Here is a 72,089-nt window from a genome sequence, read left to right as displayed (position 1 = left end):
ATGGAAGAGGTTCCATACTACCTCTGCTCCTTTACATTGAAAGAAGAGGTGGCTAACATACTCATTTTTCAGGCCATACATCACACAACATAAAGGGGGAACAAGTACAACTATGTGCCTAAGGTTATCCCTTGTAGCCACATTATTGAGGCTCAATCTCCACAATGGATGTAATATTCAAATTCCATATCATAAGAAGAAAAGGTGAACTAACCCTCCTAGAGTTTCTATTAGAACTCTCAAATGTTGATCTTACAGTATAACACATGTGTTGATCCGGTTTAGGGTTTCATTACCTAATTTCCAAGTAATATTTCTATTAAACCAACCTCCTTTATCTCCTACTCCACACACCTTCTTCATGTCCTGCCACCATGAAGATTAGTGAGTTATATTTTCACTAATATTGATTTGTCTCTAGTCCCCATACTTAGACTTAAGTATTTATATACATTACCGGCTTTGCTCTTGCATTACTCTCCATTTCCATTTTCCTAGAAAAGTTGCATTAAATTTATGGATATCTTTAGCAACCAAACCTCCCTTCTATTTTAACTTTTATATATATATATATATATATATAATCTTCCTACCATCTTGAATAACCTTTTTTGGGGTTTTGAAAAAAGGTAAAAGGAAAACCAAAGTTTTGATATTGCAGACTTGATTAAACTATTCCTTCTTGTAAATATGAGAAATGTCTACCTTTCCATCTATTAAACTTTTTCTTATTTTTTTTAAGCATGTCCCACATTTTTACTCTCCTAAAGTTTCCTCCTACAGATAATTAAATGGAATAGTCATCCTTTTATAGTTTAAACTTTAGAAGAGCCTTTAAGTCAAAACCTCATGTCTTGTGTTTTGTTTCTCTAATGTTATTTTGTTTATTTATTTATTGTGAGGTTTTCTCTTCTAAGATTGTGATTAAATCTCTATAGTTAGGGTTTGATATTCTTATTTCCCTTTTATTTTATTTATTTTATTTATTTTATTTTATTATGTTAATTTTCTTGGCTTAATAAGATTTTATTTTCAAAACTTGGATATATACTCAAATTATAGTCAAAATCAACATTTATTGTTAAATCTCGTGTTCTTGATTATATAAATAACATATTATTGATCTTCTTTACCTTGCTACTCGTTGGTTTATTGGTAGGATTAATAGATAGCTCCTCGGGCTTTTGAGTGTGAGTGTAGAGTTTTATAAGCTAAAAATATTGTTATAATGATAGTTTATCAACACAAAGCCTCAAATATGGTCACAGAGTTTAAAATGTAAAAATTATTGATATGATGATAGCCATACAACCCCTCAAACATAAGCATAGGTATAGGTTTAATAAGTTAAACAAATTTGATGATAATGTTGAAACCTTATACAACTTAAATCCGGTGCAGAAAATTTTGATGATAACAAATACTAAATGATATAAACACATGTTTTATTCTTATGAATCTTCTGATGTGTGTTTTATGTTAATTGAAATCTATCCAACCGTGAAATATATTAGATTGTCCAGTATTAGTAATAGCACTCAATTGCTTATGGTTAAATGAAAACACATAACCAAAGTTGTAACCACAAATATGTTTTAAAGATAACATGAAAAGGTATTTTTAGTAACAATGAAACTATATATTACGTTTTAGTTGCAATAAGTTTTATATAGAAAGTTATATTTTACAACGTTCATTTTATAACATTAGAAAGCAAAAACAAAATAACCATGATACGCTGTTAAAATGCAATTCATGATCTTGTATTTATTTGTGTTTGAATTGTTTCCTTACAAAGAGAATTCAAAAGCTCCCATGACACCCTTCAGTGTTTTGTTGCCTTCGAGCTTTGTAAGAAATGTGTGCTGTAAACATGGATTTTCAACAATGTTAACTACTTTTGTTAAACTTTATGTTTTATTTAGTGTAACTCTATTAATTAGGTGAGGTGGATAAAAGTGATTTACTCTTAATTAATTTGAGGTCATCACCTTCAATGGGTCGAGCAACAAAACTCTTAGCGACACAATCCATACTTTCCTCATTACCAATCTCGGGAGGATTGGATGAAACACTTTATTTAGGAATCAATGGACCAGATTTCATAAACAATTATACTATTTATATTAATTATAATTATAAGATCCAGTTTTAATATTAATTACAATATTTAATATTACAATAATTATAATATTTAATATTAATACTAATTACAATATTTAATATTAAATTAATTATGATATTTAATATTAATTAAAATATTTAATTAAAATATTTAATTAAAATATTTAATATTAATATTAATTATAATATTTAATAGTAATATTAATTATAATATTTAATATAAATATTAATTATAATATTTAATTTTAATTTTAATTTTAATTATAATATTTAATATTTAGTATTAATATTAATTATAATATTTAATATAAATATTATTATAATATTTAATATTAATATTAATTATAATATTTAATATTTTTTAATTTTAATTATAATATTTAATATTAATATTAATTATAATATTTACTATTATTATAATATTTAATATTAATATTAATTATAATATTTAAAATTAATATTAATTATAATATTTAAAATTAATATTAATTATAATATTTAAAATTAATATTAATTATAATATTTAAAATTAATGTTAATTATAATATTTAATATTAATATTAATTGTAAATATTAATTGAATTGTAAGATCTAGTTATAATATTAATTATAATATCATATTAATTATAAATATTTATTATAATATCATTCTAATTATAAATATTTATTATAATATCATTCTAATTATAAATATTTATTATAATTATAAGATCATATTTTAATATAAATAAAAAATATTAATTATGATATTTTTAAATATTTTTAACCTTTTTATATAAGAAATTTATTTTATATTAAAGAAAAAAATTAAAATTAGTTTTAGTCATTGAACTTTCACACTGAAATGTAGAATAATTTATTATAATATTATAATATAGTCTAGATTGAAAATTTATTTCTCACATAAAAAAAATTAACATAGTATAGTATGCTACATGAATACTTTCTAATAGTTTCATTATTACAAATACTCAAGAGGTAAGTTTCGATTAAAAACAAAAAAAAAAAACAATTTCACATTATAGTATAGGAACCAAAAACATATTTAACCCACATATATATAATGTCTGTAAATGATAATTTTAAATATCATATTAATATGTATATTGTACCATCTCGAATTTGGTCAGTTATATGCCCATTAGCCCGACCCGCCAGGTGGTCTAAGGCCAAGATCACCCTGATTTTTTAGACTATATTATTATAAACCCAACATAATTATGTTAGTGTAATAATATTAATTTAGATAAATATATTATGGAAATCAATCTTATTAATGTACAATTAACGTTATTTTAATGCACAATTAATGTGATTTTAATGCACAATATCTCAACCTATTTAAATGCTCTAATTTACTTGCACAATGTCCCTATTTATAAATGCTCTTATTTATTTTTGGAATATCCCTTATTATCATATGTCACATTAAAACCTGGAGGAATCAGTCTCAAAGATCCAAGCCGATGAAGCCCATGACCTAGGGAGTAATCTCAACTCGTATTTTAGCACTATATTCATTATATACACTAGGAGGCTGAATCACTAGAACTTGAAAATAGACAACCAGGATTGGTAGTTAAAACCTTGATACCTAATTAGATACCAATTTAGAAACTATTTATCAATAATACAAACTATTTTAGAAACTAATAATTTTTTTAGTCTTTAAAATAGTATCTAATTTAGTAAATATAACAACTAATTGTTTTTTATCTCTAAATTAGATTTTTATTTAATGATTTTCTTGTAGTGTTATTTTTTAACTTTCATATTTACCTCTAAATATACAATATTACTCTCATAAATTCAAGACCCTCGATTATGGGATTTCATCTAACACAGTTGGAAAAATCATAATTAATTTTCTTTCCTTGATGTAGATACAAAAATTGACATTTGAAGAAGCAATAAGCAGACTAAAGAAAATAGACCAAAATAAAATAATGACATTGAAAACTTTTAAGGTAGGAAAACCTCTTCAATCTGAGAAGTAAAAAAATTCACAAGATCTAGTCCAAAAAATGTGTCCACTATGTGAAAGTAGGATTACAATATTTATTTCTCTCACCTGAAATACAATGTCTCCTTAACATCTCATTAGGATTTCTAATCTCGAGTTATGGTGGATATTTATACTCTTTATATTGTTTTTCTCACTTGTTTGTATTTCTCTTCTTCACAAGTTCTATTTATATAGAGAAAGACTTATTCATAAAGAGATGATGGGATAATTAATATTTGTCACATTTTCAAGATACCTTGAGAAGACAATCTTCAACTTTCTATATTGAATTTCATAGTCTTCAAGAAAGATATAATTCCAAAATTTTAGAATAACCATAGTTGAATCAATTGCCAAGATTTATAGGCCATGATCTCCCATTAAATAAGAAGAGATTCCCAACAAGCATCTATCTTTGTATTTATTTTTATTTATTTTTTGTTTAATGTTAGTAAAATTTTTGGAACAATTGTACTTTTGTTTTGTAGAATTATCATATGGCTAGAGAACGTATGATTTTTGAGTGAGTATAGTAGTGGGAGCTATGAAACTCGGATACGGCCAAAAAGGCGTCATCAGTGTTTCCGATACATAGCAAACACGCGGCGGAAGCATGTACGACACGGTGTCGGATGCTTTTTATTGACTGGAAATGACCCTCTTTCTGGACACACTGGAGGAGACACGTTCCCCTCTTTGGACACACCAGAAAAACTAGAAAAAAAGACGTGATTCAGTGTTTTAAAGACCTCTTCTCTCCCACATTAAATCTCAAATAAAATCTCAAACAAAATCTCAGACAAAATATTAAAACTTCGAAGTAAAAGTTAAACATTATGTTTTTCTTGATTTTTTTTATTTTCAATTTAGTCGTATCTGCGTGTCCGTATCATATCTGTGATTGGACTTTAGAGTGAAAGTGGAAGTAAGGAGAGGATCCAAGAAAGAATGACATATTACAAGGAAAAAATATTTTCTTTAGTCATGAAGAGAAAACCAAGAAGAAAGGTAAAACAGGTGATTGTTGGTTTCAGTATCCCTAATGTTTTTTTCTGGAAATTAAAGGTTAGGTGATGAAATTTTCTTAGTACTGCTTAGACACTCCTAAAATATTCTTTTTAATTTAATTTTTTCTTTTTCTGATAAAAAAAATGTATACAAAGAAATTTTAAAAAAAAACTATAGTCATTAAACTAAGAAGAAATAAAGAAAAAAAAATGATACATTTAACTGAAAAAGTGTACAGATATGCACAATAAAGATCATGAAAGGGACATAATCAAAATCAAACACCCTTTTAAATATATTTTTCCCTCAAATGATTGAAACCTTTTCTAACAGTCTATTCTCACTTCCTTTGATATTTCTTCTTCTATCTGATCTCAGTAATAGTGTAGATCATCATCACTCCACTTTTAAAAGTGAATAAGCAAAGTACCTGGGAATCTTTCCTCTACAGGTTCCTAGACAATATTCTCAATAAAATAAAATATAAAAAAAAAAAACTAAATTCTGAAGTCACAAATACAAATAAAAAATTAAAAAAATAATATGGGTTAAAGTAGTGAAATGAATTAAAAAATATTTTAAAAATTAAAATGATTGAAGTTGTGAGTCATGTGATAATTAAAAAAAAAACACAAAGGCTTGAAGTAGTAGATTTAGTGACAATTTAACAAAAAATTATGTCAAAGTCATGAATTTAAGTATAGCTTCATTTGAAAAGAAAATGGATTTGGACAGAGTGAAAATTGTGCTTAGAAATTATATTTTTATCTTTCAAAATAGTACTTTTAAGTACAACTACCCATCTTAAAATTACTGATTATTATTAAAAAAAATATAGCTCATAATCAATTATATTTATAATTCCTATAATCAATTATGGAAATGTTTTCAATTATCAAAAGTTACAAACTTAACTTAGTCAAATATGTTGCACACACAAATCATCTAACACCCATGACAAGTATTTTCTTCACATTTTTAAGTATTTGTGTGCAGAGTTCCTTCTTTTTAATATTTCTCGTTTTCTAATACCTTAACAAACTACTTATTTCTCCTCCTTAACTCATCTCCCTCCTTCTTTCTTTTCAACCAAAATCACCATTAGATGTTGACATTTTATAATCTAGAAGTGGTAGAGGTTAAGTAGTTTAGAATACGGTTCTCATAATTTCACTAGTTGAATAGGAGATACATCTCTATTTAATTTGATTGTTATGCAAAATCAATATTAAAGCCACGTCAAACATGTAAAATTGATCTAATAAATAATGGGATAAAAAAAGTTAATAACTGATTATTTTTATTTTTTAATCTTAAAAAAAAAAAAAAAAAAAAGCAGCCTAAATAATAGTCAATTTTTATTCTAAAGGTGAGCTTATTTTTGGTAAAGCAGGTAAATGGGCTGGATTCAAAATAGGTAAAGATAGTCAGATTTGTTTCTATTCTTAGTCAATGCAGAATAAGAGAGAAATAAAATAAAATAGAGAAGATACTTACAACAAAGAAAAGGACCCGAGTTTCTGTGACAAATGTTATTATCCAATAGGTCCTTTTGGGCCAATAACTCATCTTTCACTGAATGAACTAACCTACTATCTTTCACCAAGTTAGAAATTGAAGTTTTTTTTTATATTATAACAAATTCATGCTTAAAAAATGAACATTTATCACTGTGATTAGAAACAAACTCACAACACGTGTCAGCCATCAATTTATTTATTTAATATATTATTTTATTTTGTATGATTTAACTAATGATTTCCTACTTGACAAGCAAACTTATTTTCATGAAGACAACAACCTGGTGTTAAAATAATTTTGTAATCCATTAATTAATCACATTATTTATAATATAAGATGATGGTCAGAATTCAAACATAAACTCCTACCAAAACTGAGAACTTTTCCCAAATTTAACACTACAACACAGTGTATCACCCGAGAACTTCGGAACATGTTGCAACAACCTAACTAAGGATTCTTATTGGCTGGGTTCCATTGGGGATAATAAATTTAATTACATATATACACTGATTAGGAACACGTGGCTACATGTAAACTTCGGGTCCATTTGACATTACCTGGCAGTTGACTACTCCAACTGGACCAAAACTTGTTCATTGCAATCCAAATAAATGCAGTGTAGAAACTGAATAACCAATAATCTGTGACCGAGACACGTCATTACACAATAGTCACCAAAGTTGATAGATAGGAATCATTTTCATAAGAACTATCTACAGGTTTTTACAAACTTTTCCCTTTTCTCTCACCAAAAAAGTACTCCAATAAACTAGAGATTTGAAAACAAAAATTTAAAAAGTTCCCACCCTTTCCCCCCAGGCACCAGTCAGTTCCTTTACAAGCCAATACCAGCATCCAACACATCGCATATCCGCGGTAAACCTCTTATAACTGCCATTTGAATATTTAATAAAGTAACGGCTATATGTGAAAGGCAAGAGGGAAAAAACACTAACGACTTTTTGAACTAAACATATTTCCACCCAACATACAATTCTTTCCCCTAAGATGTGATGTCCTCTGTCCATCAGAGCTAAATTCCTAAAAGCTATCCATTGTTCTATCTAAAACTGAGGTTTCTCTGCTTCCCACACATGGAAGTCATCAACAGAACAAGAACATTATATATTATAAGAATGATGGTGGTCAATGGTGCTTCTTGGATGACTTCGTGAATGCTACCACATCTTCTTCATCATCACTCTCCTCATCATCCTCTTCTTCATCATTCCTCTTTCTCTTCAGGTGGGAAGATTCAGGAGGCAATACCTGAACATCTTCATCCTCATCATCAACCTCATCCTCCTCATCACCATCATCATTTGCACCATCTACATCTCCAACAACTCCAGCATTGAGGGCATCCGACTGTCCAACTGGCTGAACAAGGTAGCCACCACCATAGTCTTCTTCCTGTCATTCCACAGCAACATTAAAAGTCTGACTAAAAAGCTGACACACTTCAATCAAGAATGAGGGGAAAACAGTAAATAAGGCAAATAATATTTCTATAACACTTAACCATACATTTTTTTAATTTTATATTAAAACCACCAAAACAACAACTATTATTAATGAACTTTTTATATTTTTATTATAGGTTCGTCATTCAAATATCTTTTGTAAAATTAGTGTATTATCAAAAACTAAAAAACTAAAACTAAAAAATTGAAACATGGTAAAATCAAAAACTAAAAAGCTGATAACTCCAGACTCCCACCGTCCAGAGTAATGCATAAAAGCACCCAAACAAATTTTCATTAATATCTTTATTTTCAAAGAAAACAAACTTACAAAAGTAACAGATCGGAAGCATGACATGGAAACAGCACAAACTTGGGAAAGGATGTGCATGTGTCAACGATTAAACATCCTAATCCTAACTCCAAAAAACTACATGGGAAGGAAAGAAAAAACTTTTAAACGGAAAACAGGTGTCAAAGCAGATAGCGATGCCTTATTAGAACACCCTTTTTTTGTATCAAAGAAAGGGAAAAAAAAATACATCATAAAATGGTGAAAATTATTAAACATGACAGCAAAATACGTGTTTCGATGCAGAGACTGACACTAATTAAAACATAAGGAATAATTACCTATAATAATCAGTTAGAGGAATTTCAAGTATTAAGCATATATAAGCAAGTTATATTAAAAAATATACACAATTCTGAAGCTTTCAAGAGATCTAAAAATATCAAAACAATGTTATTAAGATTCAAAATTCCAATTGCAACTTATACTGCTATACTGTTTTCACGTATCTGCAAGAGTCCATTCCATTCCAAATCCTGCATTTGATGGGAACTTTAAACATGGAAAAGGCACTGGAAATCAGACAGATATCAACAATACAGTGTGTAACAAAGCATCCACAAACATGCATATTGTTGAATAGATACGGCAATGAAAAATGCCTGACCCGACACATTGAAATCACTGTCTTAAGCAATACATGTAAAAAAACAAATCTACAAGCTCATCAAACATTTATAAAGGGCAAGAAAAAAAATTGTCTATTTTCTCAAGAGCAAAACATGCAAGAAAAAAATCAATCAAAATTCCATGCAGGGAAATATACATCACAATGTTAATAAATTAAACCAAACAGACAAAAGAATAAATCAAGTTAGCAAGCATCAGTAAACAGAAGTTAGCCCCTCCTTGGTAATCTGACAACACACCAAGCAGAAATAAAAAGCAAAAATATATACAGAAACACAGAAAATCACCAATGAAACAAATCAAAGTTCCAAACCAAATAATAGCATGCAACAAACAAAAACAAAATAAATCAGAAGGAATATCTCACTTCATCATCATCTTCATAATCGCCATCATCTTCAACCCCCATCTCATCTTCCCCAGTCTCCCCATTATCATCTTCATCTCCATCCTCCTCGCCCTGCTCATGCCCATCAATCTCCCCCTCCGTACTCGTTAACCTCCCAGTACTCTCCGGCTCCGCAAAATCACCCTCATCATTATCCACTTCCTCCTCATCGTCATCATCATCATCATCATCCTCATCATACTCAACTCCATCCTCATCATCGCTATCCTCAATCTCATGAACCTCCACAACATCATCATCATCTCCCTCCTCCTCATCAATCTCCTCACCAGAATCATCATCCTCATCGTCCTCCTCCACGTCATCCCCCTCTACCGGCACGACACGGAACCCATTCTCCCTATGATTCTCGCCATTAGTAACCCGCCTCGACGTCTCCGTCTCCTCCTCATCCGCATCACTCTCTTCCTCCTCATCAGCATCAACAACACCATCAACACCCTCGCTGTGTCCATTGTTAATCCCAAGCGGTCGATCTTCTTCTCCATCAATCTCGCCACTCCCAGGGTCATCCTCCTCCTCCTCGTCTTCTTCCTCCTCTTCCTCGTCATCACTCTCAGGCCTCTCGTTCTCCTCCGCATCCATCTTATCCAAGTACTTGAGCGACTTAATCAACCCAAAAACCCTAGATCGATAATCCTTCACGCGCGTCACGGGACACTCGTACAGATCCAGCGAAACCAGCTTCACCTGCGCCAGCGGCGCGAGATCCTCAATGTACTGAATCCGATTGTTCGACAAATCAAGGTCACGCAGCGAATCGAGGCCAGCCTGGACTAGAAACTCCAACCCACCGGCGATCCGGTTGTCGGAGAGGTTCAGCTTTTGCAGACTCCGGAGCCGTGGAAACTGCTCCAACGTTGAAACACCGACGTTTGCGATGGAAAGGTGCTGAAGGTTCTGGAACCTTTCAAGAAGGCTTGGAGGAGGTAACCGTCCTTGCACGCACTTAACGGCGCCGTCTAGGGTTAGCGTCCGGGCGGACGCGTGGTCCTTCTCGCCGTCTAACGCCGTCTCCACAGCCCTCTCCCAGATCTCGTCCATCAAATACGAAATCCTATGTCTCATACAAAACGACACCGCAAGTGTTTCAGGCACCACCGTCGCAACGCATGGGTAGAATAGAAAAGAAACAAAAAAGAATAGTTGCAGTGATTTTATGAACCCCTAAACGCGCTTTCCTCTTGTAGATTGGTGATGAATGAAATTGGATTGAACTGATGAGCGAGCCGTTTGGTTAATGGAGTGTGGGAAATTGAAGCACGTTTGATGGTTTTGGTTTTGGTGTTTTGGGAGAGTTTAGGTTTGTTCGTGTTTCTCTCTCTAGGTGTGTTTTATAATTTCTCTCTCATTGCTGAAAGGGGCGAATGGGGGGATAAACCTCTTCTCATTGCGTCTGGGCGAACGGGCTCGCGGTTTGGGTCTCACCTAGGGTTCAGGTGGGCTGAACCTTTGTGGTTCGGGGCATTTTGTCACGTAGCGATCCGCACCGTTCGATTGGGATCGACGGGGATCGATGACGTGGAAATATTGGACGGCTCAGATTGGGGGTTTCTGTGTTTGTTTTCGAGAAGGGTGTAGCGCGCATTGGACTAGCCATTTTCAAACACGTCATTGATTATGTAAATATCGGAAAAAGGCTTCATATTTGCATCTTTTTTGCATCACATTTACCCAAATGCCACGCACGCGGAGTGTGAACTGCCTGAACCAGATATGGATGAAAAAAATTCATTACAATCCAATTTTCATTCTTACACTCGAGGAATTTTAGAACAAACATAAACTTTATTATTAACAATATATTTCTTTAAAAAGTTAAAAATTATCGAAAATATTATAAAATAGTTATATTTAATAACTTTTTAACTCATTATAAATAAAAATGAACATATAAATAAGAAGTTAACATTTTATCTTGTCATACTCCTTGTAAAGTTATTATAGTAATGTCATGGTAAAATGTTTTTTAACTTTTACTGTAAATTAATTAAGTGTGTTTTAGATTCAAATTATGAGCCCTTGTTTGTTATATATATAGAATTTTATTTTATTTTTTGCAAATTTGAGGGTCTAGATTTGCAAGAATTATTATTTATTTTTGCATGTCAGAGCAGATGTAGAAAAAAAAGGCTAGTCAGGTTCACCATAAAAATTTATCGTTTGAAAGGAGAGGGGATTGCATGGAAAGTCACTTAGCAATAATGTGAGAATTATTTTTTTCAATGAAACATGCTTTATATAATATGTTGGTCCTTATTTTATTATTATTATTATTATTATTTAATTTTAATTAAATGTTTATACATGCATTATAATAGTAGTACTAAAAATATAATAAAATTAAAATTAAAATAGTAATATCATGTTAAAATTTATCGTTTCTCAAATTGAAGGTAATTTTTATTATTATTTATTAAAATAATTATTGATTATAAAATGATGTTTCTCATTAATAAAATCTTATTTTATTATTTTTATTTATTGACAATTTAGTTTTAATTTTTTTCTTAAAAGACCTTTTGAAAAAATAAAGAGTTGAGTAATGTTCTTTAGTATTATTTAAAATAAAATAATTAATACTATAATATTAACATTATATTATTAATTTTTGTAACATATGAATTGAAATTTATAAAGTTAGCAAATAAGCCCGCATTAAAATATTAATATATAAAATTTAATAATTATATACCTTATTTGTCATGAATATAATAATTTTTTATTTTCTTATAAAATTTAATAAGTAAAAAAAAATTAATATATGATAAAAGGTGTACACTCTTCTTTCTTATTCTCTTAAATTATTTGCTTTACTGAAATTCGTTTGTTTATTCAAATTTTAAAAAAAATATTTTTTAAATTTTAATCTAATTCATCCTAAAAAAATAATGCGATTTTAACTTAATTATTAGTTTTTTTTAATGGTATTCAATGATAATTTTCTTACTGGTAAATTTTGTTTAAGAATAAGATGACGTAGTAATATAGTGAATTCATATTAAATATAATTGTAACATAGATTTATATTATATAGAAATTTATTTTCAAAACTATTTTTTATACAAATGCAAAGAAAACCTACGTTTCAATGACTTTTATTTAAACTTCTATACCAGAAATGAAAAGTATTTTTCATTTAATCTATTTATTCCTAACATTTATTTACAATATATATATATATATATATATATATATATTAATAGTATAAATATTACTTACATCACAGTAAAAAAAGAGAATATAAACATTTATTTTCTCTTATTTTTGTATTTATATTAGTAAGAGTTATAAAAAGAAGTGTAACAATATATATATATATATATATAAACGAGTAATTATTTATTATTTACTTTTTTTTATTCTTGTTTGAAATATGAATAATTTGGTAGTGATTATTTATACAACTAATTTATACCATCTTTCAAAATAACTTGAAAATAAACTTTTTAAATATAAATAAAGCACATCCCTTTTAAATTGGTTCATGTGATAGTGATCTATCATCTCTACTCATATGTCACAATATATTCATCACAAAAATTGAACGTACATAACCACATAAGGTAAACTAAAAGAATAAAGTTAAATAAGAAAAATATTATTAATACAAGCATTTAATTTAATATTAATAAAATCTTAAATATTAATTATGATTTTATTAATGACTCAACCTTAAATTTATTATTATTATAATAATAATAATAATAGAGTACTATAAATATAATAAAGTATTTAAAAAACTAAATTTCAACAAAACACAAGTAGTTTTTTTTTATCAACAAAGAATAAATAAAATAAAATGAGACACTTCAGGGGTGTCTCAACCCTTATACAAAAACCCTGACACCAAATTTCCTAATACTCTGCCAACTAGGAATCCGACAGACATCACACTACAGATCAAAGATAAAAATTTAGACAAGATACAAAAACTCACCAAATACAGTTACATCACCCCACCAAATATGTCACACTCTCAATCAAGGACATACATCCAACAACTAAATACATCTAACTATTAAAACAAAGTTTTTGGCACCAGGTTAAAGTACCAAACTCAAGCGTCAAACACAGCAAAGCCAGAACGCGACATAACGTTTAAACAACTAATCCTATCTTTGTGACAGGCTGAGTTGTACACAAAACAAGTAGTTGAATAAGTCCAATTCAAACTAACATTTTATTCATGATTAAACTTCCCAAATAAATATGACAACTCTTATGCACAGTTAGTTCATTTCATATATAATAAAATATTGTGAAAAAAAACATCTTTCAACTTCTCACCATATCATACTTTCATATACCTGGAGAAATTAGTAAAATTTGGATATTTCATATAATTATTCCCATATTCAATATTAACATTATTCTCAAATTATATCAATTACCACCTAGATAACTAACATTAGCATCATTCAGGCTAGTCATATCTAAATTTCAAACCCTTAAAAAAAGTATAAAATAATCTAACCTTTAGAAGATAAAGAAAAAATTATCACAAACAATGTCCATATACAAAATTAATAACTTTTAAAACTACTTCAAAGTCATTAAGCACATAATGTAAACAAGGAACTAATGATTAAGTGATATATCATCACTTTATCGATATTATTCAGTAGGAGAGAGAGTTGAATGACTTTTTTCACGCTCAAACAATGAATTGCTATAGTAATGAGACTTGAAGTTTCAGAAATGGGAGCTTAAACTGCATAACAATCAAAGGAAAAAAGATTGATATGGTTCTTTTCTAACTTGGTTGACGAATTATCACTTGGATGACGAGCTTTTACTTAAGGGACATGTTTCGTAATTTGGTTGACACTTAAGCAAGATATGTAGAAAATTTACACACAAAAAATATCTAAAAATAAGTCAATTTAAGGTTTTATCTAGCTTTAGGTATTAATACACTCATTCATAACATAAACATGAAATCCTTGAAAAATCTTGAGAACTAACATTTTTTATTTCTATGATCACATATAATTCACTCATTCATCAAATCTAAAATAAAATAATTTCACAATTACTCCTTCACATTTCTATCTATTATAATTTTTAAAAGTACTTGAGATTTAACTAATGAAGTTTCATTAAAAGATTTCATAAATTTAACTAATATCAACCGTTCAACATGTTATCTCAAATTTTAAAAACAAAATAATTAATCAAAATAAAACACTAATTCCATTTTTCACTACTAAAGATTTCACCATCTACAAACCATTCAAGTAAAACAATTTGACTCATATAACTAAATCATTGTTTTAAACAAAGTTAGTCTCTCTTATATGAAAATATCTCTTTTTTCAAAGAATTTTTTCTTAAGAAAAAAGGGTAAGTTTAAAATGCTTATAAACCCTTTAGATTTTTTGTAAGAAGCTAAACACACATACACCACTAAACTCATACTAACAAAAATTTATCTTTTCTCAATAGATTATAGATGTGACTACTTTAGAATATCATGCAAACAAAAAAAGAAATAAGAACTTGAAATCCAAATAAAATAGAAAACCTTACAAATTAATTTTTCTTTAACTAAGTTAGACTTACTCTCAACAATCTCCTAAGTTGTGGGTCCAAAAACTGAATAAAAAAAATAATATAACAAATCTATAGAAAAGGTATATTTAAAGTACAATTGTAACAAATAATCAAAATTTATTTTATGTAAAATTTCAAAAAATAATCATGTTGAAGATATACATGTATTTTACACCTAATCACTTGCATAATCGTGTTGTAAAAAAATAAAATATTTTCTTACATTCAGTTCATGTTTTAAGTTTGTAAATGATTTTTTATTCCACTTTTAAATTCTACTATTAGAAAGAAATTGAATGATATTGAAACCACCTTATAAATAGTTTAAATAGACTAATAGGTATTAAATCTGCCCTTATGACTAACACATTTCATAGTTTTCTCTATACTATTCAATATTTTCAGTCAATTGCATGATAACATGTAGCATCAAATACCTTACTCGTGTTTTTTTTTTAAAAATATTTTGAAATTAAACGAAATATCACTTTCACCCATACTTTAAATCATAAAGTCATTTATAATTTGTGTAAAGGTAAAATCATGTAAAGGATTAAGTGTCAGATTTTTTTATTTTTTTTTTAAATTCAGAATTTAGCTAACAGAATAAAGAATAAACGGTTACATGTCAAAGCCTCACTTTTAACTCAAAAAACAATTTTAACAACTTATATAATTTTTTTCTGTAAAATTTCGTAAATTTTGTTGGGACTAAAGTATTAAAATTTATTCAAAACCTCTAAATTATGAATATTCTAAAAAAATGTTTTTCCTTGTTTTAAGGTGAATTTCTCATTGAGATTTGAGACACGAAATGAATTTTGATTTGAGCCAAGTAAAATATCATTTTAAACCTTTGATTCTATTTTTCTAAGCAGTAAACCATGTCTTCAACAAAATCTTGAGACAAATCTTTACATCAAATTGTAGCATTTCAAGTGCAGTTTCCATATTGACGAATATTATTTTAGAAACTGGTATATATAACTTATAATGTTCTTGTCAGTATAATTATAGAATCAAAATATATTGTAAATGTATAAATAAGTGTGTCTATCTAATACCTGAGATTAACTCTAGTAATTATTGCATTGTCGTTTCCTTATTCTTCAATATTTTATTCATTCATACTTCAAGATTTTTTTTCCTTAATTTTTCTAAACTCGATCGATTGCAAAAGACACTCCGACAATCAAGTAAATACTTTGTGTGAAGAGTATATAGTGAGAACTGATAAAAAACATACTTTACTACATTGTAAAATGTTTATTTATAGTATTAAGTCATTGATCATACTTTCGATCGATTGGTCAATCAACGAGATCGAGTAACATGATTCGTTCTTCACCCAACTAGTATACTTATCAACACCATGAACTTAAACCTATAAAATTAATATAAAATAAAAATTAACTTCAACTTAAACATACTCTGTATGTATTTGAAGTTTGGAAAGGTATGAATTGTGTTATCATGCTGTCGCTTATAATAAGTTGTACTATAGTATAACGTTGAGTCTGAGGTTAAACATATGAACACACTACACCTTCTTTAAAGGACTCACGTTCGTTTCTTACAAGCTTTCAACAAGCTCTATTTTCAAAAAATTACCGGAAGGTAAATTTTAGAATTTAAAATTTGAAAAATGATAGATTTGATAAAGAAGTGAAGTTTGGATTAATAAAAAACAATAAAGAGTGAAAAGAAAATTTATGGATAATGTAATTGAAATATAAATTTTGAAAATGTAAATTAAGATTTAAATAAATTTTACATTAAAATAAAAATTATTATAAAACCTTAATAATTAAAAAAAGAATATTTCGTGATAAAAGTGTTTTAAAATAAATTATCAAAATTTAATTAATTTTCTTTTCGTTTATTATTTATAATTTTATATTAATAAAATATTTATTTCATTTTATTTTATTTTAACATTTTTATTTTATTATAAATTTAATTATTATATATTTTAAAATAAAGGAATAAATATTTAGTTACATTTATTAGATGTAGTCGATTACTTGATATGGTTAATTGATTAAAGGTTAAAAAAATCAACTTTGTTCATAATAATTAAAAAAGGAAAGTCTGACAGTGATTTTTTGTTTCGTTTTTCATTTTCATAATTTCAGATCTTGTTTTTCCAACTTCCTTCACTTACAACCAAACACACTGAAAAAATGCTCAGAAATCAAATTGATTATTGATATATATATTAAATTTAAAACGATTATTTCCAAAGAAAGTATTAGAAAAAAGAATGAACTTGGAAATATTTTCTCATCTTTTTCTTTTTTGGGATCATAAGTCACAGATATGGGTCATCTAAAGTGATACTGCACGTGGTGGGCCGAGCCATTGACTTCAGATGAGTATTTGTTTTCTTTATCTTTTTAAACCGAGTATAATTTTTCAAAACAGAAACCAAACACAGCCTTAGAACTTGCTTTTGTGATGGTATTTATGAAATCAAACCAGAAATATACTTTTAATCTGATTTATCACGCTCCAATTTACTAGCCCTCACACAGTAAACATTATGAAATTGACTGCAAAATTTGAAGGAATGACAAGCTAACAAAACACATAATTTTCCGTGTTACGAATGCATGAAAAACCGGAGTATGACTCCGCCTGGGAACCACAAGATAAACTTCAGGTAACAAGACGCTTTGCTTCACATTCCAATATCTACGCACGTTCGGAGGTTGCACCTTTGCCTTCATCAAATTGCTCGAGGTTCTTATCAAGTTCCCGTGCTCTCTGAAATGGTACATAATGCAGTGAGACATGCATTCGAACTCAGAAACATCTGAATTGAAGCATTAATATATACAATTTCTGTTACGCCCCCAGCTTCTGACAAGTCAAAGAAACTGGTCAAGACAAGGGTGCTGGTTTCTTATTAGTTTTCTTTTTCAGTTGATATTGATGAACTTTTTACATTCTCTTTTCCTGCTTTCTTGATTTTTTGTTAAAGAAGTATAAATATGAATTTATATTGTTTTCAGCATTCCCTTCAAAATCAAACAAAGAGAAAACCACTAAACCATCTTACCAAGAACATTAAAACACACAAGTGAACTTATAAGCTATACCCACATTTCTAATCATATATGATAAATGATACCCATATATTGTTCATACAAACAAAATCAGACCTAAAACTCACCCCCCTTACCCTTTTATGTGGAAGAAAAATGTGAAATAATACTCTAATGTTGAATGTCCTCAACATATTCAGACAAGGAAGGACAGTTAATTCACACTAAAATATCAACGTAACGCGGGCCACCGTAAATTACAAATTACAATTGCAGTCAGCTGTCTGTTTTCTGTAAACACTTCCATCCTTGAGAGTCACCACCAGTCACGATGCTCAAACAATCTACCTCAATTGACCAGTAATAATATAAAAAAGAGGCAATTGAATCGGGTGCTATAAAGATCGTACCACTACAAGAATATTATAGGCAGACTTACTAGGAATTTTAAAGAGGTTAATTCCTCCACTCAAAACCTGTGACCTCCTAATCAATGGCACAAACTCTAACTTGTACCAAGGATCTCCTTCAACCAGTTATAATAGAAATTGACAAAAATATTGTTCAGCGTGGCCATTTAAGCAATTAGAGTCAATAACAAGAAATTCAATCTCAACAATCATCACCATACTTTCCCTTTCCCAATTTTTTACTTTATTTTTCTAAGCAGTCCGTTCTCCTGACAACACCCTTTCCACATTATCTTAATTGTATCACCCAATTCAACAATCCACATACTGTTCAATTTTGCCTCTTACTAATGTGCAGAATGTGATTCAATTCTCGCATGAGTAAGCAAGGCAAAGGGCATCGTGACAGGGCAGAAAGGGGAGGGTCTACGCATCTGTCTCCTTCAATTATTGTGGTCTCCTAGTTCCTATTTCAACAATGTTAGCTCTAGGTTTTCAAATTGATGGGAATTAAATCACCCATAACAGATATTTTTCCGTAGCAGCAAATTTTCCCAACATAGCAATATTTCAGTGATTGGAAAGTTGCCTTAATTGTGATCACCCCTGCCTTGCGGCTACTTTGAGCTGCCTAAATTGCTGTGTTGAAAGGGGTATTTAGTTTCACATTGACTAAGATATAGTTTAAATAGAGTATACAAAACTTGGACAGTCCTCACTTTATGTTAGTTTCCGTGGGGGGGAATTAAGCCCTAAGCTAAAATTCTCAGACTTCCTTAAAAGAGTAGTTCCACAAGAGGCGATTCAATTTGCATGTTTGAACAACGAAGAGGGTCAAAATTGAAATAAAGCAGAGATCAAAGAACTTTTGCAAGACAAGGAACAAAACATGTAATCAAGCCAAAAAAGATGAACACAACAAAAATTTCTTCCACTAATAGGGTGCCATGCGGCAAAACATCTAATCGAAAAAAAGTTCCTCCTCAAAGGGATTCATTTCAATTCATAAGGATGAACTATTAAAAAAAAAAATCAAGAATGCAAGTTAACTACCCTCACAGAAAACCTTAAAAGATACGTGGACAATAAATAAACAAACACCAGCCATTTTGAAGACAGCAAGAGTTTAATAAGCATCATTGTTAGTATAGAAGTTTTTACTGTCAATAAGAAATTCTGTTATTAAAATAGTTAAAATAAAAGTCAACAAAATTAAGGATACGTGAATGATGATGTAAAACATATTTACATGGTTCAACAAGGAAACAATAAATGCACAATTAGTGCTAAGGGTTCTTACCACAACTGCCTAAAAAGTTATATCTAACACAATTTTTGATCGGAAATCAAACCAATCTTCACTTCATAAGATCGCTCACTTGTTATATACTATTAAATAAATAAAAAAAGGCAATAGCACAGATAAACCCAGTTCAATTATATTAATAAGAAGGAGGGGACGTAACAACCGTAGAATGTGTAATAGGAGGCAATTGAATATCAAAGGAGCTTAGAGACATGTTAGCGATCTCGGCGATGGCAGCGTCTCTATCCTCCGCCACGTCACTGCTCAAATCCTCGTACGCAGCCTCGAAGGCCTCTTGCCAGAACCGCGGCAACCTGATCCTACGGTTATTCGTGTACACGTCCCACATGTGCCTCACCACCTTCTCTCTCTCCTCCATTTCCTGCACTCACATTTACCCAGTATTATGTCACACATGCCGTTAACCCAGATACGGAAAGGGCAAAAGGGGAACTTACGAGGACGTCGAGGTGGTCGTGGAGCGGCACGTGGAGGTCATGCGAGAACGTGTTAAGCGTGCCCGACCACCGGAGCGAGACGGTGCCGGTGAACATGGACCACAGTGCGAGGAGCAAAATGGCCGCTAGTGCCCAGAATTTGTAACTTCCTCTTCCGAATAAACCTGAATCTGAGGCTAGGGTTTCCTTTTTTGCAATTGGGAGTGTTTCTTCATCCTTCATTTCTTGGATTTGAATTAAATAGAACTGGTTGGGTATGAAATTTGGGCCTACGATTTTCTTCTATCTTCTATCTGTAAGGTGGTGGTGGCTGCTTCTGCATTCGCTTCATCGCTCGGACTCCGATTTGCCGAAAGGGGAAGTGAACTCGATCTAAACTGAGGAAGAAGAACAACACTGAATTTCAGTAACTATTACTATTTTAATTAATCAAAATAATTCTGAAATCGTGGTGTGTTTGGATAGTGGGATGCCACAATAATGTACTGTCGAATCCATTAAGATAGGTTGACCTTTGTCTTAGATGGCGCAATGGTGACCGTTGATTAGACTCAAATCACCGACATCGATACCGACACACAAACGGCATCGTTTTCGTCACACTTGTTAACCCTTTCCACTTTACAAAGTTCTTCATCATGTTGTTTTTCATGGACGCTTAACATTCAAATTAGTTTACAATAAATGTAGAATTTAAAAGGACTACTTAAATGCTAAAACTACAAAAGTAATGGGGGTGTGATAAGAATTAATTTACTCGAGTCCTCTTTCGTCTATAATAGCCTACAAAAATTTCCCCTCACTAAATACACCAATTTAATATTTAATGCTATATTTTGCGGTTGTATCAGTATAATATTTATATAATAAAACTAATAGAAAGTAGAATTTCAGAATTATAAATTAATATCAACTAATCAGCAAAAAAATAAATGACTGAAATATATGTTTTAATTATTTAGGCACTCGTTTTTTTAAGTGTTTTGTTATACTGAGTTAGAGATGATAGGAAATAATAAACAAAAAGATATAAATATAGATTGCAGCTTGTTGAGTTTTACAAGATTTGGGCCAAAATGCTACATAGTTTTGGCTTAAACACGGTGCTTTCTATCTGGGATCAGTTTTCTTGACTACATTTTGACCGCTGAATACTTTGGTAAAAAGCATTTCCATCTCTTCCAGGGGCACGCCTTTGGTTTCAGGAAGGAAAAAGTAAAAGAAGAACCAAGCAAGTATAGATACAGCAGCGAACATGAAAAAGCTTCCACCAATGGTGATTGCTTTGTAGACTGAAATAAAACTCATGGAAACCACAGCATTCATGGTTCTATTCACTGCAACTCCTATGCTCGCCCCTTGCGCCCTCAACCTCAAAGGAAATATCTCCGAGCTGTAGACCCAAGTGACAGGCCCAAGCCCAATGTTAAAGAAAGCAACATAAGCATATGTGGCCACAATGCTAAGGCTCAATGCCCACAACAGCTTCTCACTAGAATGATCAACCATGGTCAAACTAAAACCCAAAAGTGTGAGCCCACAAATCATTCCCCCAGTGCTTACTTGCAAGAGGCGCCTTCTACCAACTCTGTCAAGCAAAAACAAAGCCATCACCAAGAAAACTATCTTTGTCAGGCCAATTCCAACAGTCGCAAGTAAGAGCTTATCCTTACTTCTCACACCAGCTTTCTTAAAGATTCTGGGACTGTACAACATCACAGCTTCAATGCCAGTTGCATGCTCGAAAAAATGAATCCCTATCGCTGCAATCACCATCCAGCGAACTTCCGGTGTGGGCCTCACAAGCAACTCTTTCCAAACCCCTTCACCCTGTGACTTCTGAGGCACCTTCACATTTTCATCACTGCCACAATTCTCATCAAACCCTACCGCCACTTTTATTTCCCTCAACCGAAGTTCAGCCTCTTCTCTGCTGTTTGAAACTTTCAATAGCACCTTCTTCGCACCTTCCAAACGACCCTGCATCACTAACCACCTTGGCGACTCTGGCATTGCTAGAACAACCAGAGCCAAAGCAAGTGAAGGAAGTGCAGCAACACCAAGCATCAACCTCCATCCAAGCTTCAAGGTCAATTTCCCCAAGAAGAAGTTTGATACGTAGCCGAGTAAGATGCCAATGCCGATACAAAGCTCGGGCAAAGAGGTTAGAAAACCCCTGGATGATGCAGAGGAAATCTCTGCTGAGTAAACTGGTGCTATCATTAGAGCAAAACCCACACCCACCCCACCAACACACCTTCCAAGCATTAATATTGCATAGTTTGGGCCATACCCCATCACAACTGCACCCACCATGAAGAGGACGGAGGCTAAGAAAATTGTGTAGCGACGACCAATGTAATCAGAGGTTCTTCCTGCAGCTAAGGATCCTACCAATGCGCATAGGTTCAAGATTCCTGCAAGAACCTCTTGCTGGGTATCGCTGATTCCAATATCATCCTTGATGAATATCATTGCTCCACTCATAACACCCGTATCTGAAATCATGAAATACAGTTTAAATATACATATATTATACACCTAACTTCTCTTTTATAGTAATCATTTTCATCTTCTTCTTTTTTCTCTTTTCCTTTCCTCTATACATCTTAAATTTGGAATCTGTCTTTAACTTTTTCCTATGATATTCTAGGATTCGTGTCTGCTTTTATATAATAAAATATAATTATTTGAAAGGAGACATAACAAAACAAAAAATATTAAACACAAATTTTGGACGCAAGCTTTTTCTGTATTCTCTAATTATAATTGGTTTTTCTTTAATGAGAAACTCTAATACTATCACACACAATCTAGATAATTTACATATGCTAACGTTTAATACTGTTGCTTAAGTTTAAGGAATGCATTTTGGCAGTAAGGAAAATATTATAGGTTATAAGATATTACAACAAGAAAAGAATATATTAATTAGATATTTAAACAGTTTATACGTCTGAAAATCATTTCTCTGTCTATAACATGCTGTGCAGAGAATATAACGCAGTCAAAAAAATAATAACATGAAAAGTGAGAGAGAATGCAAAATTACCATAACCAGATATGATGGAAACCATTGAAGCAACTACAGCACAAGCAAAGGCATATTTGTTGAACGTCGTCGTCTGGTCTTCTCTGCCACCCTGCTCCATTACGATAATAATAATAATAGTAATATTATTAATTATAGCTATAATATTTTTGAATTTAAGGTCACTTTGGCTTCTTCCTAGTTACAAATTTGATGAAGAGTAAAAGGGTTCTGAAGTGATTTGAGTTGAGTCCAATTTCCTGAATTCCAAAGTTGTTTATATAGGAAACCAAGTATATGGAGAAGGGATTGATATGTTCCCAGTAACTGTGAAGTAGTCAGAGATACTTGGTGGTTGCTGTTATACTTAATATATAATATACAAAAAATTATGACCTAAAACTCCAATAAAAATGGGGAAGGGTGGAAACGTAAACAAGAGGTAAAGTTGGGTTTGAATTAGTTAAGCCATGTGGCACACGAGCCCAAACCAATGAGGATGGTTGAGGTGGAATTCCTTCATGTTGTTCGTCTATTTGTAGATGTCGTAATCAATAGCAATTCAATCTCTTCATTTTTATAGTGTAATTTAAGATTTATAATCTTTTTAAACTTTAATGAATTATTTATTAATTATTTTATTTTACTTTATTCATTTTTACATCATAATAAAGTAAAGATTAGATGAAAAATGAGAGTATAAACGAAAAAGCCTAATTATTATTTTCTCAAACTTTAAAAGTAATACTTTCATAACAAAATTAAAAATTCAACCATTGAAAATAAATATAAATTGAAGACTAATTATGATTAAAATGGATAAAGATTGATCACAAATTACAATACACAACCTGATTATTGGTAGAATCTCGTGGATATGTACTGAGAGGATTCTATTGAAAGAAATTGTATGGTTTCTGAAATTTATTCAACTATATTATGAAGTAAAATATGTATCAAGCCTTAATTAAGTCTAAGTGTGAAGTCAATAGAATTGTATGGTTGATTTGAAATGGTGCAGTTTCCTACAGCCAAATCCCTAATTCTGAAAATAAATTAGAGGATGAATTTAAATTAGTATATTTGGTAGAAAATAAATAAATAAATAATTGATTCTATCCGTATTTTATACTTTATACTTTCTCTTTTTTTTATCTCTCTCCAATGCACTGTTTTAATTTTATTTTATTTTATCTGTTTTCACCATTTATTTTATTTATCTTCTCTTGCGTCGAACATACAACAAAAGAGAATGCAGGCTAAGATTAAAATAAACGTGCATGACATGACAAGATTGTGTAACATTTATAGACAAAAATAATAAACGTGTTGTTTTTTCATTATCTGAAGACAAAGCGAAACTATAAAAGGCTTAGGCTACGAATCTTATCTTACCGTGTTCAACGTATGACTTATCCAACTACTGTAATTTTGTCGCTTTATTATTAAAATGGAAATTGTTTTTTAATAATGTAAACATATATATATATATATATATATATATATATATATATAATCATTACTATAAATGGTTGTCAATGACGATTTGGAATTTTAGCAAAATTCATATAAAATTCATCATCAATGAAAAATAAATAAAAAATTAAGCACCGCCTTGTCAAATGTTCTTGCTCATCATCACATAAATTTGAAGTCAAACTAAATTTCAAGATAATTAAGTCGTTCTCGATTAAAAGTTTATTTGTAAAATTTAAAATTGTTTTAGTTATTATGTGACATATAAAAAAGTAGGAATTTAAAAAAAAAGTTATATCAATGTGAGCGAAATAAATTATATAATCATCTTTGATAGTTACAGATTATTTTAGAAAATATTATGAGTATTATGGTAGAATATGTAACTTAATCTACAAATTAATGTGGGTCATTTTTAATTAAAAAATATAATAAAATTTTGTTGACTACAATTAATCAAAGATGAGAATTGGAACAATTTTTTCATCAATCACGAATTAATCCTGCACGAATTACAATATTCTACTAAATTTGGAACAAAATCATACCAAAATATCATAGTTTTTGTATAATGGAATTGTGCAATCTTGGCATGAATTACTTTTCACGTAATTTTAAGAGAAATTATCCATTTTAATAATAAATGTAAAAAAAAAAATACTCCAGTTTAGAAAAAAATCCTTTCGAGGTGTACCTTTACCTGCAATACTAAATATTATTCACGTGAGAGATAGTGGTGGAACTCACTCACACCATTGACCCTAGGACATATGGCAAATGACACAGTAAAACAATATTTCTTAATATAAAAAAGAAATATATATTCTCAACTTAATATAAACAATCAATGTTTAAAAACTAAACCAAATTGAAATTGAAAATAAATAGAAGTAATACAATCTGAAAAAGGAATACAAATAAAAAATAAAATCAAATTTAAAGCATGATCAGTTATGTAACTTACTTAAGAAAATAATATCTTTTTAAATGTTCTCATTTTTTTTTGACGTATTTGATAGTGCAACTTCGATTTATAATAAAAAGATAAATTATTAAATATTCTAGCACTTTACTTTTATGTTTGAGGAGAATGTTTCTTAATGATTATTTTTATTCAAAATTAACATCTCTATTCTAAACAACTGTTAGATCTAAAGGAATTGACATATAAGAAATTAAGGTTATGTTTAGTTAATTTGTTCAATTTAGTTAAAGTTTAAAATAAAAGTTGTAAAATAAAGTATAAATTATTTAACCGTTTTAACTGAAAAGTTATTTTTAAAAAATAGTTTTTTTTTTATCTTGCATTTCGATGAGAAGAATTTAAAAAGAGATTAAGGTGTGCAATTTATTTTAAAAGTTGTGTCATTTAGTTTCTTAAAAAGGGGTATTTTCTAACATTTTGTACAAAAAAAAAGTTAAGTTGGTTAGTTTTTAAAAACATCTATTCAAAATATCAAACCCAACTTCTCCTTGGCCTTTTTAGTTCATTAGTTGCAATGTTCCATTTTTTTCCCTTTCCTCTAAAGTAATCTCCCTTAAAATGAAGAAACTCTCTTTTTTCTGAAATTACAAGTTGGCCCTTTTCTTGAAAGTTTATATTTTTTTTTCTTGTTTTGGGATATTGGGTTTGGTGGGCATAGTTATCATGAAGATATATAGGTTTGAAGTGATTGGAATGCAGCAACAAAAGAATATGCTTGATGGTGAATGAGGACTAAGTGGATGAGTGGAGGGTGGAAAGCGACGACACATGCCACCTAAAAGCAAAATCTATCACATTATAGATATCGCCACTAAGTGTGGTTCCAAACGATGAAGTAAACATAATAATGAACTTTTTTTATTATAATTATTACTATAAGTTTTAAAAAACTAAATATATTTCTTATGTTAGAGTCCTAAAGCCTTGTACTTTTTTTTGTTTTAATATATATATATATATATATATATATATATATATATATTAGAGGTAAATAATTATTAGAAATATTTTAGTTGTTGGTTAAATTTAAAAATATTGAAAAACAAGATCAAAGTGTAGAACAACACATTATTTAGAAATGTATAGAAAATATAAGGAAATTAAAGAAGAGCTACATAAATAAGACAAGATAAGTGAAGATAGGGTTTATGGTAAGTGAAAACAAGACAAGCAGGAAGAGAAAAATTTGAGAAAGACTACTGAAACAATTATGCAATATTGTTATGTATAATGAATCAATTTTTTTTTAAATAAACACATAGATAAGTGATTAGCGGATGGAGACAATAACTTAAAAACATTTTTACCTCACTTTGTTTGCCATGAGGAGAGGTGATAACATCTGAGGTTTAAATGTGGATGAGAGGTGAATAGAAAATCCAAATGTAATAAAAAGTAAGGTTAAAGAATTTTTTAGGAACAATTCACATAACTATTATAGAAGGCGTACTTTGGATGGAACAAAATTAACTAAAATTAAGTATGAGAATAATGTTGAATTGATTAAACCTATTAAGTAGGAGAATATAAAACAAGTTGTGGAAAAAATGCAAGACTGAAGTGATGAAGTGACAAATGTGATGACCTGAAGGTTATAATTTAAGTTTATTAAGGAGTTTTGATCACTAATTAAAGGAGATATCATAGGAGTAATGACTAAGTTTCATTCCAAATGGTAATTTAAGGAAAGGATGTTTATTATTATTTATATATTTAATTCTAAAGGTAAATAATTCCACACTTATGAATTTAGATTAATCTCTTTCATCAATTGTATTTATAAGATTATTTTTAATGTCATAATAAATAAAATAATGTTTGTTTTTCTAGTAGTATAACAGAAGAGTTTAAGATAGAAAAGAGTTTGAGTCAATCCGATCCATTGACCCCATTGTTACGCATAATAGTAATAAAAAAGGAATTTAAACTTACGAGGGAAGCTATAGAAAAATGGTTGTATAAGGTGGGTAATGACAATTTTGAGGTTGATATACTACAATTCACAAATGACACCATATTTGTAGGAGAGACATCTATGAATAATGTGTGGATGATCAAAAGTGAGCTAGGGTATTTTGAACTCACCTCGGAGCTAAATATTTTCTTTTAAAAAAAACTGTGGTGACATTGGTGTGTAAGATCCTAGGGTTGAAATTATGTCAATTTTTTTAAATTGTAAAACAATTAATTTTTATTTCTCATATTTTGCATTCACATCTAATCCGATAAAGTATGAGATGTCAGAACCTATCATTAGAAAATGTGAGAGTAAGTTGGTACTATGGAAATGGAAAAGAAATGTCTTTAACAAGAAGGATTTGTCTCATAAATTCAGTTTCAAGAACATTACTCATTTTCTTTCTATCCTTTTATAAGATACTAAGTGAGGTTGTTACAAAGATTAAAAACATTCAATCTAGATTGTTATAGGGATGTGCTGGTGAGGAGAGGAAGATAACATGATTGAACTAGAAAGAAACATGTGATCCAAATTCACATGGAGCTTTAAAGGAAAAAGATATAATATATTTTATAGTGTTGTTGGACAAATGAAAATGGAACATACTAAACCAGAATGATTATGAGTATTACTTTCTTATCGAGGCTATAGGTGAGGGATGAAGTGATTTATAAAATAATGGAAAAAGAGGGTAGAAAATTATTATGGTGGAAGAATCTTGAGAAAGTGTGTGAAATGGAAACTCATAACAATTGCTTTTTGGAAAGGGTGGAAATAAGGGTTGGAGAGGATAATCATATCAGTTCTTGGTACCATAGGTGGAAAGGTGATATGACCTTAGCTAAAGCATACCTAAAGGTTTATCTGAACTTGGAACTTAAAGCGGTAAAAACTTAGTCAAACTAATATATGGTTGAATGATAAATGAGAATGGAATCTACAATGAAGAAGATCATGGTTTCCATGGGAAGAGGAGATCATAATTTTTTTTGGAGCAAATTGAAATTTTCAAATGTCACTAAAGGTGAAAAAGATGGTTGTACATGGAATAGTTCTTGTAATGAGGATTATATTGTAGCTTTAACATATGAACTACTACATGATCAAAAGAGGGAAACAAAGAAAGAGACTTCATGAGAGGAACTATGGAATCTAAAGCACCTAAAAAAGTGGTGACTTTTATATAAAAGGGCATCAAAAATAGAATTCCCACTAATAGTTGTAAAAGAAATGTAGTGGGGATAATGAATATGAAATGTCATCTTTGGAAGATAGAGAATAAGATCATTTTGCATGTTATGTTATCTTTCTATAAGGTGTGGAAAATGTGTTATGTTTGGATGAATAAAATAGAATGACTATCAAATAATGTAGGAGAGAACTTTTGGCAACATGGATTTCGAATGGAAGTTGGTGAGAAAAAAAAAGGTGATATATGATATGGTGTGCAATAACTTCTGCATTTTGATAAAGATAAATTATATAATTTTTTTCAAAATGAGGGTTTTAAAGAATGAGAATTGTTTGATAGGATTAGCTACATGACTTGGTCTTAATCATCAATGAGGATAAAATCTTTTAGTACTTTTTTTTCATGTGGTGTTTGAACTCTATAATGAACATTAATAATAGTGTTATCTTATATTAGATCCTAAGATGTTTTCATCTACTATAAAGGATTAGAATGTGGGGACGAGTGTAAAGTTACGTGGTGGAAGTACATGTTTGACACTAGTCCAAAATAAAAAATTGTCATGCCATTTAAGTTAGTTGGCCAAAAATCAATGAAAAGATGCACGGTAACAAATTTGTAAATGTGTAAAACTTTTCTATGTAAATCGTGAGAGGAAGAAACATTCGAAGTACATTCTATAGTGAGTAACATATTAATATTAACAATGTAAAAATCACTTTCTATGTCAATTTCTCCCACAATCGACATATAATATCTTTTTAACCTAGCATCTTCACTTTTTTTACTTTTTTTTCCTTTGTTTATGTTGTTTAGCTACCTTTAACATTTATTTAGCTTAATTAACATTCGTGTGCACTCCCCTTGTTGTCGTTACCTTCCATTTTCACCATTACACCTGCAATCCCATGACTTTATCCTGCATTGTTGTTCCTCCCTACTGTAACACTGCAAATTGGGGTACAAGCATGTGTCTTTGTTCCTCCTCATTGCACCATTGCAAGTCGTGACACAACCTAGCGCCATTATCATTCTCCTATGTTTCATAATTACTCATGTTCATATTCGTGTCGGTTGTGGTTGTTATTGGTACATACATGTAGGTATCTCCCCATAATAACTGTTTCATTCATAATATACTTATATTATACATGTTAATAACATATTAATTTGAATAAATATACATATTACTAACATATTAATTTGAATAAATATTAGAGCATTAATATTTCAATAGTTTCTGCATGAATATTCCAAATCATTTTAGAAGTTTCGGTACTCACTTACTTAATAAGTGTTTTGTTATTCAAATTCTTTAACTAGACATTTTTATTGCATTACAAGATTTGAGTTTGTTTTGAACGAGTAATTTATTTAAAAAATTATAATTTTTATATTGCTTAATTTAAGAACATCGGTAAAATGAATTTTTTATGTCACCTATTGATTTAATTTATGTAAATAACTCTCTTTTTTCATATTTTGTAAATTTGGTAAAACGTTAATGATTTTTTACATTGATTTCTACTTCAACCAACTTTTATCTCAACCAATGTAAAAAAAATACTCTTTTTATGTATATTAATGTTTTAGACAATTTTACATCACACGATGAATTGACTTAAAATAGGTATTGTTGTTGAAAAATGTAATATAATCCAAATAATCAGTGTAAAATTTACAAAGGGGAGGTAGAAGGAGAAACTATGTAGATAGAGAACTTGGGCGTGCAAAGTGATTAAGTTTGGGAAAGTGTGGAATAGGAAATAGATGAATATAATAGATATAAAATTAAAGGTGGAGTGAGGAGTAGCAACTTAATTGGAAAAGAGGTTTGACATATATTTGACAATTTAATAGAGTTGGAGAAATTATTTTGGTAATAAGGTTGAAAAATAATACTTTTATATTTCTTTAAAAATTTACATCCACTTTACAATTCACTTTAATAATAAAATAATATATATTAAAATTTTAAATTAAAAAATTAAAATTATTAAAATATTATTAATTTGAGTTAAATGAATTTTTTATTTGGTATATCACTACAAGAAAATAACCATTTAGTCACTAAATTCAGCGATCGAAAATGAGTGATCGCAATTTGCGATCCAAATAGCCATTGAATACTCTTAGTCTCAAATATGTGACCGAAATAGCGATCAAATGAATTGTTAATGATGTTAGTTAGTTTAGCAACTGAATCGACGACTGAACATGAGAGTGACAAAACCATCAGTTGCTAAAGTGGTGATTGTTTTGAATAAACTGAGAAAAATATATATGCGACCGAATTGGCGATCGAAAATGTTTATTTTTTAGTCATCGTTTTTTTTTTTCGGTTGCTAAATGTAATTGCTTATTTTTGTCACCGAATTAGCGATCGAAAATATTTATTTTTTAGCCACCGATTTTTTTTCATTCGTTAAATGTAATTACTTATTTCTGTCACCGAATCAACCACCAAATATGTTTATTTTTTAGCTAATAATTTTGTTTTAGTTGCTAAATGTAATTGTTTAATAATAATAATATATTAAAAAAGACTTTAATATCATGTTACTATTTGAACTAAAAATGTGACATAAATTATTATTTTTGAGATCTAAATTTTTTAAATGTTAGAGTAATAGGAAAATTTTGATATCATTTATTTTGCTTTGAATTAAATAAAAATTTAAAATACATTAAATCTTATTTAATAGATAATTTCTAAGTATGCTAGCCTCTTTGCCCGTTTAAAGATTATAAAAAAATACACAATTCATTTAAATTAAAACAATTTAATCCAAAAAGAATTAAAATAGCCAAAAAAATTATTTTATTTATAAAAAAAAATTAGTCAATATTATTATTGTTTTAAAAGAATTTTCTCATTTTGCTCTTCTTCAAGCTTCAGAGTTATTGTTAGCTTTTATGTACTGTAGTGGAATGGGTAAGTTTTCATAAATCACGTTAATACACAAAGCCATTTGGAGGAGGAAGAGAAAGCTGCGAGTGGTGGTCGGGGTGCACGCATTCACACAAAAAATGAGTTGATACACAAACAAAATGAGCAGATGCGCAAATAAAATGAGCAGATACAACTCATCATACAACACATTCAAATGAATAATCTCATATCAAGCTCTTCAAATCTAGTAGTGGACATCATAAAGGAGACCACATTAGAGATGACAGTTAAAAAGAAGATTAATTGTATGTTGAATTATATAATAGATTTGACTTTTTTAACTAGTTTCCAATAGTTTTTGTTGTGTAATACGATTTACTTTTAATTTGTGTACAACTCTTTCTTAAACTATGTATTTGAATTTTGAGTATTTATGAGCAGGTTTGAATTTTTTTTTATAAAATTGTCAAAATACCATTTTAAATAGGCATGAATAATACATATACAAATAATCACCAAAACTGATTTGGTGGCTATATCTACAAAGTTTTTGTTTAGCGACTGAAACAAAATCGATTGCTATAATTAAAAATAATATTTAGCCACCGAAATAAAATCCGTCGCTATAGGGATCTCCATTTAGTCACCGAATTAACCACCACAAATTTTTTTTAATTAATTATTTTAATCCATTAGTAACTGAAAATGGTGGTCGCTGAGTTGAATCCTGAATTTTGGTGACCAAATTTTCTGCGATTGATTTAGCCACTGAAATTTCGGTTGAAAATTTGTGACAACTTTATAATTCGGTCGTTAAATGCTTTGCGACCAAGATTTTTATTTCCATATTTAGTGATCATCTCGATCGCAGATATTTAACGATTGACTATAGTATTTTTAGCAACAAAATTTGATAGTTGATAAAATTGATTTTTTTTAATATATATATATATATATATATATATGAAAAATTTAAGTTAAAGGTGAGGAGGGGATGCCATTATGCAGCAAAAATAGGATGAAGATTACTAACTGGAAAAGGTTTTGATTGCAATCGAACTTCTGCCACGAATACATTACCATGAATGTGTAAGGAAGTAATAATTAGAATGTTGTTAAGATGTATAAAGCCTTCAATAATGTTCAAATTATTATTATTACTTAATTTACATGAGAGTTACTTTTCATTATTTCTCAATTTCGTTTTTTTTTTCTTGTTTTACTATTTTTATATGGGTATTTTTATTGTTATTTTTGTATTATAACTTTAAAATATTATTGTTTTTACACTGAATGGGAAGAGGTCCTTTTCTCTCTTTGTTCTTGTCCATTGCTGATGGTTTCAATTTATGACTGTGACTTTCGATATCAATCTATGACTGTAACTTTCATATCGGTGTGAGATATCTATAGAAGACATTTTAATGGTTAAGTTAAGATTCGGTATGCGTTGATTGAAATATTAATTGTTTATATTTATCTTGTGTTTGGACATGTATTTATAGGAATAATAGATAACTGTGGAGAGTATTTGACACAATTTTTTCTAAGTTAATCTTGTGATTAAAGAAGTATTATGTATATGTATTATACTTAATTAATTATTTTAAATAGAAATTTATCTTTGGATGACATGTGTGTCCGTTTTGATCCTATGTGCCTATGGTGACATGTTCCGACGTTTCTTCGATCACTATATGTAATGATTATTAAAAATAATATAAAAATATATATAATCAGAAATTCCACTACAATATTGATATAGATTCTGTAAAATTAAAAAGAAAACTACAACAACATTAACTTTAGTGATAAATTATAAAAAAGACATAAAACTTTAAAAATATGTAGAATTAAAAGTTACTGTCTGAACACGGTGCTACTAGAGTTTCTCGTGGTTATGTCAATGAGGCATACGTTAGAACAGTAATCCTCTGACTTTGAGAAATCATGCTTATAAGATTGGACGCACATTCAGGAAGTCATTCTAGAAGAAGATTTAAGAAACCCTTGGGTTTATGGTGTTATTTGAGAGCACTGTAAAGACCTACCTCAGATGAAGCGTACGACAATGTTTCGAAGGCCATACGGAATCAGGCTACACCTTTGTTTGTGCGCTGCTAGTACTACACCAAATGAAAGAGACCATGCATTGCAGATCAATAATTATACTTTGAAATCTAATTTATATCGCACAAGGCCCCCACCATTTACATCATCAGGTTACTGTAAGAAAATAAACCAGACACCAATTTGTAGTCATTCCTAAGCTTTTCACACTCTTTACTTACCATACTGAATTGTTGAAGATCTCACTAAAGATTAAAACATTTCATTGTATATAAATGAGTGCAAATTTTATCTTATGAGTTGGTTTTATGAGGTCGAATTAAACTTAAAGTCCACTTTGTAATATGGTATCAGAGTCATTTCGAGTTTATTTTAGCGAGGGTTTGTTTGGCTTATCAGGCCACCCACTATCAGACCATTATCGAACCATCCATAATATGTTATCTCACGCACGAGCTCTCACTCTCGGTGTGAGAAAGTGTGTTGGAGATCTCATATAAGTGGATGTAAACCTCACTTTAAGTTGATTTTATGAGATTGAATTAGGCTTAAAATGCACATTGTTGATCATTCTCTTCTAATTTTTAAGGTTGTTACTTTGGTTTTGCCAAATTATATGTACTAACTTCAAATAGTTGTCAGTTTCTTAATTACTCGTAATTTCATTGTCATCGGATTGCTTTGCTCACGTAAATAATATTTTTTCTTCTGAATATAATAATTTTAGAGTTTAGTTTATGTATGATCAGTTGTAGGGTTACGTGGATCATATTTGACATGAATTATAAAAGATAGGAAAAAAAAAGAGTGAAGTGGACGTATCTGTTTAGTCAACTCAATTTGATTTACAACTTTTATGCTCGTGGCTGACTCAACAATTTGATTTTGCTTTCTTCATCTATAGTCTACACCTCAATCCCGACTTCGTGAGGGTTAGTGGAGTTCGTGCTCAAAAAAAATGTTTTTTTTAAGCTATAAACGATGAAAGTTGGCACCCTTCTTTTGACTAATATGTTTTTGAAGAAAGGTTCGATTAAAATAGATATCACAAACACTAGTTGAACTTTTAGTTTGTTTATGTGCTAAATTGATTAGTTTATGGGTTGTATTTCTTTAGACAAGTGCTTGGGGTAGAGTTTGTTTGAATGAGGGAATGTGGAGTGGTTGTTGTAAAATTTGTTGAAACTACGTAGTATGGAAGGTCCGATGGTGTTGTTTTGGTCGTGTTATAGCCGGCGATGTTTACCTCTGATTGCGCTGGTTTTTGCACAGTTATGGGCTGTGTTAGATATATTTGATAGTGAGTTTTTGTTTGTATAACACTGTGGACATATAATATGCACATTAATTGCAAAGCAAAATGAAACAAAGAAATGAAGATTATAGACCTAATTATCTTCCTTAACATTGTGAGGCAATGACATGGATTTGGGAATTGTTGGGTATGAAGTCAATACCAATTAGGTTGGGCTGACAAGACATCATGTACACAGTTGAACCGCAGGTGAACATTGTTCCGTGACTTCAAGTGAAATATTGTTGGGTATGAAGCCAGGACCAATTGGATTGGGCTGAATAGACACCATGTTTTAGTGAGTGGGTTTAATCATTGTGTCCTTTTATTATCTCTATTTATCTCTATTTAAAGAGATCGTGATACTTGTAATTGGTGTGTAACAGGAGATAATGAAAATCTAATAGTTGTACGTGTAGATGTAGGTTGCAGTTGGCGACCGAATCACGTTAAATCTTGTATTATTTATTTTTCTACCGTTGATTTATGATTGTGTGTTGTTTCCGTTGCGGAATTACTACTATGATATAATATAGTTGGCAGCAAGTAAAATTTTCAGAGTATACAAAGTTTGAAGATAATGTTTTTGAATATAATAATGAAAGATATACGAAGAGGGAAAGGAGCTTTGTCGAGTAACGTTTTGTTTTCCGCAAATTTTCCTACAAAAAATAAACAGAAACAAATACTTTTTTTCAGAGATATTTCATCTTTGTTACAACAAATAAAGAAGATTTATTCGATAATTTACATAAAATAATAAAAGAAGTAGACAAAATACGTCAATTAAATTATACAAAATAGTAAAAGAAAGTTATGAAGTGTTTAAAGGAAATTGATTATGATGAATTTTTTTTTCACCATCCAAAGCAGCACTCTAAATTTTTAACTTCGACCAATTGAGTGCGATCTCAAATTTGTTTTTTATTGTAATAAAACCATAAATAGATGATGATGATTTTTTAAATTGCTGATCAAAATCAACTCTGATAGTTTATTGACAACCGATTTGATAGTTTGACTACGTAAAAAATATCAATTTTTTTAGCATAATTTCAATTCCAAGTTTTCATGGATTATAATTTGGAAATCAACTTCTTTTTATACATGTTCACCGGATTTCTTTTACTAAAATTTTAAATTTGTAAACAAAAGTATGTTGAATTCCTGTACAACATTATTACTGTAATTTTAAAAAATTCAATCCCATTAACAATTTAAAATTAAAGGTAATTTTATTTTTTTAGAAATCGAAACTTTTTAATTTCTTTTATTGAAACTCATGCTAAACAACACTTATCTATCGTCAGATGAAAAATAAATAAATAAAATAGCATAAAATAAATAAACATTAGAAACTACATCAAACTCAAAATAAAAACAAACACTAACCTACAATACTGTACTAAGACTTTAAATCAACAAATAAAAAAATAAATAAAAGTAACAAATAAATAAAAGAATTTTATATAATACGTAGTTCTCATAAAAATAATAAAAATAAATTATTGAATTCTACAAATCTAATCAGATTTTATATTTAATATTTAATTAATAATCAATATCTTCAAAAAAAGTTGACAATTTTTTTTAATTTCTTTTAATAATCAAAATCTTTGATTGATTATTTTTTCAATGGATTTTTTTTTCAGTAATTGAAATATTTGTTTATGGTTTTATTGAAACTCTTTCTCTTTGTTTCTTGTAAAATTGAAGTTCATTTCGATTCCCTTTAGTTTGATTTTTTTTTTAATTAAAACTCTTTCGATTTTATTTTTTAAATCGAAACTTGATAGGCTAAAAACTAAGAAAGATAAAAAAAATAGTTTTTCTTCTTTCATTCAAATATAAATAATTATATATATAAGACACCACAAAAGATGAATACTAATCCTTTTTGTATACTATTCTTATGGGCCTATGTGAGATGGGCTTTTAGCAAAATTTCAATTTGGGGGTTACTTCCTGCATGTCTACATTTTTCTTCCTGCACCCTATAATGTTATACGATGACAAAATTATCTTTAGTATTTTTTAAAAATCCTAAAACGCACACAAACATATACTCTACTCTTCAATTTAAATAAACTCATTTGTGCATTCATATCTCTTTCATATATTGTTTATTGCTTTGTTGGATATTGACTTCTCAATATCATCATCATGTAGACCTTTCCACACATCAACCTCGTCATATAATCCTTATTTGAATCCTTCTATATTGTCCATACTTCAACAAATTAACATTTTACCAACAAATTATTAAAAACTACAACAAAAACAACAACACTAAACCAATGCATTCCGGATCCACCAATCCATAAGTCAAAAACCGCATTCAATCCATAAGTCGAAAAAGCTTATGATTTCCTAATCCGTAAGTTAAAAATGTTTTCAGATCCACCAATCCATAAGTCAAGAAAATGCTTTTAGAACACCCCTCATCAAAAAAAAAAAACTTCACTTATGGAACAACCATTTTGTAGATCAAATTTTCACTTGCGGATTGATCCGTCCGTAGCACAATCACGGATCTCATTTTCTAGGAACCTAAAAAACTCTATAACCACCCACCCTCTCCAACAAAACTCAGTTCTTACCTTTAAAAGTCAATTAACATTCCAACAACACAACCCACATCTCCACCTTACTCCAAGCAGTTGAAATCAACCTCCACCAACGTCACCGATGAACGAAGAAGAAGAACCATGGCCACACAACTCATCCACGGTGCCCTTTTCAAATAAAAGATCAATGTTAGTTTTGAAATTTTAAAAATTGCAGGGGTGCAGGAAGAAAATGTAGGGGTGTAGGAAGAAACTCCCTTTCTATTTTTTTAATCAAATTCTCTTCTATTTTTTGTTTATTTGAAGTACACATCAAATTTTAAAACTAACTTTCAAATTTTTTAATCAAATATTTATTTATTTTTAAAATCGAAACTCTTTCAATATCTTTTTTTTCTAAATTAAAACTTCAAAAAAATTAATCAAAATTATCTTTTTTGTAATCGAACGTAACTTCGAATTTTCTGTTTCTCGTTTTTTTTTCTAAATCTACTTTTATAAAGTGAACATCTCTTTGTTTCTTCAGTTCCATTTTGTTTGGAATTTATATATATTTTTAAATTGAAGATCTATTTGATTCTTCTTATACTTTCTCTTTTCCTCGTTCTTTCTTTCTTCTTAAAATTGAGACTCACATATTGATTTTATTTTTTAAATCAAAATTGAGACTTTGTGCTCACATCGTCATATCACAACTTCCATGCTAAGGATCAGATGCTATTTGGATTCTAATCCCAGGGATTAATAAGTCTTCTACACATGCAAAGTCATGTGCTTTAGGGATTTTGACCTAGGGACAAGTCCCTTACATACACTGAAAAGGCCCATGTGCTGAAACAAGTTTCTTACACACTCGAAAAAGGGTCAGTGTTCTAGGAACTTTGGTCTCAAGCACTAATACCCACATATGAGTATCTTTTTATTCACACTTACAACAATTAATTTGATTCTTCTTGGACTATAATAATGAGAAAAAAATTATTGTTTTAATTTGAATAGTATAATTAAATTTAATTGGATTTTAACTGTAATTATTGATTAAATTCATATGACTTTATGAAAGTTAATTTGAAATTGATAAAAGTTGGCAAGATGGAAATTTTAAAAATATAAGAACATTAATCACTTGAACCATTATCAACCTTGAACCATACATCCTAAATTATTATTAAGTATGGTAATACATCGTGCATGAGATTTTTAAACCTTTATTTGTAGTGTATGTTGTTGCATAGGTTATATTAAATTATTAGTAGATTAATAAAGACGTGTGAATAGTGTTGGCCATAGTTTGTAATGAATGAACCCATTAATATGGGCATATATATATATATATATTGAGTTTAAACTACACAAAACTAAAAATAGTGAACATGCATAGTAACTATGAAATTGTGTGACATGTTTGATGTGTAGGTGTGTTTGTGGTTTTTATAAAAAAACAATGTAAGAAATTTTGTCATACAATATCATCACATGTATTGCAGGGTAATTTAGTCTTTGTGTGTAGGAAGAGAAAGAGAAGATGGAGAAAAGGTAACTTAACTACATACAAAATACAAAGAATAAAGATAACATAATTTCATTTGTCATTGTACAATTGCTTTAAATTATTTATCATGTGTCTATGTGTATATGTCAAATTATCACCATCTTAACGATGTCAACACCAAACTAACAAAAAGGAACATATTAATTCATTTTAACAAAAATAAGAGCTACATTCAAAACAAAAAAATATTAAAGGATCACGTTAACTAATCACGATAAATATTGAGATCAAAAAGTCTATTAAACCTAAATTACACAATAGAAGCATAAAATTAAATGAAGTAAAGCAATATATGAATAATAAAAATAAAAGGTTAATAAACATAATTTTATAGAATTAAAGTGATTATTAGAACTCTCAAAAACTCTCCATTCATGGAATCACACGTGGCACCTTAAAAACTATCTATTGGTGGATTGTCATTTGGTAATCCATGTTTTGACAAACTCTCCATTAACAAGTTGACATGTGATAAAAGGAAAAGGAGAATACAAGTATGAGGGGCTCCATGTGCTCCATGCAGAAGAGGAAAAGTCACCTTGTGAAAAATGAATGAATGAAAAAGGAAAACATCATGTTGAAAGCTCATGTAGCGCCTTGTGTCCGCCATGTAGACATCCTCTTGATTTCTCTAAAACCTTACAAAATCCTATATTAAAAATTCAAATATAAGGTCCAATTTTTTTATACAAAATTTAAAGACTGATATAAGAAAATGATAAAAGATGTAAAGAAGAAAAGATGTTTCTTATTTTCTTATGTGTATATTACATCACTCATGTATAGGAAATATATATGGAGTTTCTCTCTCCCAAATTACAATCTAATTAGGTAGGATACTAATCATGAGATTCTATAATTATTAAATTAATTGCATATAATGGGGTACAATATCGTCAAATATTGCATACAATAATTGCATATAATTTTATAATTATTATTTCCTTAATACTCCCCTCAAGTTGGTAGGTGAAGATCAAGAACCCCCAACTTGTGTCGTAACGTCAAAAATCGTTCCTTGCCCAATGTCTTCGTAAAAATATCTGCGAGCTAATACTGTGTCGGTACATATGAAGGACTGATTATCCCAGCTTGTAATTTTTTTCGCACAATGTCGCAGTCTATCTCAATGTGTGTTTGTGCGTTCATGAAATACTGGGTTTGCTGCTATATGTAATGTCGTTTGATTGTCACAAAAAAGTTGAGCTGGCAAGTTACATGGCACCTTTAAATCCTGCAACAGATATCGCAACCAAACTATCTCCAAACAAGTATTGGTCATTGCACGGTATTCTGCTTCCGCTGATGATCTTGATACGTTTGTCTGTTTTTTTGACTTCCACGAGATAATAGATGAACCAAGAAAAATGCAATATCCAGATACTGATCTCCGAGTTGTCTGACAACCTCCCTAGTCTGAGTCGCAATAAGCTGTCAATGTCAGATTGTTTTCGGATGGCAATAACAATCCTTGTCCTGGTGATCCTGTGATGTACTTTAGGACTCGAATTGCAGCATCCCAATGAGGTTTCCGTGGATCCTGTATATATTGACTTAGGGTCCGAACCGAAAATGCTATGTCAGGCCGAGTAACCGTGAGGTATATCAGTCGTCCCACGAGTCGCCTGTATTTGACTGGATCCTTTAATAACTCTCCATCGTTTGGTGTGAGTTTTAGGTATTGTTCCATTGGAAATTTGTCTGGACGAGCACCTGTGAGTCCCGTATCCTGCAAAATATCAAGCGCATATTTTCTTTGAGACATGTAAATACCAGCTTTGGAACGAGAAAATTCAATCCCTAGAAAATATTTTAGGTCTCCAAGATCTTTAATGCGAAATTGTTGTAATAAACAATCTTTAACACGCTGAATTTCTGTCAAATCATTTCCTGTCAGAAGAATATCATCCACATAAATCAAAAGGACAGTAAATGATGAGTTATTCTGTCTTATGAATAGAGAGTAATTTGTCTTGGACTATTGAAATCCTACAGATTTAATCAGAAAATGTTGAAAACATGTTCGAGATGCTTGTTTGAGACCATAAAGGGATTTGTTGAGTCGACATACAATGTTCTCCCTCTGTCGATGATGTTCGGGTGGCAAGTCCATGTAAATAATTTCATGCAATGTGTCATGTAAGAAGGCATTTTGCACATCTAGCTGGTGAGTAAACCAATTTCTGGCTGCTGCAATGGTGAGGAGACACCTCAAAGTTGTTAATTTTGCTGTTGGTGAAAAAGTTTCAGAATAGTCGACACCTTCAATCTGAGTGTACCCCTTTGCGACAAGGCGCACCTTATATCTGTCGACGCTACCATCTGAGTTGTACTTTATTTTATAGACCCATTTGCATCCGATGGGTTTCTGTCCAGCGGGTAACGATGTCAAGGTCCACGTTTGATTTAGCTGCAAGGCGGAAAGCTCTTCGTCCATTGCTTTTTGCCAATTTGGATCAAGGATAGCTTGAGCATAAGTGTGAGGTTCTTTGGTGGCTGTGATGTTAGCAAGATATGCACTATGTGTAGAAGAAAATCGTGAATTAGAAAGAAAATGATGCATAGGATACCTGGTTCCATTCGGTCGGTCTTGGACAGTGGTCGAATGATTGGCTTGGGATCCCGTTACGTAGTCTTGAAGCCAGGAAGGTTGGGTTGATGTGCGACTGGATCGTCGAACAGGAAGGTCGGTTGGAGAAGGTTTGGTAATGGGTGCTAAACTTCTTGGCATGGGAGAAGAAGGTTGGTCTACTGGAGGTTCAAGTGTATTATGATGAGTAGGAGAAGAAGGTTGGTTTGATGGAGGTTCAGGTGCATTGTGACGAGTAGGAGAAGAGAGTTGGTTTGATGGAGGTTCAGGTGTATTGTGACGAGTAGGAGAAAAAGGTTGGTTTGATGGAGGTTCAGGTGCATTGTGATGAGTAAGAGAAGAAGGTTGATCGAGTGAATGTTGGACAAGAGTGGGTAAGTCAATGTCAATGGGCAAAATACCTTGTAATGGAGGTGAGGATTGTGTCTGTGACGGTTGGCAGAATGGGAAAACACTTTCATGGAAGATGACATCCCGACTTGTAAAAAAAGTGTCTGCATCTATATCAAATAATTTGTATGCTTTTTGACTGTGAAGATAACCAATGAAGATGCATTGTGGGGCACGCGGATCAAATTTTTGCTTAGGTGAAACAACAGTTGCGTAACAGAGGCAACCAAAAGTTTTTAGGTGAGAAAGTGAAGGTGGTTGATTATATAGTAGCTCAAAAGGTGATTTATTTTTTAGTAAAGGTGATGGCAAGCGATTAATGATATATGTGGCGGTTAAAACGCATTCTCCCAAAAATTCTAATGGTAAATTGGACTGAAATAGGAGGGCTCGTGCTGTGTTTAAAACATGTCTATGTTTGCGTTCTACTATCCATTTTGTTGAGGAGTGTAAATGCAAGTGCGTTGACATTCAATACCTTTTTTGAGAAAAAAATCATACATTGAAATAAATTCCTGTCTGTTGTCAACGCGGATGGTTTTAATAGATGCCTGAAATTGATTTTGTGCAAATGTAATGAATGACTCTTAGAGATGTTGGGTTTCAGATTTGTGATTCATAAGAAATAACCAAGTACATCTAGTATAGTCATCGACTATAGTGAGAAAAAAACGTTTTTCAAAATGAGTTGGGGTTTTATGAGGACCCCAAATGTCACAATGCAATAGATTAAATGGAGAATTAGATTTTATTGTGCTTAAAGGAAAGGGTAGCCTTGTCTGTTTAGCTTTGGGACAAATACTACAATGATTATGAATGGGAATGAGATTTTTACTGATAGGGATAGGTAGTAGGGAAGATACAAGTTGTAGACACGCTGGAGAAGGATGTCCAAGGCGCTTATGCCATAAATCAGGATCGGTCGATATTTGAGATGCGTGGGCTTGCTTTGGAAGAGGGGACATGTAGTATAAGCCTGCGTGTTGTTTACCCGAGCCAATCATCCTCCCCGTAGCCAAGTCCTGTAAAACACAACCATGTGGAGTAAAAACGACACAACAATTTAGTGAACTGGTTATCTTACTAATGGACATAAGATTTAAATTAAAAGAAGGAATCTTTGAGAGTGATTTTGTCATTGAATTTAATTGTGCCTGTAGATGAGATGGGCGCAGTTGAGCCTCTAGGCAGATTAACATTTGAAATAAATGATGATGAAGTGTGTGTGAAAAATTGTGAATCAGATGCAATGTGATGGGTTGCTCCACTATCCAAAATCCATGGTTTCGTAAAAGCAGAATTAGAAAAGGAGTTATGGGCAAGCAGACCTGCAGAGCTAACAAACGTGTCACTTTTACCGTTATTGTTGAGCGAGTAAATAGCCCTTGCCAATTGCTGAATTTGTTCGGCATTGAAGTGTTGTACGAGGTTTCTATCGGACTCGTTACTTGTGTCTTCTTTGCTAGACATGATTTTTTTATTTAGGGGATAAAAATGGAGAGACTGTCAGGCACCAAGATCGGTGCTCTAATAGCATATAAGAAAATGATAAAAGATGTTTCTTCTCTTATGTAAAGAAGAAAATACTAATAATGAGATTCTATAATTATTAAATTAATTGTATATAATTGGGTACAATATCGTCAAATATTACATACAATAATTGCATATAATTTTATAATTATTATTTTCTTAATAACTAAAATTAAAAATTTATCTACTTATACAATTTTTAAGACTTACGAAGGAGATATCTCTAAAAGAGAATATTTTGATAAAACTTTTTTTTCTTCTAAGTATTGTTTAGAGGGTTGGGATGTCCTTCATCAATAAGATATTCCTTGCTGCAAATAATTTGTTATTTGAACATCAAACTCATCACTTGACCAACATTTTCTCCATTAAAAAAGAATTTTAATACTATTTTTTCCTTTGAAAGTTATTAGTTGAAGTATTAAATTTATCATCTTCACAATATTCTATCGTTTACGGAAGTAAATATTATATCATAACGTAATTATACTTGTCATACACAACATAAAATAAATTGTGGGAGAAGAATAAGAACAAAACTTTTCAAAGATTTGTGTTTCAATTCTTCTCTAAAGCAAAACTAATTTGGTATAAATGAGTATCAACTTCTCAAACTTATCTATTCCTATTCAAAATCAATCTTAGTATTCCCAAAAACATAAACTTAACTAAAGAGGGGGCAGTGAGTTTATATTTTAGAGGAATGAAGTATTTTAGTTTTTTTTAATCTGAATCATTAACTCTTTTTCTTTAGTATATCTAACGGTGAAAAGAGATAACTCAACCGTGTACCACGCATTCTGCTTCACCGTACTCACTCTGAATATAATAAAAGAAATGTAATAATTAGAAGCAAAAGGAAACGTGGCAAATCCAGAGCGGCGCAAAGCACAGGAAAGCCATCATGGGTTCTTTGACTTTGTATTTCTTTGAGAAATTGTTTTGTTTTGTTACCAATATTCATCGTTTCGCCAGTGCTCTGTCTCCTTGTCCCTGTCGGTTGCTACAGAATACGGATTCAAACTACGCAGACTCAAAGCACCAAACGACAAACGTGGGAGTAAAACACTCCCTTCACTCTCTCAACAGTGTGTCTGGATTCTTCCAAGTTCTAACCATTTGCTTCCACAAGTGGAGGAACGCACGATGAGAACTTGTACAAAAAAATCTTTCTTTTTCTCTCTCTATGTTCCTTTCTTCACCGTCCTAACATAACACAAGGGCATGCATATATAATTAAACTCTTTTCTCACTTTGGAAATACTACCAAGTTAACTTGAGGAATAAATAAAGAAAAACGGAAAAATGAATACAAGTGTGAAAACTGAAAAGTGTTTCCAGGACTTGGTTTTTTGTTCCGTTTTAAGGTTAATTTTGGTGGCATTATTGGAGGTGTAGGTAGGTGGTGAAGGTAAATGGGAGAAACGAGGTTAAATAAATAAATATATATAAAAAAAAAACTGTGGAGGTTGACCGGTGGATATTAGAGTAGTGAGTAGTAGCAGAATAGAAAGAAACCCTAATGAGAAACCAAACCAAACCAAAACTTGATCCATCATAGAAGTTGGTGAATAGAGTGAGGTTCCCATGACGGTTGATTTGGACAACGTTTCCACAGCGTCAGGGGAAGCAAGCATCTCTTCCTCTGGCAATCAAACAAAACCCACTCCCAAGAGAAAACGAAACCTCCCTGGCATGCCAGGTACTAACCTCAATCAAATCACAACTTCTAAACAACGAGATCAAATATTTTATTTAATTTAATTTGTTTTTGTCAGATCCTGAGGCAGAGGTGATTGCTTTGTCGCCGAAGACGCTGTTGGCGACGAACCGGTTCGTGTGCGAGATATGCAACAAAGGATTTCAGAGGGACCAGAATCTGCAGCTTCATCGGAGAGGTCACAACTTGCCGTGGAAGCTGAGGCAGAGGTCCACCAAGGAGGTAAGGAAGAGAGTGTACGTGTGTCCCGAACCAGCGTGCGTGCACCACGACCCTTCTAGAGCCTTGGGGGACTTGACGGGGATCAAGAAGCACTTCTGCAGGAAGCACTGTGAGAAGAAGTGGAAATGCGACAAATGCTCCAAGAAATACGCCGTTCAGTCGGATTGGAAAGCGCACTCCAAAGTCTGCGGCAATAGAGAGTATAAGTGCGATTGCGGAACCGTTTTCTCCAGGTTCTTTTTTTACTCTCTCTCTCTCTCTCTCTCTCTCTCTCTCTCGATTTTGGATTCTCTTTGTAAAGGCTCTGTTTGGTGGTTGGGATTTGAAGGAGGGATAGCTTCATTACTCATAGAGCGTTTTGCGATGCGTTGGCAAAGGAGAGTATGAGATCTCACACTGATGTTACCAAGGCTAATGAGGAAAATGATTCAAAGGTCTTAACCGACTCACCGCCGCCGGAGGTGGCGGCGGCTACAGCCACCAGCCCTGCGCAGTCAAACAGTGCCATATCTTCTGGTGGGCAGACGCAGAACCCAGGTAGATTGGATGATTAATTCCGTATTTGGCAAAAACATGCGCTGTTTTTGGTTTTGTCGCGTGTGATGTGGTAAAACTAGTCAACAAAATCAAAGTTATGTTTTTTTGTTTTCGTTAGCGAATGTGAGCCTGAAGGTTAGTAGATTTTTTGTCTGATATTGTTTTTTGGTGTGACTTGTGGTGTGATAAAAAAGGATGGAACAGGGAAGTAATCTGAGATTCCATGGGCGGAAATGGAAATAAAGAACTTGAAAAGGTGTTCATTGGGACTGGGATCTGAATCGTGCAATTGATAACAAGTGGTGTTCAAAGATACAAAGCTAAAAAGAGGAAAAGATTTGTTTGTTTTTTGGGGATGGAGGGAAAGGAGGGTGGAGTGCGTTTTAGTAGAGGAAAAACTATTATTTTGTTCTTTTCTTCTGAGAATCTAACTTAAAAAGAAAGACATTAACTTTCCTACTCTGTGCGTGTTCTACTATTTAATTAATAATAGTTCATTATAATAATGTTGTTGTTGTTTTCCTTTTCTTTATTTTTTGTTTCTGGCGTTTCAGAGTTGCCAGAAAATAATCTCCCACAAGTCACTGAGGAGCCACAAGCTCTTACTGCTACAAGTGGGAGCTGTGGCAGCAACAGCAGTAACAACTGCTCAACAAGCAATGGTGGTGCTACTAGTAATAGTAACAGTAGTAGTATGTTTGCAAGTTTGTTTGCTTCTTCAACATCAACTGGGACTCAACAATCTCAAACACCAGCATTCAGTGACTTAGTTAGAGCCATGGGGCCTCCAGATCATCATGCAGACATCTCAGCTCCCTCTTCATCTGAGGCCATATCTCTTTGCCTCTCCACCAGTAATGCCTCACCAATATTTGCAACAGGAGGGCAGGAGCACCGGCAGTATGCCTCGCCTCCACAACCAGCCATGTCAGCCACAGCATTGCTGCAGAAAGCTGCTCAAATGGGTGCTGCGGCCACAAATGCCTCTCTGCTTCGCGGCTTTGGCATTGTGTCGTCATCTTCAGCTTCAACTTCATCAGGCCAGCAAAATGGCCTGCAATGGGGTCAGCCTCAGTTAGAATCTGAGAGTGGCTCGGTTCCTGCTGCTCTTGGACTTAGTCTTCCATGTGATGGTGATTCTGGACTGAACGAATTGATGATGGGGACACCCTCAATGTTTGGTCCTAAACACACAACTCTTGATTTTCTAGGATTGGGGATGGCTGCTGGTGGAGGCTTATCTGCCCTCATCACATCTATTGGTGGTGGTTTGGATGTTACTGCTGCTGCTGCAGCAGCAACCTTTGGTAATGGGGAGTTTTCTGGCAAAGATACTGGAAGGAGGAGCTCTTGAGATTTTGGTGCAAGAACTGCCTTTATCAGAGCAAAAAGTTATGTATGACTGTAGAGGTGAATGTTGTCTTTGTGTAGAATGTTTGGTAGCAGCAATGCACAGGAGTATCAGTAGTATGATAGAGCATGCACATATGGAGCAATGCAAGAAATAGTGCGCAAATGGGGAACTTTTTGGGCTGTGTTTTGCCCCCCTTTTGATTTGAGTGAAATGACTGTATTTACTGTCTTTGAAAACGGAAAGGTGGCAAATTCCAATTAGTGGCACAAGTTACAATATGCTTGCTGTGCTCTGAAGGAGGGGTAGTTGTGAATTATGGTTGTTTGCAAAGTGACAGTGACACTTTTGAAGATATATCATCTTGGTTTCGACATCTTGGGCCTCCACAGTTTTGATCAAATTTGAATTTTGCCGTTGAAAGCTTTGATCCGTAGCCGTTGGCATAAATCAGGAAACTCTCATTAGTATAGTGTTCTTCTACTTTCGATTTATTGTAACGAGGTTGGTTTTCATCCATGCCCCCATTGTTTTGTAGTTAATGGTTCATACAATACTAGTGAGAATTAATGTTTTAATGTAAACTTCAAAAATAATTCTAGCGTTCCTTTGTATATGGTTAAAAATTATAATAAGTGTTATTCTTCTATTAATTTGGAATTCAATTTTGGTAATTATTTTTATTAACTATATTGTATATATTATTAAAGTGAAACTTTAAATATAATAGGAGAATATTAATTAATTGCAACGCGCTTGCAAGAGAAGATGTTGACATCTAATGGTGACCGTAAGAGGAGACAAGATAGGGATGGAAAAGTTAATAGGAAAGAAATTACAAAAGTTCCTAACTTAGGATTCAAAGAGGAAATGAAGAAAAAAAATACAGATTAGTAGCTAGTATAAAAAAAATTACATCTATTATATTTATAAGCAATGTAGAAAATATATGTTAATTTTTATATAAGATCTATATAGTATCAAATGTCTACGTCAATTAAAAAATTACTTATATGATCTATACATTACATTTTATATATTTTTTAAAATAAAAGCTTTCATAGTATTAAGTTGGACCACTTTATACATAATTCAATGTTATTTATTTTTTAAATTATGTTAAAGTTATTAAAATCATAAACAAATAATAATTTTAAATCAAGTACAATTAACTGTCTTACATCAGAATGTTATTTTCTTCTTCCTAACTTCTTCTTGCACTCCATATTTTTTTAAAATATTTTTTATTTTATTGATTTTTTTTTAATTTTATGAAAAAACTTCAATTATATAATTTAAAAGGCATTTCTGAATTTGAAAATATCTTTGATATTTTATAATTCAAATGTATTATTTTTAAGAAAAAAATCATTTCAAATTGTAAAATTTGAAAGAATTTTTCAAAATATCTTATGAATTTTATAGGATGTGTAAATTAAAATAAATACATTTTAGATCATAAAATTTAAAATATATTTCGGTATAATTTGTAATGTATTTTCTTTTAAAAAGAATATTTCAGATGATAATATTTTTTATTAAAAATAACATTCAAATTTTATAATATATTTTTAATGATAAAATTATCTTTTTATCTAATTTATAAAAATGTAAGGAAAAACTATGGATGTACACGAAGAAATAGCCCTTAGATCTTTGCCTAACATTTGAACGGAGGAGCTTAGCCCAACTTGATGTCTAATAGAGCACCTCTTTTTTGGTTGTAGTCCAGTGTGAAAGAAACGAAATGTTGGACTCCCGTTTAATATGCTGAAACAGAAAACGAATGTTTTTTTTAAAAAAAATTGCAAGAAAATAATGTGTTTCATTGACATAAATTTTAGTACAATTTTTTACTTCTTATCACTTTTATTATTTTTCTATAATTTTAAAATTAAAATAGAAATTCATTTTCAATATCTCATTATTGAAATTTGAAATTTAAAATTTGATGCAAGAAAAATAAGGTTAACCTTTATTTTATAAAGTAATAATAGGTTGATCCTTTCATTTCTCTCTTACATACTTCATAAATTATTATTTTATTACAATATTTTATTTATTTTATTTTATTATAAAAAAATTTGAATGAATGAGTAGTTAAAACTTACAACAATTAATGCTGAAAATGGTCCTAGTCCAGTGTATATACTCTTGTTATTTTTCCATTGTCTCATATATACAATATCAAAATCCTTTACGTTCCTAACCTAACCTTGTTTTATTTGACGTGGCCACAAAATATTGAAAAATAAAAAGAAGATTCTTTTTACTTTTGAAAAAAAAGGAAATTTTTTTTTAAAAAAAAGTCATCGTGATTAAGTTAAGAGGTAAAACCATTGAATTAAATTGAATTTTGATTCCTCTAGTTTAAATTTTGTGGTGATTTTGATTTTTCAAAAAATATGTGATTTAGATAATTAAGTAAAGCTCTCAACAATCCTTTCAAAATAAAGGAAGTCTGAAGTAGCAACGGTCTTTCATCAATTATTTTCATGCCACTTGCTCTGCATTCCTTACACTTTACAATGATCAAATCTCCAAGAAATCGCACACATTGTGATCAATTTGTTTTCTTCTATATGACCTATTGCTCTCGTGGCATGATGATTGTTTTCCTAACTGAGAAAAGGGAAAACATTTGAATGTGAATAAAAAAATTATTATTGAAGAACTAAATTTTTGAAAATAAATTTTCTTTATTCAAGTTTTTTTTTAAATTGATACAATTTGAGAAATGGAATATAAATAATTTAGAAATCAGTATTGATATAAAAATTTGGTTAACAAAATAATAAAAAACAAAAGAAGATAAATATTGCAAAAAAAATTTATATTGATTTAAATCATAAATTATCCTCCTACACCTAATTTTAAAGTAATTGAATTTCACTATCTTTAAAGTTTGTAAAAACACTCAAAATTACAATTATAGACACAATATAACAAATAAAAGTTAATTAAACTCTTCAACACACTCAAAATTGTTCAACTCTTGAACACCCAAAGTTACATAAACAAAGAAAAGGAAAGAATGTAAAAAAAATCACATAAACAAATGATAAGGTTGATACAATCAGCACGACATAATATTTTTTATTCTAAAAAAATTAAAAGCATTTTTGACAAATGAAAATAGCTCACATAATTTCAAAAGAATTTATGTTTTTCAATAGTATTTATTATAAATAAATGAAAGTAATACTTTATTTATAAAGTTTAGAAAACATTGATTTAGAGAAATTTCAAACATATTTAATAGATTATACTAAAATTTGAAAAACTGTTGCAATGCTTCTTATTTTAATTGATTATCAGATATATTAGTCAATTATTATTTTGGCTCTGCAGTTAATAGAAAAAGAGAAGTTAATCAATTATATAAGAGTTCAATATGGTATTCTTCTTTTAGAACATTAAAAATATTTAAATATATTCTTTGATTTAATTAGTTAATAGAATGAATAATTGATTATCCTTCTCTTAATCCACATAAATAGTTGAATTAGTTATTAAAGACTTAATCAATGAACAATTTTTTTAAAAACTTTCTCATATTTTTACGCTAACAAAAAGATTTTTTAAAAATCGATTTTAGTATAGATTTTAAATTAAAAACTTTATTAATACTTGTACAAAAGACTCACAACATATCTCGTATGAAAGCTAAGAACTTAAAAGTAAAACATTTTTCAATTTTTCATCTTCAAATATTATCATCAAGTAATCTTCATCTATACTTAGTCTACTCTTCAAGTACAACATTTATATTATAAAATATTATTATTAATTTTTGATATAACGTTTGATTTGGAGAAAAGGATAATATTTTTATATTCTAGCAAATTTACTAGACGATAATAGAAATATAACTAGAAGAAATCAAGACTTTAGAAAATGGGGTTATGGTTTGGTGAAGATTTATAGATAAAACTATAAAATGTATTCAGAAACCGTAGTTTTTAATTTTTCTGATCTCTTTTCCTGTTCAGTTTCCTTTCTTTTTTATAGAAATTTTTTCCCATGTCCTTCTTTGTAACGGTTCTCTTTTATGACTTAATTCCTTCATAAATTCTCGTAATCCCACATTCGTCAAATTTGCACTTTATTTTTTATGAAGATTTTGCAGGTATCGTCATTAATTTCCTCGATCGGACTGTTATAATATATTAATTGGATCGGCCCATGACCTCACAATCCCTTAGTGATCGTTCCATGACCTCACATCCCCTCAATAATCGTCCCATAATCTCACAATAACTTAGTAAAGATAATTTCGAAAGATTTCAAAATGTGGTCCAATGATACTATGGATAATAAGAGAAATTATTTTCATATGTTAAAGATTACTTAATTTTTTTTCATATGTACAATTATATTCTTTCATATTTACAACTACTTATCAAGCACTTTTAATCTAAAAAAATAATCCTAACATCTTAATAAACTACCTTTCTTAAATTTCCTATTCAAATATAAAAGATTATGAGAGTTGTTGTGCTAATTTACTTCAAATAACATTTCAAATATAATTTCTTATTTAACTTTTCTAAAATTAACTTTCAGTCTGATACAACAGCCGGTTCTTACAATTTGAGAAATTTTGCTTTAAACTAAAAAATTAAAATCAAATTTTTGATATTCTATACTTTTATAATCGAGTTTTTAAACTTAGTAAAATTCCCACTAGTTATTATTTTAATTTTATAAATTAATCAAGAGAATCAAATACGAAACTTATAAAAATCGAAGATCTAGATGAAATAATTAAAAAAAAATCTCAAACAAATCAAGACGCAACTGATTAAACCTTAATTTTATCGAAGTGTATTAAAATTTTTGGGTGTGATATCGAACTGTGTTCATTGTTTAAGAGCAGTTAGAATTTTAACGCAGATACAAAATAAATAAATAAATGAAAATAAAATATTCAAATTTGAATTGAAAAAGAATCCACAGAGACGTAGCGATAAAGAGGGCAAGCATTGGAATAGAAGACGGAGTTTTGTCTCATTCAATCTCCCATCGCAAGTTTGTGAGGCTCTAGCGGAACCGAGACAATCTCCTCTATCTTGGTGCTTCTCGCTCTTCTCCCATCTCAGGTTCACGTTTTTCATTCTCCGCATTCCATGGCAGCTTCCGCTTCCAATGCTGTTCTTCTCGGAGACGTCTACTTCGACGAAGTCGCCGCCAAGCCCTCCGGCGTTCGCTTCCGGGACAGGACGCGCCGCACCGCTTTGCGAGCTACCGTCAATCTCACAAGATTGCAACCCTTGAACAGTCTCTTGAACTTCGGGTGCTCCACCTCCGATGCAACTTGGAGGAGTTGGAGTCCGAGCTCGCTCCTTGTCGGAACCAAGCACTCCTCCTTTCCTTGCTGCTCCGCCGAGACAACGCCTCATGTTCAACACCTTGCCTCCTCCACATTTTCATTCGACCAGTACGTGTTTCTCTATAAACCCTTGTTTTCTTTTCTGAATTTACATGTTACTTTTAGGGTGAGATGTGTTGTAGTTTCCTTAATTTTTGGTTTTAGTCACTGTCTCACTACACTTACATCTACCCTTCAAATGGAAAAAAAATGAAAGCTACTCTCTCTGTAGCTTCGAACTTGACGTGAATCTAGTGGTGTAGAATGGGAACCAACCAAACACACGGTTATAAATATTAGAAGTAGTTTGGTTCCTGGATTTTTTACAATTTGTGCATTTTGTCCCTCTTATGGAGTTGAGCGAGGACCAGAAACGTTATTTAACGTATGGAGATTAAAACCAACTTTAGATCGAAACTTCAGAGACTTCAATTCAAATATATTTTACCCTATTTTTTATGTATAATGATGGTAAAAATGAATGATTTATTTATTTTATTATAATGAACATCTTGTACTAAAATGGCCGATGGTTACCCTCCTAGGAACTAGAATAAGAGTTAAACATGATGCTTTTATTTTAGAGATAACCCTTATTTTAATCATTTGCTCAAGTTATTTTAATTTATGACTTTGTTGAATGATGGTAAAACATTATTTGCGTTAGTTTATGAGAAGGTATTAGTGTGAATAACGTTTTCACTGTACAGAAGTGAAGTAATTTTTTTACCAGAGTTAAGTACTACTACAATTGCCTACCCACACATTTAGTATCAAGATTGAAGAGGAGGTTTACTCTTTTAATTTATCTTTCCCACGAGTACAAGGTAGACATGTTGAATAATGATGTTTTTTCAGAACAAATTTTGGTGTCGAGAGGTTGAAGTTGTTTTCGGGGTCATGTTACCTACCACATCCGGATAAGGAGGACTATGGTGGAGAGGATGCACATTTCATTTGTGTAGAGGAACAAACAATTGGTGTTGCAGATGGTGTTGGTGGCTGGGCAGATGTTGGTGTTAATGCTGGACTGTTTGCTCAAGAACTCATGTCCCATTCTGTTAGAGCAATTGAAGAGGGACCAAAAGGTCCTGTTGATCCCGCCAGTGTTTTAGAGAAGGCTCACTCTTGTACAAAGGCCAAGGGTTCATCAACAGCTTGTATCATTGCTCTTACTGATACGGTATAATATTATTTTTATTTAAATTTTTTACTATCAAAGTAGTTTTCTTCCTTTTCTATTGGACAGAACCAGATGTGTGCAGACTTTTTTCATTGCATTTTTATGCTATATATTAAATATTTGTTTTTTTCACCTTGTTGACGTTATCAACATTAGATTAGATTATGCATCTCCCCAACATCTGTATTTTGTCACATGAATGGTTTTCTTCCTTTTCCATTGGACAGCACTAGAGGTGTCTGGGCTTCTTTATAGTATTTTTAATGCTATATATTAAATATTTGTTTTTTTTCACCTTGTTGACTTTGTCAACATTACATTAGATTATCCATCTCCCTAACATCTGTATTTTTATGTCATACGATGTCTGATATAAACTCTTGTACATTAAAACAGATTCTTGTCTACGTCCAGAATCAGACTTACTGTTATGTGAAAGTGATGAGTTTAGCATGTATCTACTGTTAGGTTCCTTTGAAATCAATATCTAAATGGCATTGGGGGAAAATTAAAGCGTGCTCAAATTTTTCCATCTTGTTTTTCATGAATTTGGTGTCATTTTTCTCGACTATACTCATGTTAATATACAGTTCAGACATGAACACATACACAAATATCTTTAACTCTTGTATAACCTGCTCCTAAGCCCCAAGTTATTGATGTTTTAGTGTGCATCATACTGAAGCCCAATAGTTCACAGCCAGCAAAATCTGGGTAACTTGCTTTTTTAAGTCTAAAAGGAAGTGTCAGAGTAAATCAAATGATTGATTTGCTTACTAGGTATGGTTTATTGGTCCAGGGACTGCATGCCATTAATTTGGGTGACAGTGGGTTCATTGTGATTAGAGATGGATGCACCATTTTCAAGTCCCCTGTTCAACAGCATGACTTCAATTTTACGTATCAACTGGAGAGTGGCGATGGATGTGATCTACCCAGCTCTGGTGAGGTAAGTTGTCGCTAATTTCACACATGATTTAGTTCTAAAGGCATTAACATTAGCAATATGGAAATTTCAAAATTAGGCTCTTATTTGTTGAGGCTGTACCTTCTTGCCTGTTTCTGATAGCATGCATGCCAGGGACTTGTTGAGACAGTATAGTCCAAGTCTTACTGTTTCTGACATTATGATTCTGGTGCCATGAAACAGAGTTTTCAGAACTTTCCTCCAAACTCTTGTGATTAATATAGGAACCAACTGAAAGACTGGCATTTGAAATTTTCTTCATATCGTAATCATATTTTCAAGGTTGATTTCGTAAAACTTGGGGTTTTTATTGGCAAAGGTAATAATAAACAGAGGGTTTTTATTTATTTTAACTAAAGAAAGGTCAGGGAGAGAGGAGTGAAAATGAAAGTTTAGCTCATTTTCAATATTCCCTTTTGTATATTAAGCACATGTAAGATGATTTTGATATGAGATCAGAAAATGTTACTGAATTGAAGGTTGGGAATGTCACCTCCCAAGGAATTTAGAGAAGAATGATTTCTGAATAATGTTTCTTGTCTATTCATAAAGGTGAATTATACATCCATAGATAAGGAAAGTAACACAGAGTCATAACACAATGGTAAAGGAAATAATCCTATAGCAATTTGATAGCTCATTACTAAGAATCCTTAATAGATTGTGAAATCTTTAGTGCATGAAATCGTCCCATGCAGAGGGTGGTTTGGTACTACGCTTGGGCCTTTTATTAATATCCAACATCAGCCCATCCGTTAATGCTGCAGTTGGGTCCATGGTTGCTGGACTCTTATCACCCCTGGCTCTTCGAAAATTACCTTGTCCTCAAGGTGGTAGGTGGCAGTCAAGTCAGCCCAATCCTCCCAAGTGGTGTCTTTAGGAGGGAGTCTTGCCCATTGGACCAAAAGTTTGGGACAGGGAAGGTAACAAGTTTTTTCCTATTTAGAATTCAAAATGAAAAGTGCTTGGGTAATTAACTCAAGACTGGAGAAGATAGGAGAAAGGTCCTTAGTAGTGGGAATGGGTCTATGATGTAATTTGAGTAGTGGAAAACCAGATGGATCTTGACTGATTCAAGCTAAGCAAACCACAAGGAACATGACCAACAACTTTCATGATCTCAAAAGGGCTATACAAGCATTTGCTCAACTTTTGATAGGTAGTGGAAAACCGGATGAATCTTGGTGGATTCATGCCAAGCCAAATGACAAGCAACATGACTAACAACTTTCATGATCTCAAAAGGGTTATACAAGCATTTGCTCAACTTTTGATAGGGGGAGCCCAAAATAGAAACTTAATGGTAAGGGTACAATTTTACTTATACACTGTCACCAATCTTGTAAGAGACATGATGACAATGAGAATCAACATAGGCCTTTCGTAGTTTTCTAAGCCTTATGCAATTTGCAAGTAAGAGAGGCAAGCAAATCTTCTTATGAAGAAAGGAGTCAACAACTTTAATATGGGAGGAGCCTGAAAAGTAGATGGGAATGGTGGGAGGAGATTTCCCAAAAGGTGGCTTTGAAAGGGGTGATCCTTGTAGCAAAATGGGAGGTGTTGTTACAACACCATTCTGCAAGGTTGAGAAATTTGGGCCGCTGAGAAGGTTGACCATGGGCACAAGGACAAAGATACAACTCAAGAACTCTATTAAGAACCCCAATCTTGCCATCACTCTGAAGGTGATAGGTTGTACTCATGTGGAGCTTGGTACCACTCAACTTTAAAAGTTTTTGCCAAAAGTGTTGATAAAGAAAGGGTCCCGATATAAGGCTTCTTGGGAACCTATGAAGTTTGTAAACCATATCAATGAAGATGAGAGAAACTTTGTTGTCAGTTAAATGTGTAGGGAGATGACCAAAATGTTGCCCTTCTGGAAAATGATTAACAACAACTAATATAATGGTGGAACTTGAAGGTGGTGGAAGTCTGGTTATGAAATCTAAAAGGACAAACCTCCCAGAGGGTAATAACAAGAGTTCTAGGTTGCAATAAACTAGGGGTCTTGGTGTTGTACTTTGTTTGTTGGAAAATTGAATAGTTAGTGATGATTTGGATGTCGTCCTACTTCATTCCATGCCAAAAGAAATTGGTAGGGTTAGCTAAGAGCCTTTGTAATTCCCATATGGCCACCCAAGGGAGAAGCATGAAATTTAGTCAATAGCAAGGGAATGAAAGAACAACTGTTAGGAAGCCAAACACTACCTTTAAAAAGTAACAAGCCATCAACAATTTTATAATTACAGTGACGAGCGTGAAAGAGAGACCTATTGTTTGAGGGAACAATATGCGTTTGAAGTAGGTCGTCATTGCTTTAAATTTTCTAAGAACTAAAATTGTAGAATGGAGAGAAACCTACTAACTAGAGTCCATTTCAGAGTCATGCACGTGAGAAAGAGCATCGACAACAACATTGTGCTTACCTTGCTTTTATTGAATGGAGATAGAAGGAGAACAAAACTTGAAGAAGATAAAATATTTTCAATTTAACAAAGAGGATGAATAAGAGAAAAGAATGGAAGAGAGAAGCTTATGGGATGGAGGAAGCCACACCACTTGTTCAAGATGAGTGTTGAATTGAATTGTCACTTGATCCTATGATCCAAGATAAGACTCAAGGAAGTAGATGACTCTCTTCTTTCAAAGAAGTCTAGAAGTGCTCTAGGATATCTCTCTCAATTCTCATATATTTAAAAGTTATTCTACAAAGAGATGAGATGATTATTTATAGCCCAAGACCTTCTCCTAAATGACAATCTAATGTTATGTAAATGTAGGATCTAGAGGCTTTAAGTTTGAACAAAATTTAAACAAGAAAAGGAGGGAAAATTTATATTTTAAAATTTAGATCTAGATCAATGGCTTAGATTTGTCCATGTTTCCCATACCTGAGGCTGAGTCACAATTCCCGTGCTTCCTTCACACCTGTGATCCTAGCTTTCTCCTTCACTTTTGTAAGTACAAAATACAATTTTTGGAATGTCATCGGGGGCCATGTGAATTTGGTGAAACCCTTGAGCAAGGTCAACTTTTGTGAACCTTGAAGCAATGTCCAAGTTGTCCATGCATACTCACGTTGTCCCATCCTTTTTGTGAACTAGTAACATTGTAAAAGAGAATGGACTTTGATTGGTTGAATCAAGCCATCACAGATGAAATCACCAATTTGATGTTTGATTTCTTGCTTCTACAAACGTGGATAAGGTATGATCAAACATTTATTGCGGCAACAACACTAAGAAAAAGGTGAATGTGGTGGTTAGTAGTTCTTGGTAGGGGTAAGGAGTGAAAGGCTGAAAAATGGGTTCAAGTTGTGGTAAAAATGGGTGAAGGCATGTCATCAGGTCCATCAAAATGGGAAACATCAAGCTTCAATTCAACAGACAACAAGGACCGTGAGGGTAAGAGCTGGTGGTAGAAGTAAACAGCTTAGAGTAGGTTTCTATGTTAGAAACATGACTGATGACCTCATAAAGTTTGGAGTGGAGGTGGCTCTGATCACTTGCAAGGGTAATTTGGTTCTGGGTAAGTTTTGCAACAGCTTCCCCAATACAAGCCAGCGCCTCAACCTGAGTTTGAGCATGTATCTGGTTAGGGCAGTCATTATGGATGCCAATGAAAGGACCAATTGAAATGAGAACAGAAAATGTTCCAGAATTGGAGGTTAGGAACGTCACCTCCCAAGGAATTAGGAAATAATGATTTCTGAATAATGCTTCTTGTCTATTCATAAAGGTGCATTATACTTATACATCCATATATAAGGAAAAGGCTAAACAGAATCATAAAGGAAATAACATACTTTAATTGTTATCCTATAGCAGTTTGGCAGTTCATTTCGAAGAATCTGTAATAGATTGTGAAATCTTTAGTGCACAAAGTCCTCCCAATGAAAGGACCAATTGAAATGAGAACAGAAAATGTTCCAGAATTGGAGGCTAGGAACGTCACCTCCCAAGGAATTAGGAAATAATGATTTCTGAATAATGCTTCTTGTCTATTCATAAAGGTGCATTATACTTATACATCCATATATAAGGAAAAGGCTAAACAGAATCATAAAGGAAATAACATACTTTAATTGTTATCCTATAGCAGTTTGGCAGTTCATTGCGAAGAATCTGTGATAGATTGTGAAATCTTTAGTGCACGAAGTCCTCCCATCCAAAGGGACTATTGGTACTATGCTTTGTCCTTGTATTAACATCCATCGTAGGAACCATCCGTTCATGCTGCAGTTGGGTCCATGGTTGCTGGGCTCATATCAGATTTGCAGATCAATTTTTTATTTGCTCCAGTTTCCTCTCTTTCCTTTTAAATATCAATCTGAAATTGTCGAGCAGAGTATTATTTGGGTCTTGGCACAGTCAACGCCCTAGAATTTTTCCCTAGGAAGCCACGTAGCATATTAAGTTTGTGTATTTCAAAATAAGTTCATATATATATATATATATATGTATATATTTCTGGAAAACAAACAGACTAACACACCCATCACAATCACATATCCAGGTATTTACAATATCTGTTGCACCAGGAGATGTTGTCGTTGCTGGAACAGATGGATTGTTTGACAATCTGTACAACGATGAGGTAGCTGAAGTTGTTTTGAATGCAGTTAGAGCTGGACTAGAACCCCAAGTAACTGCTCAGAAGATAGCAGCACTGGCTCGTCAGAGGGCACTGGACAGGAATAGGCAGTCACCTTTTTCTGCTGCCGCTCAAGAGGCTGGGTTCAATTATTATGGTGGGAAGCTTGATGACATAACAGTTGTTGTGTCATACATAACTGGCTCAACATGTGTGAGTTTTTCTCCATCTTAGCTTTGTTGCATTGTGTATATTCCTGTTTATCTACAGGGGCTGGGTTGCTAGCCATGTCTGTCATTTTTTACCTGAATGTGCTACTGTTTCAAAATTTTCTCTAAAAATTTGAGTTGTTCACATGCTAGTGATTTACCATATATAAATTCCTGCACAATGTTCATCTTCTTGCTTTGCATTTTATATGCCACCAATTATTTTGGCCATCTATAATTTTCTTTCACGAATGTGAAGAGCTTTAGTATAACGATCGTTGATCATCATCAAAGTAAACTATCCCCTGACAAAAAGCAGCTGCAAAACCATATTCAATTCTTTCTTAGATGACCATATTATTGTAGTTACAGGCTAACCCTTTGGCCAATCTAGGACCTTTGAACTAGATAGAGGTTAATGGGTTATGTCATTATTTATTTTTGGGAAATGACAACTGAAATTTTATCCCATTCTTTCACAAAATTCCCATTCGGTACGGTCAATTGAAATTTTATCCCATTCTTTCACAAAATTTTCACTCCATCCTACTGAATGGATGTAATTAGTTTTTCTGTTGGTTGACTCACAATAGTTTACCAAGGTTGAGTTACACTCACGAGCATGAGTGTGGGTAGTGTCACAGTGGATCTGCTAGGGGCTCGACTACAACTGGGGATGGTTTTTGATGTTGGCAGGATAGTCATTCATGGTTGTGGTTTATGTCTGGGTTGTTACAGTTAGGAATGGTGACAATGTCACAATGGAGGTTGATTTCTGAGGGTTGTCTTTTTGTAGAGGTTGATGGTGTTCTTTTCTGATTAATTTGACTGCAAATGGTGTGTTTCCTGAAAATAATTGTATTTAAGATGGTTGGTGAGGTTGATTGTGGCTCACAATGGGAGGACTTGGTAGTGTGCAGATAAACACAGCAGCGGTCTATTTTAGTTGAGTCTCTGCTATGAGGTTTAGGTTTTCTTCAGATCATTTTATTTGGTTCGGATATCCGTTTTCGGACGGGACAGGATGGTGTGTTAAACAGGTAGGATGGGGTTGTGCATATTTCATGTGTTTTGATGTGGAGCTTGCATGTGATGCTGTTTATTTTCCATCATAGGTTTAATTGTTGGTACAATACGGAGATGGATTTTTGTGAGTACGTTGGTTCTGTTTTCGTGTGCTTTGTGTGGTTATGGCTGAGGAGTTGTGTTAATTTCCTGGTTCTGTTTCAGTGAGGGGTCAAAACCAGGGGATTGGACTGTATGCTGAGAAGCTTTCATGGTAATAAAGAAGGGAATGTTTGTAGAGATATTACAAGGGAAGACTGTCATCTCCAACCACCACTAAATGGAAGCATAACTCTGAAACTCAATCAAATAATGATGAGTACACGGAAAAAGGAGGAATGACCCCCCTCCCCCAGAAAGCGGTAGCAAATGCCCCAATGCTCCTTTATTTATTTATTTCATATTCTAGGATTTTTGAAAAGTTCTGTTTCAAAATATATTTCCATAGACATTTATAGAAGTAAATAAGAAAGAAAATAGAATAATCTTTTTTCATAAACTAAAATTAATTTAGGCCAAGTTAAAATCAATTTTTTAGGGAAGCTAAATGACTTATTATTTCATTTAAGTTCTAACAAGCTGATTTTAACTTAAGAAATAAATTATTTCATTTTACGTTTTTATATAAATATTTATGAAGAAACTAATTGGGATAGGATAGGACTAAGAATACGCCCTTGGGAATACTTCGGTAATAGTTACTGCCATTATGAATGGAGTTCAAGTTTTGGGTCAGAATGGAATTATGTGTTAATTAGTTAAACTAAGCTGTTGCTGTTGCTGGGTTAATTTAAATCTGTTCTGTTATTGTTATAATCATTATCTATGTTTTCCTCTCTTTCCGTATATGGCAGTGTGTGGGAAAGTACTGCCCTGGGAATAGCATTTATGCCAGCAGATACAACCTATAGCATTAATAATATTATTCTTTACAATTAAACCTTAGTGCTTCCTATAATTTGAGATTTAGGTTTCGTAAACTGAAAAGTTATAGTTTATTTTTTTAAAATCAAGCATTGATATATGATAAGCTTTTGATATACATCTGCCCCCTCCCCCCTGGTAACAAAACACTACAAAAATTTACCTGGAATAATTTTGGGCATTTGAGCCAAATGAGTAATGTTTTAACCAAGGATACAGCATCCTTTTCTTAAGTTGTTCATTGTTTGTTAAATTGAATCAACGACTTATTTACTTACGTTTATTACATTTTTATCAATAATTTATGCTTATAAATAGTATATAATAATTTAATTGAATCAGTTGATCATATCTTTGAATATAAAAACACTAAGGATTTGTTAGAATCTCCTTAACGTAACTGGGTGCATGGAGATGTCGTGTCGTCGATTGTGAACATTAAGGTGAACATGCCAATATCATAATTCCTAACTACAGGGTTCTGTAAAATTTCCTTGTTGCATGAAGCACGTGTCTGGTTGTTTAGGCATTGCCTTGACTATTTTGTTTATACAAAATCTTAAATGAAAAGGGAAATAAACCAATTTATTTTTATGGTTCCTAGTTTGTTGAAATTCATACTAAGTATTGGATTAGACATTTAAAAGTGCATCTTTGGTGCTAGGTGAAAAAGACGGCATAAATAAAAGTTATTGTTTAGTCATGCCATCTATCAAACGTGCCTTTTTGTTATTTGTCCTATCCTCAAACTTATTGTGGGATACAACCCATGGACCCATCACACAACTCATTTCAAAACCACCAGACAAGTTTCGCATCTTATATGAAAGGCCCAAATTACAAACTTTAAGCTCCCACTTTTACTTTTTTTTCTCCCCTCAATTTCTTGTCTCTAAATTCCACTTTTTTTTAGCTATATGACATCATCCAATTGTATTTTTTATTTATTTTGTTTTAAAGGATATATATCATGAAAAATACTTCATTTTTCTTATTTGGATATCTATTGAGATAGATGTAGGATAAAAGGTGTTGCCCTCACATATAAATATATCGAATACTATAGTCAATATTCAATATTACTAAAAAAATGCCAATCACATTTTTGTATTTTTAATTTCTTATATTTAATTAACAGTATCAATACTTCAGATTACTTCAAGTTAACCACACGAAGTTGTATGTGGCTATAATTGAATTACTTTTCAGGAGAGGGACAAAATTTAAATCCTCGAAGAAAATATAACTGTTGCCAGAATCTCGTAATTGAAATAGTCACAGACTAATCTTCCCATCGAACATGGGTCTCACTAATCAGTGTTTAAGGAATCACTAATTTTTTTGGATAATAACTTTGAAAATGTCAAACTAATTGTGTAAAAAAAATAGTTTTTCAGCAACTTGTGCCATAAAATTAATTTGTATCACATTTTTACTATCAAATAAAATGAAATTATATCACTATTTAAAAAAGAAAAGAAATAATGACATTAATCATTATTAAATAATACCCAATGTGACAAATATTTTAAGAATGTTAACTATGAAGAAAAAAATATATTTGCATATGAAGTTTTGAAAATAATTATACACCGTTGCTTTTTTATCAGAAAAAAATTAATAAAAATATGAAGTATTTTAAAAATAAATGAATAAATGTAGAATATTTTAAGAATGAATTATAAACCATTGTATTCTACGGGGAAGTTATATTATTTCATTATACAGAGCTTTTTTAAAATTTAGAATTTTCATATTTTTAAACTATGAAAATATATAATTTCATTAATATCAGACATGAAATACATATTTGATTAGATGAAAAGACAGAAAAGAAAAATAATTATCCAATAAGAGAGATCTATTTTTGATATGGAAGACAAAATTTCCTTTTTGAAGTGAAGGCATTGGAGTTGATAACGTCATTGATCCATTGAAGTGGCAGAAAATAGTTTAAGTACCACAAATCTTTCTGACTTTTTCACAGACCACAAAGTTGTGTCATAACATCTCACGTCAACTAATGTCAAGCTAAAGAAGAAGAAGATTACGAACATAAATATGGGAAGGAATCACATGCCCCAAATACAAAACCTGGTAGCTAGTAATAAAAACTACACTCTATATTCAACATCTTCAACTTTAATATAATATAACCTAACTCACGTTCAAACCCCACCAGATTCGGTTCAGTGGGAGTTTGAGTAATATGACGAATTTTAATACTACCACCATAACCATCTTGTATTATACATATCATTTTAATGAAACAAATTACGTTTAATGTTAAATTAAGAAAAACTAAAATTACAATTTAACATAGAAAAAACTAATGAGTATTAATATGACTCATAAGATTTATTGCACTCATTCATAATAAGAATATAAAATTGATGTATATAGATTTGGATGGTTTTCAATTTTTTTTTATGAATATATATATCATAACATGTGAAACATTCTTAAATATTTTTTATTTATTATAAAAAATGAATAATAAAAATATGAGTTTAGGTTAAGAATAATAACTTTTAATTTTTGAAACTTGTTTTATTGCAAAGTGGACTTTAAGCCAACCACATAAAACCGGCTCATGATATTCTCATCTCTAGTCGATGTGGGATCTCCAACACATCTCTCACGCCGAGAGTGATAGCTTGTGCATGAGACAACATATTATGGGTGGTTCGATAACAAACCGATAGTGGATGGTCTGATAAGCCCAACAAACACTCAATAGGAAATACTCGAAATGACTCTGATACCATATTGCAAAGTAAACTTTAATCCTAACTCAACCTCATAAAACCGACTCATGGGATGAAGTTTGCACTCACTTATATATAATGAAATATTCTCATCTTTAGTCGATGTGGATCTCCAACATGTTTCTAAATTATCGGAATGAAAGTTTTGAAGACATGAATGAAAGAGCTATTGTTTGATGTAATTTCTTACAGCAGTGTTTTTTATTGTTTTTTTATTTTGTCTTAAGGATTTAGGTCTCATACAGTTAGTGTCTGTGATAATAGTTAATAGTTTATTTTTTGTTTTTTTTGCTTATTTTGTTGAAATGTTTAGTTGGAAAAGCTTAAAGTTTAGTAGATGAAATGTTTTTAATAAAGCGGATTGTCTGAGTTTTGTATAAGGTTTGGAGTATCCTGAAATATTCTATTTTATTTATTTAATTCTTTGTTGATAAAAAAAATATATTAAAGAGCTATGAAAGTGTTTTTTTTTATCACTAAGGTATGAATGTGGTATGATAACATAGAGAAGATAGAAGATACTCCACTATTATTCCCACAAATGAAAAATCACATCCTCCAATTCCTGAATACCCTTTAGCCTTTTTCTTTCTCTTTGTTTGGGGAGTGGGTGAAGGAAACCCTCTTTAAATGAGTCATGATAGAAACCAGAATCTCTTACTCTCATAACACTCTCACCTTTTGTACTCTTCAAGCTTCTTCTCTCGTTTTCCCTAACGCGTCACTCCCGTGTCCTTCATTCCTTCCTCACAACCTTAATGCTTAAGTATATACATATACACATTCAATTAATTAATAATTCTTCCCTTTTTATTTTATGCATGCATGTGTTTTGGCTAACCCTAATTAAACAATAATTTCCATCACCTTTGCACTATCTTTAAAAATACTCAGTTCCATGATTAGGTTTCATTTCAATCTTGTGATTGTGAGTCAATCAGTTCTACTAAGATATCCATTTAAAAGAAAAAATTAAAGATCTTTGGTTTTCTTTTATTTTATCTATTAATTACCTTTTCAAAGGTCCATAGAAATGATATACTATTTCTTTTATTTTAATAAGTTTTATTGTTGACTTCATAAATAAAAAGCATTCAGTAAAATTCCTATAAACGCTTCGATAAATTACGTGTCCGAATGTATCCTTGATTCTTTTGGATCTTTCATTTATTCTCGCCAGTTTCTCACTAGATTATAGAAAAGCTAGTTTATTTAATCGTTTAAAATAAATTATTTTATGGTATGATTTTCTTAGACTTCCTCTTTAGGTTACTCATTTTAGGTTTTAAAAACAACATTTTTTAATATTACTTATAAAAAAGTAACAAATAGTCTTTCTCTTTTGAAAAATAAAAACATATAATATTTTTTTTCAAAAAAATATTGTTTTGTAAAATATTTATCAGAGTCACAGTTTTAATTTAGAGATCACATAAAACATAATAAGACAACGTCTTAAAGAAAAAAAAGTAATTATAATGAATTATGTGTAACTAATTTATTTGTAAGGCATAACATGTATTTAAATTGAATAATATTTTATTATGGTTTTTATGTAATTTTTTTATTAGCAAAGAATAATAAGATTAAAGTAGAGCATTTAAATTTGTTGTTACTTGAGGTGTGAGCATAACTGAGCTTTTATTTTTAAAAAAAGGTAGATCATTTAAATGATGCTCCAATCCATGTATAAAACAAGGTCTTTTAATTCTATGCATTAGTTCCACCAAGCTACAACACAATCTTGACTAATCAAAGACCTCAACTTACAACAAGAAGAGAATAATTTAAACTCATTTTTTCAATTTTAGAGAGCTTTCCTCCCCTATTTAAAACCTTTCTCCATACAAGCATTATGCACTGGATGGGACTCGAACCCGCGTCTCCCATATTAATATTGCAAAGAAACTGCAGCAACCAGTTTAAATTCCCAGGAGAATAGTTAACCACTAGAACAGACAAGTTTTTTAGTCATATTATCATTTTTATTATACTTATTATTATTAACATAATTTATACATATTAATATAATTATTATTATTAATAATAAAATAAATTATATTCATATTATTAATATTATTAATATTATTAATATTATTAATATTATTAATATTATTAGTATTATTAGTATTATTAGTATTATTATTAATATTATATTCATATTATTAATATTATATTCATATTATTAATATTATATTCATATTATTAATATTATATTCATATTATTAATATTAATATTGTTAATAATAATAAGTATAATAAAAATCATAATCATACTAAAGCATTTGCTTGGTGTAGTGGTTAAATTTTCTTTGAGTTATTTGAAAGAACATGGCTCCGAATCCCATTCATTGCACATTTTATGTTTTGGTGCCAAAATTTACATACGGAAAAATTCGTATGTAATTCGCGTTTTTCTTGTAGTGATTTTATACTTTCCATTTTCTACACTCTCCCTCTTCCATTAGTTTTCTTCTTCCTCTTTTCAATTTTTGCCCCTTAATATTTGTATAAGATATGCTTCTGGTTGTGTTTCCCAAACAAATTTCCTATGTCTCCCTACTAAAGTAATTATGTAAAATAAAGTAATTATTTATTTGTTTTTACCACTACAAGAAAATCATGAAATAGAAATTAATTTTTAGAGATCAAAATAATTAGTTGCAATAGTAACTAAATTAGAGACCATTTTAGAAACTAAATAAAAAATTGATTTCTAAATTAGTTTATATTATTGTTAAATAGTTTCTAAATTGGTATCTAATTAGCAACCAAGGTTTTAGAGACCAAATTTAGAAACTAAATAATTGATAGTTAAAACCTTGGTTGCTAATTAGATACCAATTTAGAAACTATTTTACAATAATAGAAACTAATTTAGAAACCAATTTTTTATTTAGTTTCTAAAATGGTCTCTAATTTAGTTACCATTACAACTAATTATTTTGGTCTCTAAAAATTGGTTTCTATTTCATGATTTTCTTGTAGTGTACGATTATATATGTCACACTTGCTTGTTTATGTATTTAATCTAATGAAAAGTGTATTTGAATAAGTGATATTTTTAAATCTTTTATAGATAAATATTTATATATCTCATAATAAGTGTTAGATTAAAGAATAGAGACATGATGTTTATACACCTCCTTTTCTATCAGTTCACAATTTTTTTTATAATAATAATATTTTGAATCAATTAATTATATTTTGATAAATAATTAAAAGTAAATGGATGTAAATAATTATATAATTAATATTGGTTATCAACTCTAAAAAGTAATGCTTCTAAATTTTAAAGAAATAAAAGATAAAATAAAAATATGATAAAGTGTTTTTTGGTACATTTTTTTCTCAATAAAATGTTTTACAGTTTGGAACTAAAATTTATTTATTTTAATAGAAACTAAAAATAATTATATCTAATTTTAAAAGGATAAAAAACATTTTAAAAAAATTAAGCTCCCTTAATTTTAGTAATTAAAAAGGTAATTAAATCTAAAATATATTAATAAACCCAGGATTTAAAACATAAGAATCTAGACACATCACATATAATACCATCCTTAGTGTAATATTTTCAATGTTGATATCTTAGATACAATATGTGACTTTTACATACCTCCCACTAAAACAACAATTAAGATCTACAACATGGAGGAAGAGTTTCTGTAAAAGATCTTAATAATTTTTTTTTAATATTCTCATACCAATAAAAATTAAATAAAAAAAATTTACTGAAGATTTCAAAGTAAAATATACCATTAAAACAAACATTAGATAAGATTTTATATTCTATATGGTACAATAAATTTAACTAAAAATGTATAAAATCTTAAAATACAACCTACATTAATGTCTTTGTTTTTTCTTACTAAAAGTTTGATTCAAAGAATATGTAACGAGGATGTAATCTTCTTTCTCCAAAGAAAAATCATGAGAATGAAATTAAAGTTAACAAGATGACTCACAGTTTTATATCTGTGAAGGATGATGACCTTATATAGTTGAACAATTTGTATTCTTAAAAATGATCATGTTGGCAAAAATGTTGATCAATTATAGATAAACATTATTTTCATTTCAATTTCTTCATTAATGTCCTCCTTGATACTCATTTATTCCACCTTAATCCTATATTCTGTGATTATATTTTTATACAATAAAATAAAATAAATTCAAAACTATTTTATTTATATCATAATTAAAACGATCTAATTATCATTATTTTATAAGTAAAAAAAACATTTATATAACTACACATATAATAAGTATTTATATGCATAAACAAATATAGTTATCAATACGTACAGAACAAATTTTATAAATACATTATTTTCAAAAATAGTTATTAAACTAACAGATAAATAGTTAATAAATATAAAATAACATTAAAAATATAACTATATAAGTTTTATTATATATATATATAAATAAAATTTGTGTTTTTAAATAAAAATATATCATTATAAAATTATAATTTTATATATTTTTAAATTATTAAATTCAATTTAAACTTTTAGTACTTCTATTTATTTTTTAAGAGTTGTATATGTTTTTTATTTGAACAACTTAAAAATGAGTTGATCAAATGAGTATAAATTAAATTAATTTTTTTATTCCAATTTTTTTTTTATTTCTGAATTTAATAAACTACTGACTATTTTTTATAAGTTTTATGGTGTGTAATTTTCACATAGCATCATGTAAGTAAACATTTTTTATGCTAATTTGTAATCTTAAAATTAAATTATTTAAAAACTTATTTGTGTGTTATTTGTGTGAAAGGTTGTCTCATTCGAGTTTTGTTTATTATATCACTAAGTCTTTTTATTTTAAAAAGAATTGTTTCTAGTTCGTTTTCTTTCATCATTTATATTACATTGTATTTTTTCAAACTTTTCCTTTCAAAAATGAAAAATCATCATAATCTTCATTATAATTTTAGAATAATCTTTAGGACACACTAGATTATAAATATAAACTTAATCTATATGTTATTATCGTTACCTATTAAGATTGAACATGTATGAGGAGGAAAATTAAATCCTTTAGCTTTGCATACTCTGATTGGGTTTTAGATCCTCTAAACTGTCTACATTTTCTATGATGTTAAGGTAGTGGTATTGTTTTGGATAATCTGTTTTGAAAATATACTATACAATGGTATGTGTGTACATGTGCAGGATAAAGGTAAGGTTGCAGGAGTATCTTATGTTGAGAAAGGCTTCAAATATCAAGTAACTTTGGGAAGTTGAACACGAGAAGCATATACAAGTGCATCAGCATGGGCTTGAGACAATGTAGGAGGATGTGGTTGAAGTTAGAAGGATAATTTTGAAGGAGGATGTTAGACGAGATGTTGGGAAAGGAAAGAAAGCTTAAGATGCATAACTCGACAACATGCTTGATGGTTGTATGTAAAGTTCTTTTGTAGGTTGGAATCGTTTTTGTTTTCTATTTTGTCCTAAGGATTAGGAGTGTTATTATGTAGGTTTCTTTTGTCCGGTGTTCTGGATTAAGTTGGGTTTTAAGAACTTCTTGTCAAGTTTCATTGGATGACTATTGTTGGAAGGTTTAGTTGAAAAGCTTAAGCTTTAGCAGAGGATATGTATATGGTAAAGTAGGGACATTATCTGGGTTTTGTATAAGGGTTGAAATATCTCTGAAATGCTCCATTTTACTTATTTAATTCTTTGTTGATAAAAAAAATAAGCATATAAGAGTAAGAGTGTTTTTTTTTCTTTTTGTCATTTCTCAAATATATTCAAAATATAAATTAGTCTTTGAGTACATTTAGACAATAAATTTTTTATATGTTTTTTATATTAGTTTATTTCTGAGTTGAATTGTTGTCTTTATAAAAAAAACAATATTTTTTTAATCCAATCCATCTTATCTTACATTTTTTTTTTTACATTTTTTTCAAAATGTGTTAGATGAAATTTTTATAATTTACTAAATCAAACACAATACTTTATAATCCTATTATTATTATTAAATCATTCATCTAATAAAATGATCAATAATTTATTATAAAGATATAATTTTACAATTTTAAAATTTTGAAATGTTACAAACTACAAAGAAAAGTTTAAATTAAAAAGTAAATCCCAAAAATATTAAAAATGGTATAATAATTAATTTTGTCTATAAGATTCAAATATGTAATAATAAGTAAAACAAAATTCAAGACAATAAGAAAATGTACTAAAATATAAAGGACACCAATGAAAGAAGATTAAATAAGAGATATATACAAGTTAGAAGCTAGTTGAAGTAGCTTATATCTTATAAGCTAGTTGTATTCCAAGTTATTTTTCCCTATAATAATAGTGCTTTGGTTGGTTAAATTAAAAAGAAAGAGAGCTTTTTTATTTACTTTGCTAAATTAATTACAATATTCACAGCCTTTTAAATATATATTAACTAGCCAGAGTATTACATGATGTCATCTTAGTGTTGGATACAACTATCATCTTAGTTAATAGAATATGCAAGTAATTAAATTCTAGAAGGACTACATAAATAAATATAATTATAAAAAAAGCTGATTATCAAACACTTTATCCAAACAACAATGAATGTCATAAAAAAATCAATGGATTTGTTTTCTTTGGTTGTTAAAAGAATATACATGAAAAAGAAGAGATACAATATTTGTAAACAAAATTCTTACACAGTGTCTCTAGAGAGCTAGCATTGGATCCTAATAAGTTGTGTTTGGGATGATTCTAGGTATTATAATCGTTTAAACCATATGGCAATAAAGATTATAATAAGCGATTACATTATCCTAAAAAAGAATGATATTAAAAATAAAGAGAATTGTGAAAAGCTGATAATGAAACGCGTTATGCATGTAATGACAAGTGTGTATAGAGATGGTGTTACGTTTGGAATAGAAAATGGGCATAAAGAGACTTTATTTTTTAGGTGGCCAAACTTTCCGTTAAAGTGGTCATTCCATTAACAATGTTTGCCGAAAAAAAAAAGTGGAAACATAATTTACAATAATGGAGGTGGTAGATAAAGATATGTGCGGTGTGTCTTCGCTCTGTAAATGAAGGGACGTATTTCTATCTTACAAAAATCTTTATGCTCTTTCTGTCACGTAACATATAATATGTATCTTCATACTTCCGAATATATTCCATTCCACAAATTGTTTTTCTAACAAATTTTCACACAACTTTTTTACAATTATTTCAAAAAAATATATAAAGCACCTGTATAATACAAATATATTATATGAATTCTTTTATAATGATTTTTTTATCAATAATAAATAAATAAATTAAATTGAGTATTTCAGGAATATATCAACTCTTATAGATGACACCATTTTAATCTATCA

The 72,089-nt window shown here is 30.7% G+C and overlaps 5 protein-coding genes across 6 annotated transcripts; 2 read left to right on the top strand and 3 right to left on the bottom strand.

The window, feature by feature from the left end:
* Window positions 1-7,603: 7,603 nt before the first annotated feature.
* On the bottom strand, window positions 7,604-11,202 carry LOC137808380 (Leucine-rich repeat (LRR) family protein). The gene is made up of 2 exons (XM_068609456.2): window positions 9,474-11,202; window positions 7,604-8,074 (listed from the first exon to the last, which is right to left on the bottom strand). Exons 1-2 carry the CDS (start codon window positions 10,581-10,583, stop codon window positions 7,808-7,810), a joined length of 1,377 nt encoding a protein of 458 aa, XP_068465557.1. The 5' UTR covers window positions 10,584-11,202; the 3' UTR covers window positions 7,604-7,807.
* A 6,305-nt stretch (window positions 11,203-17,507) lies between these two features.
* Window positions 17,508-20,783, bottom strand: LOC137805694 (uncharacterized). Its single transcript, XM_068605633.2, has 3 exons — window positions 20,293-20,783; window positions 19,998-20,216; window positions 17,508-17,837 (listed from the first exon to the last, which is right to left on the bottom strand). Exons 1-3 carry the CDS (start codon window positions 20,512-20,514, stop codon window positions 17,766-17,768), a joined length of 513 nt encoding a protein of 170 aa, XP_068461734.2. The 5' UTR covers window positions 20,515-20,783; the 3' UTR covers window positions 17,508-17,765.
* Window positions 20,784-21,308: 525 nt separating this feature from the next.
* On the bottom strand, window positions 21,309-23,812 carry LOC150028901 (putative polyol transporter 3). The gene is made up of 2 exons (XM_090299735.1): window positions 23,345-23,812; window positions 21,309-22,790 (listed from the first exon to the last, which is right to left on the bottom strand). Exons 1-2 carry the CDS (start codon window positions 23,442-23,444, stop codon window positions 21,403-21,405), a joined length of 1,488 nt encoding a protein of 495 aa, XP_090155861.1. The 5' UTR covers window positions 23,445-23,812; the 3' UTR covers window positions 21,309-21,402.
* Window positions 23,813-44,683: 20,871 nt separating this feature from the next.
* LOC137808379 (zinc finger protein GAI-ASSOCIATED FACTOR 1) lies at window positions 44,684-48,308 on the top strand. The gene is made up of 4 exons (XM_068609455.2): window positions 44,684-45,527; window positions 45,604-46,000; window positions 46,096-46,304; window positions 46,859-48,308. Exons 1-4 carry the CDS (start codon window positions 45,413-45,415, stop codon window positions 47,656-47,658), a joined length of 1,521 nt encoding a protein of 506 aa, XP_068465556.1. The 5' UTR covers window positions 44,684-45,412; the 3' UTR covers window positions 47,659-48,308.
* A 4,205-nt stretch (window positions 48,309-52,513) lies between these two features.
* On the top strand, window positions 52,514-61,542 carry LOC137808378 (putative protein phosphatase 2C 55). Of its 2 annotated transcripts, XM_068609454.2 has the most exons (5): window positions 52,514-53,095; window positions 53,885-54,209; window positions 55,009-55,158; window positions 59,692-59,982; window positions 61,209-61,542. In XM_068609454.2, exons 1-5 carry the CDS (start codon window positions 52,785-52,787, stop codon window positions 61,209-61,211), a joined length of 1,080 nt encoding a protein of 359 aa, XP_068465555.1. In that variant the 5' UTR covers window positions 52,514-52,784; the 3' UTR covers window positions 61,212-61,542. The 2 variants fall into 2 exon arrangements, with proteins under 2 accessions (XP_068465555.1, XP_090155862.1); XM_090299736.1 differs by lacking the exon at window positions 61,209-61,542 and having other exon boundaries at window positions 52,554-53,095; window positions 59,692-60,170.
* Window positions 61,543-72,089: the final 10,547 nt, after the last annotated feature.

Source organism: Phaseolus vulgaris, chromosome 3 (assembly GCF_051622355.1).
Source record: "Phaseolus vulgaris cultivar YP4 chromosome 3, ASM5162235v1, whole genome shotgun sequence".
Classification (NCBI taxonomy): domain Eukaryota; kingdom Viridiplantae; phylum Streptophyta; class Magnoliopsida; order Fabales; family Fabaceae; genus Phaseolus; species Phaseolus vulgaris.
Note: the sequence above shows the minus strand (reverse complement) of the source record. Positions and strands in the feature narration are given on the sequence as shown.

Coding starts and splice junctions, on each gene's coding strand:
- LOC137808380 (XM_068609456.2), bottom strand. CDS start 10,583: ATGAGACATAGGATTTCGTATTTGATGGACGAGATCTGGGAGAGGGCT. Junction 8,075..9,473: donor ATTATGAAGATGATGATGAA/GTGAGATATTCC, acceptor GTGGAATGACAG/GAAGAAGACTATGGTGGTGG.
- LOC137805694 (XM_068605633.2), bottom strand. CDS start 20,514: ATGAAGGATGAAGAAACACTCCCAATTGCAAAAAAGGAAACCCTAGCC. Junction 20,217..20,292: donor ACGACCACCTCGACGTCCTC/GTAAGTTCCCCT, acceptor ATGTGAGTGCAG/GAAATGGAGGAGAGAGAGAA. Junction 17,838..19,997: donor CTCCTATTACACATTCTACG/GTTGTTACGTCC, acceptor GTACCATTTCAG/AGAGCACGGGAACTTGATAA.
- LOC150028901 (XM_090299735.1), bottom strand. CDS start 23,444: ATGGAGCAGGGTGGCAGAGAAGACCAGACGACGACGTTCAACAAATAT. Junction 22,791..23,344: donor TTCCATCATATCTGGTTATG/GTAATTTTGCAT, acceptor TCATGATTTCAG/ATACGGGTGTTATGAGTGGA.
- LOC137808379 (XM_068609455.2), top strand. CDS start 45,413: ATGACGGTTGATTTGGACAACGTTTCCACAGCGTCAGGGGAAGCAAGC. Junction 45,528..45,603: donor AAACCTCCCTGGCATGCCAG/GTACTAACCTCA, acceptor TGTTTTTGTCAG/ATCCTGAGGCAGAGGTGATT. Junction 46,305..46,858: donor TGGGCAGACGCAGAACCCAG/GTAGATTGGATG, acceptor CTGGCGTTTCAG/AGTTGCCAGAAAATAATCTC.
- LOC137808378 (XM_090299736.1), top strand. CDS start 52,785: ATGGCAGCTTCCGCTTCCAATGCTGTTCTTCTCGGAGACGTCTACTTC. Junction 53,096..53,884: donor TCCACATTTTCATTCGACCA/GTACGTGTTTCT, acceptor ATGTTTTTTCAG/AACAAATTTTGGTGTCGAGA. Junction 54,210..55,008: donor TCATTGCTCTTACTGATACG/GTATAATATTAT, acceptor TTATTGGTCCAG/GGACTGCATGCCATTAATTT.